We start from the raw sequence: 50,528 nt of genomic DNA, 5'->3' as shown, positions 1-50,528 counted from the left end.
CTGGCTGTTTCCTAGTGGCATTATTTGTGCCAGGTCCAGAAGGGGAGGGCTTTCCAAGCTAACTATCAAGTACCACAGGCATTCCCAGAGAGCTCAGGACTGGCTGGAAATCTCAGAACTGTTGTGTCTGGGTGTGTTTATGGGAGGGGAGTATGATGGCTGATAGGGTGTTGGGGAGGAGGGCTGATAGCAACTTTTGGTCAAAAGATAATGAACAAGTAGAGATACCTAATGATTCCAGTTAGAAGCAGAATAAGGAATGTCCTCATAATTGAAGTTCATTAGTGTGTTTATCTTGACTCCCTTTAATTATTCTATGACAATGAAAACAATAATCACCATTTAATCCAGTAGCTAGAGTAAGAAGGCATTTTTTAAATATGATTCAAGGCTCCCCAAGAACTTTTCTGCTCCAAAAAAGAAAAGAAAGGAATGGAAGAGAGAAAGAAGGAAGGAAAGTTGGTTTTTGCAGAAGCCAACTTAAAAAAAAATGTAGAAGAAATAATGGAATTAGAAAATCACCATTTGCCAGTTCTCATCATAATAATTAGATTCCCGCAAGAAAACATGAACGGCTGCTAAAATCAGTGGTAAAAACTTGTGGTATTCCTATGCTGCTGTATTATACTGTATTACACTGTCTCAAAGTAACTCCCTGTGAGATACTTACTAATTTTAAAAAAGTAAGATAGTAATTTATACTGGGGTACCTGGGTGGCTCAGTCGGTCGAGGATCAGACTCTTGATTTTGGCTCAAGTCATGATCCCAAGGTGATAGGACCAAGCTCCACTTTGAGCTCCATTCAGTGTGGAGCCTACTTGGGATTCTCTCCCTCTCTCTCTGCCCCTCTGCTCATGCTCTGTGTCTCTCTTTCTCTCTCAAAAATTAAAAAAAAAAAAAAAAAAAGAGTAACTGTACAGTTACTGTAGGATACAGTTCAGCTAAGCTTTCTGACATAATACAACAAATATCCCCTTCCCTCTAGTTTGCATTGTTTGTTTTCATTTGAACCCTCCCCTTTGCTGCCTTTAAATCCATATTTCTACCATCAGTCTGTTCATGATTATGGAGATGTCCTCTAAAATAGTACATATTTTCTCTACCATGTTCCTCACTTCCTTCTGAGTACTGACAGTGGAGTCCCTTATATCCAAATTTCTGGGAACAATCTACTTAAGGCAATTTTGGCTTTTTCTCACACTCCTCAAAATTCTTCCAGCTTCTACCCATTTCCAAATCCTGTAACTACTTCTACATTTTTAGGTATTTGTGGCAGTAGCACCCCACTTCCAGATCCCAAACCGATATTAGTCTACTATTGCTGCTATAACAAACCACTGAAAAAAACCTCAAGGGCTTTAAACAATACAAATTTGCTATCTTATAGTTCTGGAGGTCAAAAGTCTGAAATGAGTCTTAGTAGGCATCAATTGAATGTTTGTGTTTCCACAAAAATCATGTTGAAACCCTAACACCAATATAACTTAATTATTCTAAGGAAGTGATGAAGGTTAAATGAGCATAAAGGATGCTGATCTGATTGAATTAGTGTCTTCTCATGCACACGCACCAAGGGAAGGCCTTGTGAGGACATATACAAAAGGGGACATCTACAAGTCGGAAAGAGAGCTCCCAACTGAAACCAATCATGTTGGCACCTTGATCTTGAACTTCCAGTCTTGAGGACTATGAGAAAATACATTTCTGTGTTTAAGACTTCTAGTCTGTGATATTTTGTTACAGTACCCTAAACAGACTAATATACCAGATCAAAATCAAGACTGATACTGAAAGAGCTTCCTTCTTTCTGGAGGCACTAGAGTAGAATCCTCCTTGCTTTTTCCATCTTCACAGGCTACTGAGATTCCTTGACTGAGAATTTCTTTCCATCTAAAACCAGCAAATGCTTCCATTACAATATTTCTATCTCTGACTCCAATTCTGCTTTGCTCTCCCAAATTTAAAGGACCCTGGGGATTACACTGTACCATCCTGGATAATCAGGGATAATGTCCCTATTTTAAGGTTACTTGATGAGCAACTTTAATTCTATCTGCAACTTAACTCACCCTTGCTGTGTAACATAACATTGGGTTTAAAATATGGACATTTCTGTGGGGCCATTATTCTTCCTATTGTGTGTGTGTGTGTGTGTGTGTGTGTGTGTATGGAACATAGAATATTACTTTTCATGTGTCTTAAGAGCATATAAATGGCATACTATATATACCTTCTGCAACTGAAATTATTTTTCATTACTATTTTCTTTCATACCTTGCCAATGTTGATATGTGTAGCTCTGGTTTGCACATTCTTTTGGTTTTATAGAGTAACTCTATTTTATGAATATAATACCATGTATTTACCTATTCTGTTCTGGACGGGCATTTTGGTTGTTGCTAACTATGATAGTTGACATTATGTTAACTTGGCTAGGCCTAGGTACTCAGCTATTTGATCAAACATTATTCTACATGATTCTGTGATGGTATTTTTTTAGGTGAGATTAACATTTAAATCAGACTTTGACTAAAGCCAGTTACCCTTCATAATATTGGTGGGTCACATCCAATCAGTTGAAGGCCTTAATTAACAATGATCAACCCTCTCTCAAAGAAAAGAGAATTATGACAACATAGCACTTTCAGACTCAGACTGCAGTATCATATCTTCCTGGGTCTCCGATCTGTCAGACTACCCTACAGATTTTGGACTTGTCAGCTTCTGTAATCATGTGAACCAAGTTCCTTAAAATCCCCTTTTTTTCCCCCCACTCTCTCATCCTCCCCTTCCACCCTTCCTCTCCTTTATTCTATTTCTCTGGAGAATCCTAATACACTAACTTTCTCTACAATGAATCTTACAGAATATTTATGTATGTGCATATTTCCTTGTATACATATGGAAGAGGTTCTCTGGGGCTATTCCTAATAATAGTAATTAGTAGTTCTAAAAGTATGAGCGTTGGGGAACCTGGGTGGCTCAGTCGGTTGAGTGTCCGACTTCAGCTCAGGTCATGATCTCACAGCTTGTGGATTCCAGCCCCGCGTCGGGCTCTGTGCTGACAGCTCAGAGCCTGGAGCCTGTTTCGGATTCTGTGTCTCCCTCTCTCTGCCCCTAACCCACTCACATCCTGTCTCTGTCTCAAAAATAAATAAACATTAAAAGTATGAGCGTTTTCATTATCATGAGATATTGTAACATTGCTCTCCAGTCAGTCATACCAATTTACTGTTTTACCAGTATTGTATGAGCAGTGCTATTTCATTACATACCCACCACATCTTGATATTGTTGGTTTTCCTCAACTGATTTTTTTTTATTAAAAAAAATTTTTTTTTATTAAAAAAAAATTTTTTTTTAATCTTTATTTATTTTTGAGACAGAGAGAGACACAGCAAGAGCAGGGAAGGGGCAGAGAGAGAGGGAGACAGAGCCCGACGCGGGACTCGAACTCACAGACCGTGAGATCATGACCTGAGCCGAAGTTGGCCGCTTAACCGACTGAGCCACCCAGGCGCCCCCCCTCAACTGATCTTTTTAATAAGGAATCTCATCGTTTTAATTTGCATTTAAGAGATTTCTAGTGAGGTTGAACATACTTAAAAAAATTTTTTTTAATATTTATTTATTTTTGAGAGACAGAGCACAAGTGGGAGAGGGGCAGAGAGAGAAGGAGACACAGAATCCGAAGCAGGCTCCACACTCCAAGCTGTTTGCACAGAGCCCAACGCAGTGCTCGAACTCACAAACCGTGAGTTCATGACCTGAGCTGAAGTCGGACGTTTAACCGACTGAGCCACCCAGGCGCCCCAAACAGATTTTCATTTGTTTGTTGAATGTTCATATTTTCTGTAATATTATCTTTTTACATACTTGAGCCTTTTGTTTCTGTTGGTTTGCTTATCTTTTTTCTTATTGATTTGGAGTTATTTTTCAGTTAACAATCTACTTTTTTTTTAATGTTTATTTTTGAGAGAGAGAGAGAGAGATAGTGTGAGCAGGGGAGGGGCAGAGAGAGAGAATGGGAGACACAGAATGTGAAGCAGGCTCCAGGCTCTGAACTGTCAGCACAGAGCCCGACACTGGCTCGAACTCAGGAACCATGAGATCATGACCTGAGCTGAAGTCAGAAGTTTAACTGAGCCATCCAGGGACCCCTTCAGTTACCAATCTATTATAAGCTATATGCATTACAAATATCTTCTCCCAGATTGGGGCTTTTATTTAAGGTTATTTATGATGTCTTTTTGTGTGTGTGCAGAAATTTGAATAGCCATATTTATCAATTCTTTTTCATGGTCTGCATTTTTTAGGTGTTTGCTTTTGTTTTGCAGGTTTGTTTTTCAGGTCATTAATCCACTTGGAACTGATTTTTTTTTAAGTATAGAGTGAGAGATGTCTAATTATATTTTACATAAATAAGCACTCTAATAGCAATAAATTGTTAACTTTTGGGGCACCCGGGTAGCTCAGTCAGTTGAGCAACTGACTTTGGCTTAGGTCATGACCTCATGGTTGATACGTTCCAGCTCTGCATTGGGCTCTGGGCTGACAGCTGGGAGCCTGGAGCCTGCTTTGGGTTCTGTGTCTTCCTCTCTCTCTACCCCTCCCCTGCTCTCTCTCTCTCTCTCTCAACAAGTAAATAATAATTAAAAAAATTAAAAATAAAATATGTTGTTATCTTTTTCCTGGCTGGTAATGCTTACCTTTACCAGAATCATTTGCATGGATATTTTTTATCTGTTTATTGGCTTCTCCTATTCTACTAACCCATATATGGGTGAAAAATTGCTCAATTTTTTCATATCAAAAATTACTTTCAAATTTGCTTGACAGTGTATTTTCTCTTAAATATTATTTTTATTTGGTCCCTGCCTTTTAACCATGGACCATACAGCAGGCAATGGGGAAGAGCATGCCACAGCAGGACATTCAATGTCTTGTTAAAATGAACTAGTCTCTAGTATTACCAGGTATCTATTATCTATTTTAGATTTTTTTTATTTGTTTTGTTTCGGAAGCAAGCAATTTAAATCATGGTAACAAGAAACATGGATGTCAAAATAAAACTTTAGAAGTTTGTCAAATTTGGGGGGGAGGGGCCAATATGGCAGAGCAGCATGGAAGTTCTCATCTTTCTCTCATCCCTGAAATACAGCTGGATCAGCAGCAAAAAGTGTTGCACACCTAGGGATTTGAGGATTAATACAACAATCTGCATTACTTGAGCCACAGGATGTGGTAGGTATGCGGCGCTGAGAGGTGAACTGGGGGAGAAAGAAGCTGTGGAGGGTAGGGAGCTGTTTTTGTAGAGAGAGGACAGAGAAAGGGGTTGGGGGTAGAGTACAGCACGTTGGGAGAATACAGGAAAAGCACTCCCCTGGAAAGTAGCTAGAGAGAAAGAAAAAGAATGGAAACACACACAAGGGACTGAAGAAGAAATGTGTTCTCCAAAACCACTGACAGGAAGAAAGGACAGGGTTTCAATAGCATTAGGACTCTATAAACAGGGGACCGCAGAGTCAGAAATTATGGGGCTCAATACCTGGCGGTGCTCTGGTGGGGAGGAAGGGCAAATCCCCAAGAGCAGGCAGTGAGGTCCCAGGGGTCTGGGGGGGCCACATGGGGAGAAGCGGTTCCCCTGCTTGGAGGGCACTTGGTAGAGGCCGTATGGCCTCCCCATAGGCAAAGGTCAGGGCAGACCCGGTTGGGGGGGGGGGGGGTGGGACAGCCACGTTTGCTGGTATTGGAGCAAAGATGCCAGAATGCAGTGAAACCTGGCGCCTGCTCTGTGTTATGATTCACCGTAATCTCTAAAATTTGCCTCCGTGCAATCGCAGGAAGTTTTCTGGGGCTGGTCAGCACCCAGCCATTGCTCAGTGAGACCCTTCCCCAGAGGGTTGGAGCCGCAGGACTCTCAGAAGCAAGGGGTTTGGAAACATAGCTCCATCTGAGATAAAATTCAGGAGGGAGTGCCACCTGGCAGGCTGACGCCTTGGACTGGACAGTGGAGAAGAGGAGAGTGGACAGAAGCCCGAGGCAAATGATGGGTGCTTGATTGCGGGTCAATGAGAGCTCAGAGTTCCTGCGTCAGAAACCAGGAAGCTGGGTGACACCATTTTCACCTCTCCTGCACATGCGTACAGATGCGTGTGTGCGACACATCTAACCACCTGGTAAGCTCAGCAGTGCCACCTAGTGGAGAATGGAGCCCTTATACCACACCCCGCCCAACTGGGCCCTCCAAGCACCCTAGAAGACCACCGCAAATCTCTTCACCTGCTTAGTGTATGGAATACAGAGTGCTTTATAGTTTGAATGCCAGCAGAAACTGGATGTAACTTTATTCGGGTTTCATTATTGTGTTTGGTGGTTCATCTCCTTGGGTTTAGGGGTTTTTTGCTTTTTTGCTTTTGTTTAAATTGTTTTGTTTTGTTTTTCGTTGTTTCTTCTTCTTTCTCTTTTTCTCCTTTTCTTTTTCTTGGATACAGAAAGAGAAAATTTTATTTGTATTCTTCTTTTTTGTAATTTCTTAAAACATTATTTTTACTAGATGGGGTGTCAGTTAAGTGTCCGACTTCAGCTCAAGTTATGATCTGGCAGTTCCCCAGTGAGTTTGAACCCCACGTGTGGCTCTGTGCTGACAGCTTGGAGCCTGGAGCCTGCCTCCGATTCTGTGTTCCCCTCTCTCCCTCCCCTGCTTGTGCTCTGTCTCAGTCTCTCTCTCAAAAATGAATATACATTAAAAATAAATTTTAAGTGGCATTCTTTTTGAGAAAGTGTAATTATGAAGTTTTTTAAGCTATCTGATGTTGAAATTTTAATAAATGTTAGTTGCAGAGTAGACAATAACTTAAGGAAGAAGAAGGTCAACTGAAACAATAATGAGCCTGTATTTTATAAGTGAGCTTGTTCATTTAAATTTGTTTCACATTAGCAGGATCACATGGAAAAAATTGCTCTGCCAGCTGTTGTAAAAGTAGCAATACGTATTCATATGCGGGGTACTGACTCTCTAGTTTTGCCATACCTGGCATATTTGTGAACAGTATTTATCATGGTTTTTTTTTTTTTTATGACTGTAGGCAAGAAATGGGATTTGAAGTAAGAAAACTGGATGTTCCCAGCAATAGAAACAGATTTAAACTGATAGCTGATTTTATTACATTTTCTTATCCTGCTGAATAGGTTGATGCATATAATTAAAGCAACCATACCCTTAAGAGAAAGAGTTGACTCTTATCACGCTTTGTTAATTATATAATGTCCAAAGACATAAAATGAACTAGGTCTTCTCTTGTGGTCAAGTTATGGAACAAAGTCTTCTGGAATTTTGCCAAAAGATCAGACAGTGTTCCCAGGTGATACCCCTCAGGTCAAGATTCCGGCTTAAAGTAACAAAGGTCCATGAAAGGTAATTTAATGAGTGGCCTATTTTTTTTTTTTCATACTTGATTTTTGGCACTCTTCTGTTTTATTGTATAGGTCACAAATCTCTATCTGTGAAGGGTGGAACTGATCTAATTTTCAGTTAAATCATGCCAGATTTACCTCCATGCCTCTTCAGTTTTATGGGAGTTGATATTTAGAGAATTCATCAAACCAATCTATTAACAGAAGTCTCCTGAATAATTGACTTCTGTGAGGAGGAAAGCTGGTAAACGCAAATAAAAAGGGGCAGCCAGACATCCGAAGGCCGGCTACTCCCCTTGCATGCTTTTGGGTTCTGCAATCTTGCTTGCCTCTTGCATCAGCCAGCAGCCAGGAACCAGAAGCTCCACGATACTACTCTGCCCAACCTGGAAGCACATATTATAAAAGATCAGTAAAACCCGAGCCAGATGCTCAGCCTTTGGAGGTCACTCCGCTGGGCCGGCACCGGTGCAAAATAAAGTCTTTTCTGATTCCCCAAGTGCTTGTCATTTGTCTCTTCTGGGCGCCGAGTATTTGCTGCAACACATGTAGCCGTATGGAATTCAGCGTTACTGGTAGATAATTAAATTCAGTCATATGAGGAGATGTATGTAAGACATAGGTAAAACTATAGCAGTTTGCTTATCAAATCAAAATACGATCAGGATTTGACTTCAGCTCCTGAATTTTCTAGCTGTGTGATTTTGGAAAAAACCTTAATGAAACCTCTCTAAACTCTGACTTCTTTATTTCTATAATTAGGATAATAATTACTTCTTTTTAAGGTTTTTGTCAGGATTAAATAAGCATGTTTTACTATTACTACTGTTTATTGTTAATGCACCATTGATTCTCAACTCAGAATGATGTTACACTGTAAGCATTTCTTGTGAATTTCAGATGATGCAGAGAATGCTCTGAGACAATTAAAAAAAGTAATGTTACTCAGTCTTGGTATTGGATATACTAGTGTTTCCCACATTGAGGAAATAAGTGCTCTCCTATACTACAATGTATATTTGTGACATAAGTTTAGGTTTTGATATTTGATTCAAATGATAATTATATATATGTGTATACTTACTGAACAACTTACACACGCCATAGTTTCATTTTCGTATTTTTGTTTTCTCAATTTTACTTGCCTTAAAGTTTTATCTAAAATTGTGAACTCATAATTTTATTAAAAGTTTTTTTGTTTTTTGTTTTTTTTTTAGTTTTTAATTTTGAGAGAGAGAGAGAGAGAGGCAGAGAGTGAGCAGGAGAGGAACAAAGAGAGGGAGACACAGAATCCGAAGCAGGCTCCAGGCTCTGAGCTGTCAGCACAGAGCCCGACGCGGGGCTCGAACTCACAAACTATGAGATCATCACCTGAGCGAAGTCAGAGGCTTAAGTGACTGAGCCACCTAGGCACCCGTGAACTCATATTTTTAATTCAGGTTGATTTCTACATACCAACACAGGAATAACTGAATTTCCTTTAGTGTTCAAAAAGCAGTATTTCAGAGTATATGCACACCTGTAGAATTGTATAACTAGATGAAACCCGAAAGTATATTTTATAGGTAAGAAAACTGAGATTCTAATGTTTTTAAGATGGTTAAGATACAGCCCATGGTATGAAGATAGCCCTTTAGCAAGTTTGGTTTTCGAGGTTTCTATATACATGATAATTTTATATAAGTAGGAAACATGGCTTATTGTTTTCTATGACCGAAAAAGAAGGAAATTAAGAGGGCAACTCTGGATAAAGGGGTTTGTGAAGAGGTAACATGTCTCTTTCAAAACTGGATATACTAGAATTTAAGCCAGACATAATGTCTCTATATTTGTTTTAATCATTTATTTGTTTCAGTTTTTTGCAACCTATGACTCAGGTTACTAGGGCCAACAGGGTATAGTTCTGGGATATTCGTTGGCACCTTCCTGACCCAGAAAATGGAGAGATTTTCAGTGTGCTAATCAGGATGGAGGCTTATTAAGGGGGACTTCTCAACAGCATCCCCTTGCACAAGGTGCAAAAAATAAACCAATATTGGGACTGTGGGGACCAGCAGTGTGGGAGAACCATCCGCTTTATATCCTGGTACACATCTAAGCATTCATAGAACTAATTAGCTTCAAAGTTCTGAATGGAAGGTTTATTTGTTGTGACTGCTCGGGCATCCTATCTCTTCCTCACAACAATTCTGAGAGACTGTGGATGTGGGGGCCACAGAGAGGATCAAGCCTCTTCTAATTCACCTCCCAGGTAGCAATTTCACATGGAGTTTCCAGTTCTCAGTCACCGTAAATGACTTCTGCCCTCTTTTTATGTCTATGGTCCTCTTTGTGGCTTAATAGAGATGTTATAACATATTAGGAAACTGTAGTCTTTAGGAAAAGGGATCTATAAATTTGCGGAGGCTTTACTGCTGCTATTCTGATATAAGGGAAAATATGGCTGCCTTTTTGGAGAGGATGCCTGGGTTCCTGGGCTTAGAACAAATCTCTGAGATCCCACTGAGGTGCTCAGTATCCAAAGAAGGAAGCAGACATTTATATTTCTATCTAGAGAACAGGAAAATAAACATCATAGCTCCTGAGTAACAAATCTTTTATTTCTGACTTCCAATTAGCCGCATATATAAAATATAACTGATTCTCCATGAGCCAGCTCTTTTCTGCCCTGATGCATCTCTCCATCCATACTACCCACTCCATTCCTTGATCCATCTCAATCACTCCTGCTATTTGTCTTCCGGATACCTGGGTTCTCTTTCTAGCTCCTCTATTTATAAATCTTAATGACAAAACTTTTTAAGGCTCATATTTTGTGTCTGTAAAACTGTGATGAGGGAGAATAATATTATTCAGTGACAAAACCAGAGTTTTCTACCACATTCCCCAAAGAAGACTGGTTTTGACAGTCCCCTATATATGAGAGTACCTTTGTGAAGTCCAGGGGTCCAGCAGAGATATTCCAGCATACCTCTGGAGAAAAAAAAATCAGAGATTAAACACACTGGAGAGGGTAAGAACAATAGCTTCACTTTATCCACATCACCCTTCCCCTTCCCCCAAGGCAGCAGAGCTCATTGCCAAGAGACCTTTTTGGTTCATGATCTCTGCATGGAGGGAAGTTGAATATGTGGGCGAGTACCCAGTTTCCCCAGATGTGAAGAAGAGACCCACTTCTTTCTCACTCTACCCTGAATACTGAATGGAATGATGAGGACGCAGCTCAGAGAATGCATCTAGGGCTCTGGGAGGGCATCAAAGGACATGGATCCTACCAGCTCTGTCACAGACTCCATCTGTAGACCATCCATAAGCCGCTGGGGATGCCTCCCCTGCAGATCTAGCTTACAGGCACCAGTAACACTCCGTGTGCCTCACAAATACATATTCCCTCCCCATGGCCATCTCTCTGTTCATATGCCCAACAGATGGCTGGTTCTGCAGGCCCAACTATGCAGAACGGGAAAAAAATTGCACAGACTTGAGCATTCAGCTCTGTCCTAGGGAAAGCAAACAGGAGGCTCTCAGCACCTGGCCTGGCTTTGCCCTAGTTGGGCTGACAGAATGTATTTCTTCCAAAAGCCAGGCAATAAAGACTACAGAGTTGATTGTTTCTTCAATGTAAAGACAGCAGTGCAAAACTTCATGAAACATAAAAATCAAGAAAACATGAGAGCACCAAAGGAACACAATAATTTTCCAATAACCAAACGCTCAAAAATGGAGATCTGTTTTTTGCCTAATGAAGATTCAACAGAGTTGTTTTAAGGAAGCTCAGTGAACCACAAGAAAACACACAAAGATGATTCAATGAAATTAGCAAAACAATTCATGAACAAATGAGAAGTTTCACAGAAAGATAGAAACATACAAAAGACCCAAACAGAAACGAGGGGCTGAAGAATCCATTCCAGTGAATGGAATGAAAGATGCAATACAAAGCATCAATAGAGAACTTGATCAAGCAGAAGAAAGAATCTGTGGTGGCAAACAAGTCATTTGAAATGATCCAGTCAGAAGGGAACAAAGAAAAAAGAATGAAAAAAGATTATGTGAACTATATGAAACCATTAAAAGGTGCAATCCAAATATTGCTGGAGTCCCAGAAATATAAGAAAGGAAGAAGAGGACATACTCCTTATTTAAAGTAATAATGGCCAAGAACTTCTCAAATCTGAGGACAGCTTTGGACATCTGGATTCATAAAGCTCATGGGTTCCCCCCAAATTCCAATTCCAAATATTTTCTCCAAGACACACTACCATAAAAGCTGTCTATTTTTTGAAAGATAATTATAAAAATAGCAAGAGAAAAAAATCTCGTACATAAGGGAATCCCCCACCCCCACCATAAGTCTATCAACAGCTTTTCAGCAGAAACTTTGCAACCCAGGATAGAGTGTGATGCTATATTCAAAATGCAGAAAGAAAAATATTGCCAATACTTTACTTGAAAAAGGTGTCCTTCAGAAATGAAGGGGAAATAACTGAAAGGAGTTCTTCCAACCGAAATGAAAGAACAGTAGCAACATGAAAAATTATGAAAATATAAAACATACTGGTAAAGGTAAGTATGTAATCAAATTCACAATACTCTAATACTGTAATATGATAGTGTGTTAATCACTTAACTCCAGTATAAAAGTTAAGAGAAGAGGATTGAAAATAACTAATTTGTTAATGAATACACAATATAAAAAGAGGTATATTATGATGTCAAAAACATAAAATGTGAGGGAGAGGAATAAAAGGGTAGAATTTTTGTATGCAACTGAAGTTAAGTTGTTATCAGTTTTAAATGGACTGGTATAGCTATAAGATGTTTTATGTAAGCCTCATGGTAACAACAAAGCAAACACCTACACAACATACACAAACGATAAAGAAAAGGGAATCAAAGCAAAGCACTATGGAACATCATCAATTCACAAAGGATGACAGCAAGAGGAGAAGTATAAAATAGCCAGAAAACAATAAGATGGTATTAGAAAGTCCTTATCCATCAATAGTATAAATGTAAACGTTTAAAGTGACCAATCAAAAAGCATCAAGTGGCTGAAAGGACAAAAACAAAACTCAGCTATATGCTGCCAATAAGAGACTCACTTAAAAAAATTTTTTTTAATGTTTATTTATTTCTGAGACAGAGAGAGACAGAGCAGGAGTGGGGGAGGGGCAGAAACAGAGGGAGACACAGAATCCACAGCAGTCTCCAGGTTCTGAGCTGTCAGCACAAAGCCGGACATGGGGCTCTAACTCACAAACCGTGAGATCATGACCTGAACTGAAGTTGTCACTGAACCAACTGAGCCACCCAGGCACCCCAAGATTCACTTTAAAGACACGCTGAGACTCAGAGTGAAGGGATGGTAAAAGATATTCCATGCAAATGGAAACCAAGAGAACAGAGATAGCAATATTTGTATCAGACAAAATAGACTTATCCCGTAACAAGAGACAGGTGGTAATTATATAATGAATGATAAAGAGTTCAATTCATGAAGAGGATAAAACAATTATATATGAACCCAACATCAGAACAGCTAAATATATCAAACAAATCAAACAAATCAGAAGGAATATATGCAATAATAATAGGAGACGTCACTACTCCATTTTCACCATTGGCTAGGTCATCCAGTTATAAAATCAAAAAAGAAACACTGAACTTGAACTATAATCAAATGGATCTAAAAAATATACAGAACATTCCATCCAACAGCAGTAGAATACATGTTCTTTGCAAGTGTACAGGGAACATTCTCCAAGATGGATCCTATGTCAGGCCACAAACAATTCTTGGCAAATTTTAGGAAGATTGAAACTATACCAAATATCTTTTCTAATGACAATAGTATGAAAATAGAAATCAATAATAGGAGAAAACCTAGAAATTTTACAAATATGTGAATATTAAGCAAAATACTATTATTTAACCAAAGGGTCAAAAAAATCAAGAGGGTTCAAATGATATCTTAAAACAAATGAAATTGTAAACTGCAAAAGCAGTTCTAAGAAGAAGTTTATAGCAAGAAACAGCTACATGAGGAAAAAAAGAAAAATCTCAAATAAACATCCCCACTATACACATAAAGGAACTAAAAAAAAAAAAAAAAAAAAAAAAAAAAGAACAAACTAAGCCTAAAATTAGAAGGAAAAAAAAATAACAAAGATCAGAGAGAAATAAGTGAAATAGAGGCCAGAAAACCAATAGAAAATATCAGCAAAACTGAACTGGGGTTTTGAAAAGATAAGCAAAATTGACAAACTTTTAAGGAAAAAAAAGTGAAAACAAATAGATCAGAAATGAAGGAGACATTGCAACTGATACCACAAAAATACAGAGAATCATAAGAGAGTACCACGAACAATGATATGCCATCAGTTAGATAACCTAAAATGGATAAATTCCTAGAAACATGCAACCTACCAAGACTGAGTCATAAAGAAATAGAAACTTTGAATTAGCCAATTTCTAGAAAGGAGACTGAATCAGTAACCAAACACATTCCAACAATGAAAAGCTCAGAGTCAGATGGTTTCATTGGTAAATTCTGCCAAACATTTAAAAAGCTAGTGACAATTCTTCTCAAACTTCCAAAAAATTGAAGAGCAAGGAACACTTCCAAACTCATAAGGCCAGCATTATGCTGATACCAAAACCAGACCAGGGACACTACAGACAAAGAAAATTAGAAGTCAATATCCCTGCTGAATATAGGTACAAAAATCCTCAACAAAATATTAGCAAACCAAATTAAACAACATATTAAAATAATCATCCTATGATCAAATGGAATTCATCCCAGAGATGAAAGGCTGTTCCAACATGTGCAAATCAATAAATGTGATATACCACCTTAGTAAAAATAAAAAAGAAAAATCATATGATCATTTCAACAGATACAGAAAAAGCATTTGACAAAACCTGACATACTTTTGTGATAAAAACTCTCAACTATGGGTATCGATGGAATTTATCTCAACATCTTAAAAACCATATATGACAAGCCCACAGCTAATATCAGACTCAACAGTGACCAGTTGAAAGGTTTTCCTCTAAGATCAGGAAGGAATAAGACAATAGAGCCCAGTTTCACCAGTACCATTCAACATAGTACTTGAAATAATAACTACAGCAGTTAGGCAAGAAAAAAATAAAAGGCATTTATGTTGGAAAGAAACAAGTAAAACTTTCTCTGTAGATGACATAATCTTATATACAGAAAACTTTACAGATTTCTATAAAAAACTGTTAGAACTAATCAACAAATTCAGTAAAGTTGCAGGACATAAAATCAACATACAGAAATCAGTTCTTTTTTTTTTATTATTTGTTTATTTTGAGAGAGCGAGAGAGAGCGTACGCACATGAGCGGGGTAGGGGCAGAGAAAGAAGGAGACAGAGAATCCCAAGCAGACTCCACACTGTCAGTGAAGACCCCTATGTGGGGCTAGAACTCATGAACCACAAGATCATGACCTGAGCCAAAACCAAGAGTCAGACGTTCAACTGACTGAGCCACCCAGGTACCCCAGAAATCAGTTCTGTTTCTATATACTAACAAAGAGCTATCTGAAAAAGAAATTAAGAAAGCAATCTCATTTACAATGGCATCAAGAACGATAAAATACTTGGGGATAAATTTAACTGAGGAGGTGAAAAACCTTTATACTGAAAACTATTAAACATCAATGAAAAGATTGAAGGAGACGAATAAATGGAAATATTCTTGGATCAGATGAACTAATATTGTTAAATGCCCATAATACCCAAAGTCATCTATCAAAATTCAAAAACAATTTTTCACAAAATTTTCAAAATTCTAAAATTCAAACTTAACCCCAAAAGACCCTCAATAGCCAAAGCAATGCTAAGAGAGAAGAACAAAAAAATGGAAGCATCCTGATTTCAAACTGTATACAACACAATGCTAATCAAAACAGTATGGTAATAGCATAAAAACAGACACATAGATGAAAGAAAACAGAGAGCCCAGAAATAAACCCATATGAGCATTTGGTCAGTTAATTTTTCAATAATATACAGTGGAAAATGATACTTTCTTCAATAAATGGTAGCCACATGCAAAGGAATGAGATTGGATCATTGTCTTACACCATACACAAAATCAACTCAAAACGAATGAAAGACTTGAAAGTAAAGCCTGAAACCATAAAATCCTAAAAGAAAGCAAGGGGTTAAGATTCTTGACACTGGTATTAGAAATGATTTTTTGGATTTGACACCAAAAGCAAAGGAAAAATCAACAAGTGGGAGTACATGAAACTAAAAAGCTTCTGTTCAGCACAGGCAACCAACAAAATGGAAAGGCAATCTATCCAACGGTAGAAAATAGAAAATATTTAAAAATCACACATCTGATAAAGGTTAACAAACAAAGTATATAACAAATTCATACAACTCAACAGCAGGAAAAAAAATCTCATTAAAAAAAGAGCAGGGGAATTTTTTCCAAAGAAGAAATACAAATGATCAAAAGGTACACATAAAGGTGCTCAACATTACTCATTAACAGGGAAATGCAAATCAAAACCAAAATGAGATACCACCTCACACATGTTAGAATAGCTATTAACAGATAAAAGATAACAAATGCTAGAGAGGATATGGATAAAATAAAAATACTTCATTGCTAAAAAATGCTAGTTATCTGAGCTTCCTAGTGAGTCCTGATCTTATTGCTGGTGGAGGGTCTTGCCTCGATATTAACGGCTGCTGACTAATCAGGGTGGTGCTTGCTGAAGGTTGGGATGGCTGGCTGTGACAATTTCTAAAATAAGGCAAAAATAAAGTTTGCTTCATCAATTGACTCTTCCTTTCATGAAGGCAGAATTTCTCTGCAGTATGTGATGCTTTTTGACAGGCTTTTACCCACGGTAGAATTTTTTTTTTTTTTCAAAATTAGAGTCAATCTATTCAACCCTCTGCTGCTGTGTCCAGTTTATGTAATATTTTAAATTCTTCGTATTTGTTTCAACAATATTTACACCATCTTCACCAGGAGTAGATCCCATTTCAAGGGATCTTAAGAAACCACTTTTTTTTTAAATATATGGAATTTATTGTCAAATTGGTTTCCATACAACACCCAGTGCTCATCCCAAAAGATGCCCTCTTCAATACCCATCACCCACCCTCCCCTCCCTCCCACCCCTCATCAGCCCTCAGTTTGTTCTCAGTTTTTAAGAGTCTCTTATGGGGGCGCCTGGGTGGCTCAGTCGGTTAAGCGGCTGACTTTGGCTCATGTCATGATCTCACGGTCTGTGAGTTCAAGCCCCATGTCAGGCTCTGTGCTGACAGCTCAGAGCCTGAAGCCTGTTTCAGATTCTGTGTCTCCCTCTCTCTGACCCTCCCCTGTTCATGCTCTGTCTCTGTCTCAAAAATAAATAGATGTTAAAAAAAATTTTTTTTTAAAGTCTCTTATGCTTTGGCTCTCTCCCACTCTAACCTCTCTCTTTTTTTTTTTCTTTCCCCTCCCTCACGGGTTCCGTTAAGTTTCTCAGGAGCCACATAAGAGTGAAAACATATGGTATCTGTCTTTCTCTGTATGGCTTATTTCACTTAGCATCACACTCTCCAGTTCCGTCCACGTTGCTACAATGGGCCATATTTCATTCTTTCTCATTGCCACATAGTACTCCATTGTGTATATAAACCACAATTTCTTATCCATTCATCAGTTGATGGACATTTATGCTCTTTCCATAATTTGGCTATTGTTGAGAGTGCTGCTATAAACAATGGGGTACAAGTGCCCCTATGCATCAGTACTCCTGTATCTCTTGGGTAAATTCCTAGCAGTGCTACTGCTGGGTCATAGAACAAGCAATCCTAAAATTCATATGGAACCACAAAAGGCCCTGAATAGCCAAAGTAATTTTGAAGAAGAAGACCAAAGCAGGAGGTATCATAATCCCAGACTTTAGCCTCTACTACAAAGCTGTAATCATCAAGACAGCATGGTATTGGCACAGAAACAGACACATAGACCAATGGAATAGAATAGAAACCCCAGAACTAGACCCACAAAAGTATGGCCAACTAATCTTTGACAAAGCAGGAACGAATATCCAATGGAAAAAAGACAGTCTCTTTAACAAATGGTGCTGGGAGAACTGGACAGCAACATGCAGAAGGTTGAAACTAGACCACTTTCTCACACCATTCACAAAAATAAACTCAAAATAAACTGAAAAGGACCTGAATGTGAGACGAAACCATCAAAACCCTAGAGGAGAAAACAGGAAAAGACCTCTCTGACCTCAGCCATAGCAATTTCTTACTTGACATATCCCTGAAGGCAAGGGAATTAAAAGCAAAAATGAACTATTGGGACCTCATGAGGACACTTTTTTTTTTTAACGTTTATTTACTTTTGAAAGAGGAGAGAGACAGAGCACGAGCAGGAGATAGGCAGAGAGAGGGGGAGACACAGAATCTGAAGCAGGCTCCAGGCTCTGAGCTGTCAGCACAGAGCCAGACGCAGGACTCAAACTCACAAACGGCGAGACCATGACCTGAGCCAAAGTCAAAGGCCCAACTGACTGAGCCACCCAGGTGCCCCTCAAGAAATCACTTTCTCTGTTCATCCATAAACAGCAACTCTTAATCTGTTCAGGTTTTTCGTGGGATTGCAGCAATTCATATCTTCAGGTTTCACTTCTAATTCTAGTTCTCTTGTTATTTTCACATCTGCAGTAATTTTCTTCACTGAAGTCTTGAACCCCTCACAGTCATCCATGAGGATTGGAATCAACTTCTTCCAAACTCTTGTTGATACTGATATTTTGACTTCTTCCCATAAATCACAAATGTTCTTAATGGCATCTGGAATGGTGAATCCTTCCCAGAAGGTTTTGTTTACTTTGCCCAGACCATCAGAAGTATCACTGTCTGTGACAGCTATAGCTTTACAAAATGCATTTCTTAAATATTAAGACTTTAAAGTCAAAATTACTCCTTGTTCCATGGGCTGCAGAATGAATGTTGTGGTAGCAGGCATGAAAATGACATTAATCTCATTTTACATCTTCATCAGAGATCTTGGGTTACCGGTGCACTGTCAATGAGCAGTAATATTTTGAAAGGAATCTTTATTTCTAAGTTGTAGATCTCAAGAGTGGGCATAAAAGATTCAGCAAAATATGTTGTAAGCAGATGTGCTGTCTTCCAGGCTTGATTCTTCCGTTTACAGAGCACAGGCAGAGTAGATTTAACATAATTCTTAAGGGCCCTAGGATTTTCAGAATCGTCTATGAGCACTGGCTTCAACTTAAGGTCACCAGCTGCATTAGCCCCTAATGAGAGAGTCATCCTGTCTTTTAAAGCTTTGAAGCCAGGTATTGAGTTTTCCTCTCTAGCTAACAAAGTCCTAGGCGGCATCTTCTTCCAATAGAAGGCTGCTTCATCTACACTGAAAATCTGTTGTTTGGTGTAGTCATGTTCATTAATGATCTTAGCTAGACCTTCTGGATAACTTGCTGCAGCTTCGACATCAGCACTTACTTCATCCTGCACTTTCAAGTTATGAAGACAGCATCTTTCCTTAGACCTCATAAACCAATCTTTGTAGCTTCAAACTTGTCTTCTGCATCTTCTTCACCTCTCTCAGCCATCGTAGAATTGAAGAGAGTTAGGACCTTGCTTTGGATTAGGCTTTGGCTTAAGGGGATATTGTGGCTGGTTTGATCTTCAATCCAGACCACTCAAATTTTCTCCATTTCAGCAATAAGGCTGTTCTACTTTCTTATTCTTATGTTCACTGGAGTAGGACTTTTATTTCCTTTAAGAACCTTTCCTTTGCATTCACAACTTGGCAGTTTGGTGTAAGAGGCCTAGCTTTTGGCCTACCTCAGCTTTAAACATTGCTTCTGCACTAAGTTTAATCATTTATAGCTCTTAATTTAAAGTGAGAGATGTGTGACACTTCCTTTCACCTGAACACTTAGAGGTCATTGTGGGGTTATTAGTTGTCCTAATTTCAATATTGTTATGCCTCACAGAATAGGGAGACCAATGGAGAGGAAAGAAAAGGAGGGGGGTGGCCTGTTGGTGGAGTAGTCAGAACACAAAAAAACATTACTCGATTAATGTTTGTTTCACCCCAAAACAATTACAATAGTAACACCAAAAATCACCAATTCTAGATCACCATAATAAAGATAGTAATAATTAAAAAGTTTAAAATATTGTGAGAATTACCAAAATGCAACAGAGACATGAGGTGAGCAAATGCAGTTGGAAAAATGGTGTTGATAGACTCGCTGGATGCAGTGTTGCCACAAACATTCAATTTGTAAAAAATGAAATATGTGCAAAGCATAGTGAAGTGAAATGCAATAAAACAAGGCGTGTCTGTGTTCAACATTGTCTTAAAAGCTCTTGTCAGATCAATGAAGCAAGAAAATGGGATAAAATCAACTAAATTAGAAAGAAAAATAGAACTTTTTCTATTTGGAGATGGCATAATCTTCTATAGCAACCCTAAGGGCTCCACTAAAACATTATTAGAATTAAAAAATGAGTTCCATAAACTTGCAGTATTTACAATACATGAAATGAAATCAATTATATTTCCATAAACTTGCAGTGAATTGTTCCAAAAAAACAATTATATTTACAATAACATCAAAAAAATGAAATATCTAGGAATAAATTTTAAAAGATGCACAAAATTCTGAAACAGAAAATATTATTGAAAGAAATTAAAGAACATCTAATGGAATGAAATTTTGTAGATTCTTGTGATTAGAAGTCTTGATATTATTAAGATAGCAATGTTCCCTAATGTGAGCTACATAATCAATTAATCTCTATCAGAATCACAGGTAGCTTTTTTTTTGTAGAAACTGATGAAGTGACCCTAAAATTTATGTGGAAACTCAAGGCATCCAAAGTATACAAAACAATCTTGGAACAAAATAAAGTTGGAGAACTCACTCTTCTCCCTTTCTAAACCTCTACAAACTAAAGACACCAGTACTTAGGAAAGATAGACATATATGAATGGAACAGAATGAGAATCCAGAAATACACCCTTACATTTATGGCCAATTGATTTTCAACAAGGGTACCAAAACAATTCAATGAAAAAAAAAAAAAAAACAAAAAACAATCTCTTCAGCAAATGATGCTGTACATCCACATGCACAAGAGTAAAGTTGGACCCCTACCTCACAGAATATACAAAAATTAACTTGGAAGGGATCAAAGATCCAAATGTAAGACCTAAAACGTTAATACTATGGTTAAAATCAGAGGTATAAATCATTGTGACCTAGGATTAAGAAATGGTTTCTTAGATATGACACCTACAGCATAAACTAAAATAACAACAAATATAGATAAATTGGAGTACATAAAAAATTTTAAACTTTTGTACTTCAATGGACATCAAGAAAGTGGAAAGACAACCTATACAATGAGATAAAAATATGTGCATATATTATAATGGGACTTAATCCAAAATGTGTATGTGGGATCCAAGGAATTTAACAAAAATCCCCTACCCCGGACAAGCAGAGCAAGACTAACTCCATTTTGTGCTACACCCACCATCTCATGTATAACCCCCACATGACCTGCTTATTGCTTAAGACACTCCCCCACCCTAGTCAAGCCACTGAGCACACCCTTACTGGAAACCGGCTCATATAGGAATGTGGAACCCTTAACCGCCAAAGAATGTAAGCCCCGCCTTTTGCCCGCCAAACTTGCGTGCCAGAGTGATAGGCTAGTTCAAACAGTTACTATAGGGTAAATTGTAATGCAATTGGCCATCTGCGTGTGGACTGACATGACTATGCAACGTTCTGTGTGTGTGACAATCTCATTGGCCACTGGCCCCTATAAAACTGCTACGCCTCTTAACCTAGGGGTCCACGTCCCTGCTCCACTGTGTCGGGTATACTTGGGCCCAAGCTCGAGCTTGCAAATAAACCCTCGTGCGTTTGCATCCGTATCTGCTCCTTGGTGGTCTCTTGGATTCGAAATTGGGGGCATTACATGTAAAATCATTCATAATTCAGCAATAAAAAGACAAATAACATAGGTAAAAATCGGCAAAGGATTTGATGACAGTGTTCTTCAAAAAACATATAAGTGGCCAAAACACATGAAAAGTTGTTCATTAAAATTAGTCATTAGGGACATGTAAAAAACACAATGAGATATGTCTTCAAACCCACTAGGGTACCTGTAATTAAAAAGACAAACAAATAACAAGTGTTTGCAAGAATACTGAGAAATTAGAACTCTCATACATTGCCAGTGTTCATGTAAAATGTGCTAGCCACTTTGTAAAACATTTTGCTGTTCTTCAAAATTTTAATCATAAAAATGTAAATAAACAGCTAAACTAAAAAAAATCGCAATTTGCATTTTTTCTCTCTTTTGCTACCATCTTTTCTTTCTTTCTCTTTATCTCAGCTCTAACTTCATAATCTGATTATTTGGAATGCCATCTATTTAAAACTCACTCTTATATTCTGTAGTAAATGTTTTTCCAAAACACATCTTTCTCTTACCATGATTGATGTTCATCTCTTGCATTTATGTTGTCATTGCTTATTTATTTCTTTTTCTTTTTTTATCTCTTACTTATTTCTTATTTTATTTTAATGTACCTGAATGAGAGTAAACTTTAATATTTGCCTCAAAACAATGTAATGAATTCTGTAATACCTTAAATGTGTTTATAAGCACTTAGAATCATCCTCCTAAATTTTGAGCTAGAAGCACGGGTTTGTGCATTTATTTTGTAAGTTTAATTCTGATACAACCTGAGGAAAATACAGAGAATAATGAGACTTTATTCAGGGCCAGAAAGAAAAATTTGACTCCATATATATTTATTCTAAGTTTGTCAGAATCACAGAACTAGAGATAGATGGTTCTCCAAACCTCAATTTAAAAATTTTTGTCTGATCTTTATGCAGAACAAACTGTTATGTCCACCATAACACGTCTTTCAACATAGAAGAGAAAGAAGGCATCTAATCATTGTCAATTGATTCTGAACCTAAAGAATTAAGTGTATTTAAAAAGATCAAGGGCCACATAGGAATGTGTGTAACAATTACACAGTTTATGATACTGGTATCAACTGGGATTTCTTGTATGCCTGAGATTCCTTTTTGGTTTTAGTTGAGAATAAAATTCTAAATATTTCAGTTGAAACCAATTAAAAAAAAATCAGTATGGGTGATGTTTACACCATTAAATAAAGAAAAATGAACCTGAAATTGAAGTTGGTTCTTGTCTCAAACCAGGTTAATGTTTCTTTCATTTTAGATTTTAGAGATAAAAAGAGAAATCTCTTCCATCTGTCACATGCGTGAGTATTTATACAATCTTGACTATGGCTTTTCGTAATCGTCAGTCCATGATACAATGGATGCAAACACCAGGGATAATACCCAATTGTCCACCCGGATTGGAATATCTGACTCAGGTATGGTAATGTGCTTCTGGTTGGAATGGCAAGAATATGAATTTGATAGTTTCAAAATACAATGTGTGTTATAGGAAAGCCTTTTGACTGCGGATTGAAGTATTTTACCTGTAACATTAAGATTTTTACATTTAATTTAAAATTTTGATTGAAGTAGTAAATTTACATTGTAGACATTATAACATTGCCATTTACAAATGTATTTCCTGAAAAGTCCATTTAAAAATGAATACTTGCTTTTTAAAGTAGGAAATTGGATTTTGAGAATGTAAGTAAAAACTGGCTTCAGGAATCTTCAGTTCGTCTATCTACTTAGGTATGGGAAGCCTGATATGCAATCGTGAAATGTGCACTATTACTAGGAAGATTGTCTCCAGTTCTCTACCAGATTTAATGACACTGAATTACTATCTTGTTTATTCAATCAATTCTGATTTAATTTCCTGTAATGCTGTCTCTGAATAATTAAGTTTGGCATTTCACATGACTAATCACTGGCCTCATCTTAGTTTTCGATACTTTAAAAGCTAAAGAGTATGTATGTTCCTTCTTAAAAAGGTTATTTACATTTTCAGTGCTTAATTATAAACTTGTCGCAAACAATGATATCAATCTAAGAAGATTCAATTTTGAATGTAAGTAAAGGGTAAAACTATGTTAAATTTTTTATTCTAAATTACAGTATAGATATTTCTCTGAATTAAAAAAAATATTTCTAATAAGTCTTTAAAAAATTTTGTGAACCTACTTTACAGACTGATAGTTTTTCATTTCCCTTTTCTTTTTTTTTATGTTTTTATTTTAATTCCAGTCAGTTAACATACAGTGTCGTATTACTGTACAATACAGTGATTCAACACTTCCATAAAACACCTGGTGCTCATCACAGGTACACTCCTTAGTACCCAACACCTATTTAACCCACCCCTCTTCATTTCCTTTTCCTGTGGTAAAAAAAAAAAAAAAAAGTTAAAACTTCACATTTAAATTAACTGACAAATGTTTCTCCTTAAGAAAGCCTTAACTATGGCAAATCTTCTTAATATTTCTATCCTAATAAATTGAAAGTTATGTCCATTTCTTAAAAAAAAATTTAATGTTTATTTATTTTTGAGAGAGAGAGAGAGACAGAGCACGAGCAGAGGAAGGCAGAGAGAGAGGGAGACACTGAATACTAAGCAGGCTTCAGGCTCTAAGCTGTCAGCATAGAGCCCATTGCAGGGCTAGAACTCACAAACCATGAGATCATGACCCAAGCCAAAGTCGGATGCCCAACCAATTGAGCCACCCAGGAGCCCCTATAATTCCACTTCTTAGGAATTAGGGGGTATGTCTCCATGTATTTCATACTTATTAAGCTCATTTAGTGGGGGTATATTTCATAAGCAATGCTCCCTTACATGCAAAGGAGATCTTATCAATCTCCCAATTTCTCTCTGAAATTCCTCAGCTACCAGATCTTCTGGTTTAAAGATAGTTTAAAAACCTAGTAAGTGTTGTGTATGTGGGGACACAGCAACAACTCATAAAGTGATACCATGTAGGATCTGAGTATTGCCTAAGTTGTTTTTTTTTTTTATTTTTTTAAATATAAATCATGGTAATAAGTGAAGAACAGTTGAAACCTAAAGATGCTATTCACTGTATAAGACCAAATCGTCTCATGGTATGACCCATTGTTTTTTGGTTTTGTTTTAATTTTTTCATTAGAGAGAGAGAGAGAGAGAGAGAGAGAGAGAGAGAGAGAGATCGAGCATGGGGGAGGGGCAGAAAGAGAGGGAAAGAGAGAATCCCAAGCAGGCTCCACACTCTTGGTTCGTGAGCTCCTGACCTCAACTGAAGTCAAGAGTCATGCTTAACATCATGCTTAACTGACTGAGCCACTCAGGTGCCCCCGTGTGACCGGTCTTATAACACACCAGAGGGTCCTGCCTCCTTTTTTAAATTTTTTTTTTTAACGTTTATTTATTTTTGAGACAGAGAGAGACAGAGCATGAACGGGGGAGGGTCAGAAAGAGAGGGAGACACAGAATCCGAAACAGGCTCCAGGCTCTGTTTCAGCACAGAGCCCGAGGTGGGGCTGGAACTCACGGACCGCGAAATCATGACCTGAGCCGAAGTCAGCCGCTTAACCGACTGAGCCACACAGGCGCCCCTCCTGCCTCCTTTGAAATAACATTCACACTGCACAGATGATTGCATTTAGACTCATTCCTGGTTCACATTTTCTTTTCTGCTTTTTGTTTTCACATCTCCACAGCCACACTGCCTCCCATGTTTTCAGATTTCTCATGCTCCAGAATTCAGATCATTTTGTTATTTTGTATCTGTCTACACATTTCTGCAGACAGCCCTGCAAGCCCTTTATTGATTCAGAATGTTTTCAGAGAAATGCAGTTAAGCTCTGGTAGTGAGGTATCCCTTGCACACTCCCAGGCTCCTTCCAATGTTCCAGATGAGAAGCTGGAAAACACAACAGTAAAAACTAGAAAGGAATCTAAATCTTTGAGGCTAAGAGCCGCCACTTAGAAGATGACCTTGACTCTATCATCATTGTATTCATTACACAAAATATTTAAACTCCTCATGTGCATGTAACACCTGCTTCTGCTTCCATTGTTTCAAGCTCATTTATCTTTTTGTCTTTGTGGTAGTTGTGTTTGATACTACAAACTAAAAAGGTGCTTTTATCAACAAGATTTCTCAAAACATTTACAGAACTAGCTTTGAGGAAATCTAGATTTTTCCCAGCATCAGCATTTGGATTAGTAATTGTATTTTCTCACTGTGATGTTGGTCTGTGTAAATAACCAACTAGTGACTCTTGGGTTCATTATTTTTTTTAGTATAACTGACATACAATATTATATTAATTTCATATGTGTAACTTAGTGATTTGAAAGGTTTGTACTTTGTGTTCTTTTTACAAGTATAGCTAACATCTGTCCCATTACACCCAACACTAATACAATATCATTGTATTCCTTACACTGTGCTTTTTATTCCCATGACTTATTCATTCCATAACTGGAAACCTATATCTCCCACTCCCTTTTACCTTTTTTGCCCAACTCCCTACACCCCACTCCCCTCGGGCAACCATTAGTTTTTTCTCTATATTTATAGGTCTGATTGCTGCTTTCATTTGTTTTTTGTTTTGTTTTGTTTTTTAGATTCCACTTATGAGTGGAATCATATGTATTTGTCTTTCTCAGTCTGACTTATTTCACTTAGCATAAATCTTCTAGGTCCATCCATGTTGTCTCAAATAGCACCATTTCATCCTTTTTGATGGCTGTGTAATATTCCATTGTGTATATATACTACATTTTTCTTATCCATTCATCTATTGATGGACATTTAGGTTGCTTCCATATCTTGGCTATTGTAAACAATGCTGCAATAAGTATAAGGGTACATATATATTGTTTTATTTTTAGTCTCTGTGTGACCCACCAGTGGCAGAGAGTTCCAGTCCCTCTTTTCTTTTTTGCTTTTGTCTATTTGTAGAATTGCCAGATAAAATACAAGACACTGAGTTACATTTGAATTTCAGATAAATATTTTTTAGGTTAATGTTTCATGCATTATTTGGCATATAGTTGTGGTAATAATTATTCATTATTTAGCTGAAATTCAAGTTTAACTGAGCATTCTGGTGTTTTTGCTTTGTTTTATTTTGTTTTCCTAAATCTAGCAACCCTATCAATTTGGTCACAGAATTTCACTTATAGCATGTAAAGTCTTCTAGTCTTCACTATCTTTAACATGGAACAGACGACCTTTTTTCCCACATCTTCTACTTCCCTAAAGAGAGCATTGAGGAACGTTACCTGCTTGCATGATGGGTTTGGGTTTCTATTTAAGACATCTTTATAATTATATTTAACTCATAATTGTGCTTTGGATAAATGTCTGACTGTACTTGTAATTGTTTAATACTTAACAAAAACATTTTTAGAGTATACTGTATATGGATGGCCAGAAAAAAAAAAAAAACCTACCTCACATTTAGACTAGTATATAACATTTGACAGAAAATAGAGAGATGTCAATAATAGGTCAATTACTTTAAATGTCCTAAATATAGGTATTAACGTATATGTTTATTGGTAGATACTTTAAGTTTAATTTAATTACTTCATACTACCTATCTTTATTTTCTACTCTATTAGATAAATCAGTTACTAGTGTGTCAACGTTTCGATCTTCTGGAAGGTATGTACCAAACACACAGATATATTCACTCTTGAATGTATAACTTGTGCTGTAGCTCAGCCACTCCCTATACATTAAAATGCTTCATGTGACTGGGCAAAAATAAACCTTGAAGTATGGTGAGAATATACAGAAGTCCATAGTCAATGATAGATAAATACAATAGTAGTCTTCTCATGGAAAAGGACAAAGGTATTGGCTCCAGATCACTCCTAAAAATTCTAGTCTGCACTTTTAGTCCTGCTAAACAGTAGGTCTATTTCCTAAAAGAGTCTTCCCATCCTAAATTCCTCAAATACAGGTATTTCAGAGAAGCAGTGATTGCAGATCCTTCAGGAATTCTGCTAGGAGAAGCAGAATCCAGGTAAGTTTCTGGGCAGTTCAATTCCACTCCCAAGCCAGAGAAATTGTTCTTTAGAATGCAACTGTTTACCTCTATCTCCTCAACTTAGTACAAGTATTTGTTTCATGTATATGAGGCTATGATACATGTAAATAAAATTAAATCAGTGTTTAGTTAAAAAAAATTATCACCATTGTGACTCTGTGTATACACGTTAGAGAATCTAAGACTAAAATAGACATTTATGGTTTGGTTTTATTCACAAAAACTTTTCAATTTTGGCATTCAAAAATGAATGTTTTCTTTGTTTTTTTTTTCCTGCTGCCCTGCACTGAATGACTCATTTTATGAATGACCATTTATTCCAGAATCCCCACTGAATACCTATAATGAACAAGACACAATGGTAGCCATTTGAGAAAATCAAAGAGTCAGACCTGGGCTTTCCCTGAAATGTGGGTGAATATACTTAAATAAAATACATAGTATGGAGCCATAAAATTAATGAGAGAAGGAAAAACCAATTGTGAGAATTTATAGGACAGAAAAAGCCACAGTTATAATTTATAGTACTTATAATACTTAACAATTTAAGTAGTCACAGAAATAGCAAAAATATTGAGAAAAATCTAACCATCTATGTTATAGGGAACTAATTTTCCAAACTACTTATTCTCAAAGTGTGGTTGCCAGACCACCAGCATCAACATCATCTGGGAACATGTTGGAAATCCAGTTCCCAAGCTTCATCACAGACCTACTAAATCACAAAATCTAGAGGTGGGGTTCCACTACCTGTGTTTTAGCAAGCCCTCCAGATGGTTCTGATGCAGGCTAAAAATTGCTCTAAATGATACATTCATATAATTTAACATTGTGCATTTATTTAAAAGAATGAGACAGGTCTACAGAATTGTCAGGAATAGCTCCAAGATATATTGCTAAGTATCAAAAATAATTACAAAGTAGTGCATATAATAATGTGTGTGTGTGTGCATTTAAATTTTTTTTTAATTTTAAAATTTAAAAATTTTTAAAATTCGTGCCATGCCTATGTAATTCCTACTCATAAGAAGAAATTAAATTTAAAAGGCAGTCAAAATACTTTTTCATCAATACTGAATCAGGATTTATCTTTGAATATTAAATAAAAATGAATATCTTTTAAATGTTTTTGTAATATGAAAACAATTATGTTCATAGGCCACCAAAATCATTAAAAAATGAGGAAATTCTGTAAATACCTGTTTCCAAGGTTAACATTAAAATGAAATGCTAAATGTATATTAGTGTAACATATACTTATTAAACATACTCATTCAAGAACATCTGAAATTTTAATAAAAGGTAGGAAAAAATATCATCCTTGTACAACTACTGATATATTTCCTTTGAAGGCTTGTAAAAAATATTCCTTTGATGAATTTTTTAAATCACGTTTAATCATTGTCTATGCAATTTTTTTAGAGTTATTCACTTAATGGGGTTTTTTTTGGTTTTATTTATCTTAAAACCCAACTTTTTTTTTTTTAGATTTCAAGGTTTTATTTAAATTCTACTTAACATCACTTGCATGTAACAGCCAGTGCTCATCACAACTAGTGCCCTCCATAATACCCATCACCCATTTAGCCCATCCCCCCACCCACTTGCCTCCATCAACCCTCAATTTGTTCTCTATCCTTAAGAGTTTCTTATGGCTTGCTTCCCTCTTTCTTTTTGTTGCCCTTTCCCTTATGTTCATCTGCTTTGTTTCTTAAATTGTAATATGAGTGAAATCATATGGTATTTGTCTTTATCTGAGTCACTTATTTCACTTAGCATAAGAAACTCTAGCTCCATCCGTGTCATTGAAAATGGCAAGATTTCATTCTTTTTGACGGCTGAGTGATATTCCATTGTATATACACACATCTTGTTTATTCATTCATCAGTTGATAGACACTTAGGCTTTTCCCATAGTTTGGCTATTGTTGTTAATGCTGCCATAAGCATTGGGGTGCATGTGCCCCTTCAAATCAGTATTTCGTATCCTTTAGGTAAATGCCCAGGAGTGCAATTGCTGGGTCATAGGTCGTTCTATTTTTAACTTTTTCAGGACCCTCCATACTTAAAACCCAACATTTTTAAAAGCAACACAATAATCCTCAAAGGGGATACTATTATTGCCTCTTGTTGGGTATTTACTTTGTTTCTTTGTTTCCATTTTACTTTTCTAAGTAGGGCAGAAGTGAACATTTGGTATAGAAATCACTTAAACAAATTTAGGACTGTTTTTTCTGTATGATCACAGAAGTAAAATTATTAGGACAAAAGATAACATTTCCATTTGCTTGCAAAAGAGATGAATTTAATTATTATCTTATGTGGATAATATATAAAAGTGCTTACTGTCTCCAGTTTAGCATCAGGAAAATATTTTTTCTTGGGTTCTACTATCCAGATTAAAGACTGAATGTCTTTTTCATATCCTCAGGAAGAAAAAGATGAAGAGGAATAACATTTAACATAATTCAAAACATAATAGTAACATGACAGTAAATAGAGTTAATTTCTCAGAAATTCAAAAATGGTTAAAAAAAAAAGCTATTATGGAATTTTAGCAGTGAAAGGGACCAGAGAGTAGCTATATCTGTTTTAGTTTTTGTAAGGCAAAAATAAGACACCGATGAAGATAAGTGACTTACAGTCAAGTAATTTATTACCAAACCTAAGTTGCATATTTGAAGGTAATTTAATAGGCAATTTACATGTCTCCCATCACTAATAAAACACCACATTGTTTCATTCTTTAGTTCTCGGTTGTTTTGCAACAAGTAAAAAATATGAAGTCATGAACAATCAAGGACACAGAATTTATTATGCAGAAGAAAGAAGTAATTGTTTTCTCCGATATCTCTGTGGACCTTCAAGACCTTTTACCATGACAATTTATGATAATGTAGGCCGTGATGTCATTACTATGCATAGAACTCTAAGAAGTAGCTGTTGCTGGAGAAACTGCTATGTACAAAAGGTCAGTAAATATTGTTTCTACATGATTGAGAATGTATCTGAATTCTTTCAAAAAAGCCTCAGCACTGAGCAGTATGTTACAACATTGGGTTTGGCTACACAAAATTTTCCAGAATGAAATATGTTAGAGAATTATGTATTTGTATCACATACCTGTAACAGAGTGAGAATAATACACAATACTGTAAATATTTTTCAGGCAATGGAGATCACAAGATCTTTAGGTTTATCAAAGTTTTCTATTCTAAAATAGTGTGGTTTTTATTTGAATTTTTCTGCATGTACTTTTCAGCCTTTGAATGGAGTGTCAATGAATTAGGGGCTGTGAAGTCTCATTCCATTTTCAGCTGTGTTTCTCAGACTGGTCCCTTGAGCTTTCACTGAGTGGGATCCCTTTCTTTCCTTTCTTGTTAGTGATATCTGGATTCCTAGGATCTCAGGAATAGCTTGTTGTTGTCACTTGTCTCACTACATCCACTTGTATTTTGAGATGTGGAGCTATAATTTTTGCATCTACTTTTGATAAAGAATTTGATAGTGGTTTTGTTTGTTTAGCTATCATACTTGTCCTGTCCTTTTCTGTGAGAGTTTTGAGAAGATTCACAAGCTACATCACCACTGCCACCTTCTTGACTTAGCAGTCTGAGGAATACTTATACATGGTGAGAGAGAGAGAGAGAGAGAGAGAAAGGAAGGAAGGAAGGAAGGAAGGAAGGAAGGAAGGAAGGGAGGAAGGGAGGGAGGAAGAAGGAAGGAAGGAAGAAAAAAAAGAGAGGGAGAAAGAGAAAAAATTATATTCTAGAGAAACAATGCCTCTCAAACTCTCGTTTCTTTTTTTTTTTTTTCAAACTCTCGTTTCTTAGGCCACCTGTATTCTTCTTCAGAAAGAACTAGTATTACAAGTTTAACTATTCTACCAGCATTATTCTATGAATATTTGTGTAATATGCACATATGTATGCCATACATGTGTCTTTTTAACAAAATTGGCAGATATTCTTCTCTAATTTTTTAATACAAAACAATGTAACGTGAAGATTACATCAGTATGTATAGAGCTTCCTCCGCACTTAAAAATGCTTGGATAATAACCCATCGTGTAGATGGTACACCATAATTTATACAACCAATCTCTGAACTGGGCTTTACTTTAAAAACTTTTTTTAATGTTTATTTATTTTTTGAGAGAGAGACAGAGCACGAGAGGGGGAGGGGCAGAGAGAGAGAGAGGGAGACACAGAATCTGAAACAGGCTCCAGGCTCCGAGCTGTCAGCACAGAACTCAACGCAGGGCTGGAACTCACCAACCATGAGATCACGACCTAAGGTGCTTAAACAACTGAGCCACCCAGGCGCCCTGAACTGAGTGTTAAATCACAATCAACTTAAAGTGCTTTAGTGAATTTAAATTTACATTTGCATAGAGGGACAAAAGTCCTTCACATATTGGTAATAGAACAGTTGTCGGTGCGACTGGGGTTTAAGACATGTCTCATGAGCATGGCAATTTAAAAAGTGATCTTCATAAACACCTAAAAAATGTTATTATCCCCCTTTTGCAAATGGAAAACGAGTTACAGAGAGTTTAGGGACACGTCCACATTTCATGTAGTAAATGAACAGCAGCATCAGGTCTCAATTTGGGGGGTTCAATACCTACATCCTAGTTTTTTTTCACTTCCACGTCCATTCCCAAACATAGGGCATGCTTTAAACACAGAAAGTTCTGTTCACCTATACAAAACACTAATAGGTAGCATATAACTAATTTGCTGCTTACAAATCAAAATAAATCTCATTTGACCAATACTACATTTCTCAATCTTTTGTAGCTAAAAGTTGAAGCTCCTCCTGGTGAAAAAATTGGATATGTGTATCAATACTTTCACCCATTTTTGCCAAAGTTTAAAATAAAAAATGAGAATAAGGAGGATGTAATGAAAATTAGAGGGCCATGTATGCTTTCCAGCTGTGTCACGGATCTAGATTTTAATGTGAGTATTATAAGATAATCATGTTCAAATTAGTTGTTTGACTATTTTCTAATATATTAATAAATCTGATTAAAATAAGATAAAAATGTTATCATGATGTTATAACTATTTGACTATTTTTTAAATTGAGTTTCTAACGCATAGTTTCCTTGCTTCATTGAGGCTTACACACTTGTGATTATAAGCCATCTTTTTTTTAGTTTTCTTTTAATTTTTTTTAACATTTATTCACTTTTGAGAGATAGAGAGAGAGAGAAAGAGAGAGTTCAAGTAGGGGAAGGGCAGAGAGAGAGGGAGACACAGAATCTGAAGCAGGCTCCAGGCTCTGAGCTGTCAGCACAGAGCCCGACGCGGGACTTGAACTCATGGACTGTGAGATCACAGCCTGAGCCAAAGTCAGATGCTCAACCGACTGAGCCACCCAGGTACCCATAGGGCATCTTTTTAAGCTGTATTTCAAGTATGTAGTTATTAAACAAGTATGGTATTTAATATTTCAAGGAGTAGTGAAAGAGAAAATTAAGCTTTATTGCAATGAACAATGACATAAATTGGGCATTAATTATAAATTTTAAATAATATAATAATATAATAAATAAGTTATATATAAATGTTATATAAATATTTGTGTTAATTTTTATAAAATTCTGAAACTCTTATGATACAATTTTGTTAAATTTTTATGTGTTTATGTGTTTACTGATACATTTATCAGATTATGGCCAACATTCAGATAATAATTTGGGAGGTTAACTACTAAAAATACTAAATATAGTTAACAAAACTAAGCAACCGGCTAACTACACTTAGTTAAATCTGGTTTCCTAAGCAACATTCCTAAGCAATATTCCTAAGAATACTGTTGGTTTGATACAATATTTGATTGGAAAAAAGTATTCGGTCTTCTATTAAGGACATGTTTGCTTGTTTTTTTAATCTGAAATCATGTCTCCGTTTTTTTTTCCTTCTCTAGAATTATGTTAATTCAGTTTAGTAATTACTGATCTGATTGGCACCTGCATGTACTGATTAAGTAAAACATATTTAAGCAAATGAATTATGACAATAACATGGTTAGTTTCAAAAATGAATAAAATGAACACACAGGATTCTACTCTTTTGTATTTCAAGTTGAAAACCAATGGAACAGAGTGGCCTATGCATAAAACTCTAGAAGCCAAAGCTACAGTGGTTCATTATTTTTTTTTTTTTAATTTTTTTTTTCAACATTTATTTATTTTTGGACAGAGAGAGACAGAGCATGAACGGGGGAGAGGCAGAGAGAGAGGGAGACACAGAATCGGAAACAGGCTCCAGGCTCTGAGCCATCAGCCCAGAGCCTGACACGGGGCTCGAACTCACGGACCGCGAGATCGTGACCTGGCTGAAGTCGGACGCTTAACCGACTGCGCCACCCAGGCGCCCCAATGTGGTTCATTATTAATGACATAAAAAAATAAAATGCTTTCCGTGTGTTGTTTATATCTCACACGATATAATAAATCCTACTTTATTCAGATATCTTCGGAGCCTTCTCTAAGGTTTTGTATAAAATACTTCCTCTTTCTTCTAAGCGTGAAACAAAGTGATTTTATAGCTGGCACTCTTTGGGTAAACTCTAAGAATCAGCAAGAAAGGGAAGTACAATGCTGTGAAAAAGTCATGTTGTGAACGAATGTGGGCAGCCCTTTCAATACTTTTGGTTATGAAGAGTAGGAAAGAGATAAAGGAGTAATGAGTTACAGGAACAGGGACTATGGTAAGGGAAGTAAGCCATTCATCTTGGGTACAAAATTTAAGAAAGCACCAAAAAACTGAATAATTCAGGCAAATGATAACTTGAATATAATCTTTTTTAAAATCAATCTTTTTAAAAATTAAAATCATAATGCATATCCATTATGAACAAATTTATAAACAAAAATTTAAGACAGAAACTGACTATGCACTTGTGTGACTTATCTCACTGCTTTACCCTCATCCTATTCCCGGCTGAATGGGGCACAAGGTGGATAGGAAGGTATTTTTGAAAGGTATATCCTCAGCATGTTTTGATTTTAAAGGAAAGGCTCCAAATGGGAGGGAAAGTGTGGAGAAACAGTAGATGTTAAATATTTGATGAATTCTGCTCTTACTTGGTATGGGACCTAGTGCACATATAGGAAATAAGCCTCAAACGGGAGCAGAAATAGCTTATTCATCATATTCACCATAACAGGAAGGAAGTAGGGAGTGTTGGTATAGATACAATACTGTCTGTGTCCATTTGTATGTAGATATTTCTCTCTCTCTCTCTCTCTCTCTCTCTCTCTATATATATATATATATACACACACATACATATATATTAATGTAAATGTATTTTCCTTGTGACTTTCTTAAAAACATATTCTTTTCCCGGGGCGCCTGGGTGGCGCAGTCGGTTAAGCGTCCGACTTCAGCCAGGTCACGATCTCGCGGTCCGTGAGTTCGAGCCCCGCATCGGGCTCTGGGCTGATGGCTCAGAGCCTGGAGCCTGTTTCCGATTCTGTGTCTCCCTCTCTCTCTGCCCCTCCCCCGTTCATGCTCTGTCTCTCTCTGTCCCAAAAATAAATAAACGTTAAAAAAAAAAATTATATATATATATATATATATACACACACATACATATATATTAATGTAAATGTATTTTCCTTGTGACTTTCTTAAAAACATATTCTTTTCCCGGGGCGCCTGGGTGGCGCAGTCGGTTAAGCGTCCGACTTCAGCCAGGTCACGATCTCGCGGTCCGTGAGTTCGAGCCCCGCGTCAGGCTCTGGGCTGATGGCTCAGAGCCTGGAGCCTGTTTCCGATTCTGTGTCTCCCTCTCTCTCTGCCCCTCCCCCGTTCATGCTCTGTCTCTCTCTATCCCAAAAATAAATAAACGTTGAAAAAAAAAAAAAACATATTCTTTTCTTTACCTTACTTTGTTGTAAAAATATATATAGGAGGGGCACCTGCGCGGCTCAGTCAGTTGAATGTCTGGCTCATGATTTTGGCTCAAGTCATGATCCCAGTGTCATGGGATTGTACCCCACATCAGGCTCCTCACTGAGCATGGAGGCTGCTTAAGATTCCCTTTCCCTTGGGGCATGTGGGTGGCTCAGTCAGTTGAGCATCCGACTTTGGCACAGGTCATGATCTCACAGTTTGTGGGTTCGAGCCCTGCATCAGACTCTGTGCTGATGGCTCAGAGCCTGGAGCCTGCTTCAGATTCTGTGTCTCCCTCTCTCTCTGCCCCTCCCCCACTAGCACTCTGTCTCTGTCTCTCTGTCTCAAAAATAAACATTAAAAAAAATTATCTTTCTCTCTGCTCTACTCCCCCACATGTGCACACTATCTCTTTTTAAAATAAAAAAATACAGTATATGATATATATAACTTACAAAATATGTGTTAATTGACTATTCATGCTATTAGAGAAGATGACGTTCTAGGAATTAGTAAGTTCCTGTCAACTAGTTTCCATTTTCTTTGCAATGTAAAATATAAGATATTAGGCTAAGGATGAGGGAGAGTGGCATTGCCAGTTAGTTACGAAAACACTGGAGAAATTTTGACAAGATTACACAAAACTCTTCCATATCTTTCTTTTCCCAAATTCCTTAACGTTACTTACAAGGCTATGTATGATCTATCTCTTCATACCTCTCTTTTCTCATTTTCTGCAACTAGCCCCATTCTTCACTTTGCTCCAGCCCCTCCCAACTCAGGGCCTTTTCACATGTTGCTGACTCTCTCACTACTACCCTGATCACTAATTCCTATTGATCCTCTAAGTCTCGACTTAAATGGTGCTTTGCCTAAGAGGCTCCCTGTAAAATCACCCCCCCCCCCGCCCAATTCTTTAAGCCTGCCTATTATCTCCCAACTGTATTCCATTACATCAGCCTACCTTTTCCTCCATGGCATTCATTACCAGACAAGTAGTAGGAGTTATCACAGATAAATTTATTTTCTTATATAAATATTGTCTTATATGAATATCTCTTATATTGAGAAATAAATATTAGTTGGTATGAGAAGTGATGCTCTAGGGAACTTCGATAAGTAGGGAGAAAAGGGGATGAGAAAGGGTAGAGGGATTCAGAAAATTAAGATCTCAATAAAGAGCTAACTGTGTAAAACAGATGAAAAACTAGTGGTTTTCATTTAAAGTTAAATTGATTCTCAAGTCAAATTTAAGCAATTATATTTATTAAGCATATATATTGATATAATTTATATGTAATATAAAGTTATCACATATAAAATACCATATGTATCATATACAGCTGACCTTTGAACAACACAGGTTTAAAATGCACAGGTCGGGGCGCCTGGGTGGCGCAGTCGGTTAAGCATCTGACTTCAGCCAGGTCACGATCTCGCGGTCTGTGAGTTCGAGCCCCACGTCGGGCTCTGGGCTGATGGCTCAGAGCCTGGAGCCTGTTTCCGATTCTGTGTCTCCCTCTCTCTCTGCCCCTCCCCCGTTCATGCTCTGTCTCTCTCTGTCCTAAAAATAAATAAACGTTGAAAAAAAAAATTAAAAAAAAAATGCACAGGTCCACTTATATGCAGATTTTTGCCAATAAATATATGTACAGTAGCGTAAGGATATTTTCTCTTCCTTATGATTTTCTTAATAACATTTTCTTTTTTCTAGCTTATTTTACTGTAAGAATACAGTATATAATACATATAACATAAAATATATATTAATTGATTTATGTTATCAGTATGACTTCTTGTCAATAGTAGGCTATTAGTGGTTAAGGTTTTGGGGAATCCGTTGTTATACACAGATTTTCAACTGCCCAGGGGTCTTAGCACCTCTAACCCCTGTGTTATTCAAGGGTGGACTGTATAATCAATTGTGTACAATAATTTGAACATCTTCTTTTAGATAGATATTGTCTGTAGGTGTTTTTCCAAGTTATTATGTATCATATTGCACATTCTATTTATTGCAGGAAACGACCAACATGATTATAACTCATATGGTTATATTTAATTACTAAAATCGAGATAGGAATACCTATTTTTATTTCAGATCTTTCATCTAAGATTATATATATACATATATACATATATATATTTTTTTCTTTTAGTTATTGTCTCTGGATGAAGAAATAGTTCTTGGCAAAATTTCAAAAAAATGGGCTGGATTTATGAGGGAACTATTCACCAATGCTGATAAATTTGGAATCCAGTTTCCATTGGATCTTGATGTTAAGATAAAAGCACTGATGCTTGGAGCAAGTTTCCTCATTGTGAGGCTACTTTTATTTTATTTAGCTTAAAATCCTATTTTCTGAGATTACCATTGCACCTTTGCTAATATTTTTGCTCAAATCTAGATTGACCGCAAATTGTATTTTTTGGTCTAGTTTTAAGTCCCCAAAATCATATCATGGATTTAGTTTTCACATTGCAAAGGGTGTAAAAACTAGTGTCCTGTAAACATGATCACTGAAGTTGAAATCCTTGATGAAAAATGAGACTAAATTGCTAAAACTAGGAACAAAATGGCTTGTTCATTGTAACTTACTGTTATTTCCTACAATTTAAAAATGTTATAAGTTTCTTTTTGTAATCACTGTTAATTTGGAAACTATAGATATGTAGACATTTTAAGAAGGAAAATATTGCTCTTGATTATATTAGGGTCTTTGGAGCCAAATGAACATAAGAAATTACCTTCATTCTCTAAATATTATGAAATGATAAAAAATGGCAAGAGACATATGCAGGTCTGGGTCACACAATGCCTCATAAATAGTATTAAAAATTTGGAGAAACAGAAAAAAAAAACAGATTAAGTAGTATATTGAATATAACTGAAGAAAAAGGGAACAAAGAAATGCGGTAGAGAAAAGGATTCATAACGTAGTAGAGAGAGACAAATCAATATGATAATCAAGAGTTCCAAATAAGATACGAGAACAGGTAACTCCTAAAAAAAATTTCAGAACCAAGAAATATGAACTCAGTGATACATAAAGGACAAATATCCTAAGTAATATAACTTAAAATTAACATCTAAATATAGATGTTAAGAGTGAAGCAGAATAGCAAAGAAAAATAAGTAACCACAAAGGAAAGACAAATCACCTGCAAGCAATGAGACTGACAACTGACTTCTCAACAGAAACAGCGGAAGCCAGAAGACCGTAGAATGATATCTTCAAGGTACTGATTAAAAAACAATCTTGGGACGCCTGGGTGGCTCAGTGGTTAAGGTCCGACTTTGGCTCAGGTCACGATCTCGCAGTTGGTGGGTTTGAGCCCTGCATCGGGTTCTGTGCTGGCAGTTCAGAGCCTGGAACCTGTTTCTGATTCTGTGTCTCCCTCTCTCTGCCCTTCCCCCACTCGTGCTCCCTCCCTCTCTCTCTCTCTAAATAAACATTAAAAAAAAATCTTAACTCTCACATTCTATTTTCTTCAAGACTATATCTTAAAGATGAAAGTAAAATAAATAAATTTGCATATCAAGAAACCCAGATTTTTACAACACCTAGATTATTGTAAAGTGTATACAACACTTCAGGAAGAAGGAGCATGCTCTGAAAACGATCATCTGAGGTTCAATAATATTCATGAGCAAATAAAATGCTAGCCACATTTGTTAATGTAAACATGTTTTTAAAAATAAAATAATAGCAAATATCTAATTTGTGAGGTCAAAAAAAAAACAAAACAAAAATACTAGCTAATAAAAATATATGAGTTATGAGAAGTTATTAGAATTAAAATGTTCTAAGGTCTTTGTATTGTTCAGGAGATAAGTTAAATGTGCATGTTAAAATGTCATGGGTAATGAGTAAAATAACAAAAAGACTGGAAATTTGAAACTAGTATAGAGGAAAAGTGGGAATAAAATACCAGAAAGCAAATAAACCACCAAACAAACAAAACCCACAGTGGGGGAAAAAGGAGAGAAAAGCATGGAGAAAGTTGGGGCAAAAAGAAATAGAAAATTGAAATGGTAGAAAATAATTATTCAGTTATATCAAGATATCAATTAAATATGTTCTATACAATTTTGTTTACAATATTCACAATAAATGTAAATGGGAAAAACTTGCAAGTTAAAAAATAGAAATTGTTAGGTTAGATTTTTAACATTTTTTTTTATTATTTATTCATTTTTTGAGAGAAAGAGAGAGAGTGAGCATGAGTGGGGGAGGGGCAGAGAGAGAGGGAGACACAGAATCCGAAGCAGGCTGCAGGCTCTGAGCTGTCGGCAGGGATCCTGATGTGGGGCTTGAACCCACCAACCACGAGATCATGACCTGAGCCGAAGTCAGATGCCCTACTGACTGAGCCACCCAGGCGCCCTTAAATTATATTTTTAAATTATCCCCAGGTTCTTAATGGGTGACAAATCTAAATTAATGAAAAAAAATGTAAAGAAAGAAAATATGGGTAAATGTATAACAGAAAAATACTAACCACAAAAGCTAGTAAAGCTAATACAAAAAAATTTTATTTTAAGACAAAAAAACATTAGGGATAGAGATCGAGAAGGTAACTACATTATTAATAAAAATTCCATTCAAAAGAAATATAATAATTCTTGACTTTGTGCCCCTAAGATCAATGTTATACAATGTTTATCAATGTTTAACATTGAGAAAAATGTTATATTGTTAGAGAATGACAAGTTCATCATAGTGGGAAATTTATGCACCCCTTTCGATTTTTACTTGGTGTAGGAGACAGAAATATAGTAAAATTATTTAAAATTTGAACCAAAAAAAGTAAGGTTGATTTAATGGATGCATGTAGAACTTTGTGTTAAACAAGTAGATAATATAAGTTGTTCTCAAAAAAAGGTTTTTACAAGAATTATTCTCATAATGGGCCAAGAAATAAGTCTCAACAAATTTCAGGGAACTGGTATCACTTGGACCTTGGTGTCACAGCAAATAACATTAAATTAGAAATTGATTGGGGCGCCTGGGTGGCTTGGTCGGTTGAGCGTCTGACTTCGGCTCAGGTCATGATCTCACCGTCCGTGAGTTCGAGCCCTGCGTCGGGCTCTGTGCTGACAGCTCAGAGCCTGGAGCCTGTTATGGATTCTGTGTCTCCCTCTCTCTCTGCCCCTCCCCTGTTAATGCTCTGTTTCTCTCTGTCTCAAAAATAAATAATCGTTAAAAGCAAAAATTTAAATTAGAAATTGATAAAGATACACATTTTAAAATATTTGGTATATATAGAAATGTGTACATAACTCAGGGGTAAAAAGTAACACATAATAAAATTTTAAAATATATCAAATTGTATACTAACTAAAATATTACACACCGAATCTTTTGGGATGCAAGTAAAGTTAAAGAGCAATGTATAACTGTAAATACTTGCTGAAGAAAAGAAGAAAAGTGGAAAATTAATGAGCTAACTTTCATCTCTAAAAGGTTTGTAAAAGAACAGAACAAACCCAAACCAAACATAAGGAAGGAGATGGTGAATTATTGACCAAAGATAAATGAACAAACAGCACCCATCCCTGGTCTCTAGATGGAAAGAATTTTTAAAGTAAATAAATCACAAAGTAACAAACTACTAAATTACAATACCTTAAACTTCTGTACCTTAAAACAAATTACAATATTAAATATTTAATAGCAAACAATAAAGGAAATATGTGCTTCAAATATGACCAAGGAATAAATAATATCCTTATATTAATATAAATTTTACCCCTTTTCATTTTTTCTAATGACAAAGTCTCAATGCTGATGAAAGTTTAGGAAATCAGGCAGTCATGAGCTACAGGTACAATTTTGGGGAACAAACTGAAAACATCGATTAAAATTTTTTTTTCCATTAAAATTTTTAATGTTCATATATTTCATATGCTTTACTTTCTTCTAAAAAACTAATACAAATGCAGAAAAATAATTATGTGTACTCTAGTAAATAGCAATGTATACTCTCTGTAGCAAACATCACTCTAATAAATTAAAAACCTAAAACAACCTAAAATATACAGTATGAGATTTATTAAAACCACATTATGAGACATCTCTAAAACAGAACGTTAAAGACTCAAACTAAATGTTCAATAAATGAACTTTAATGGCATGAATACTCAGAATATATTATGCAGTAAAAATAATAGGTTATAAGCATATTATTATACCAATTGTGTGTGTCTGGAAAGACTTTGAATCAAAATATTAGTGGTAGTTTTGCAAGGATTGGAAATACAATGTTTTCCCTTCTCTATTCCTACACTTTTTTATATTAAGTATACATGATGAAAAAGTATAGAAAAAATGAAGTAGAATTAGTTGCTGTTCTCTAAGGGCCTTTATATTCAAATTTATTATGTTGGTGTGTTTGAGAGTAGACAAATATTCATTCTTATTCCCTTAGAAGTTGCTTTCTTATAGGTCTGATTCTCAGAATTCTCTTTTAATAGGTTTTATAATCATGCTATTATAACACAGGACCCTAAAATCACTCTCATGTCTAAGGCCTGCACCTTAAAAACCAACCTAATTACATTCCTTTTTCATTTTATTCTAGGACTACATGTACTTTGAACACTGGCCATAAGTTTTGCAGCTTTCAGCAAAATTAAACAACTTTCACTGAGAATATTTAAATAAAGTTTTATTTCACTATAATTATTTGTATAAATTTCTTCTGCATAATAAACCACACCACAATTTAGGAACTTGAAGCGATCATTTTATTTAGCCCAGGATTCTGCTGTACAGTTCTCCAGGTCAAGACCTTGTTCACTCTTGCGTGTACAGTCAGTTAACAGATTGCTTGGGGACTCTCTCATCCCAGGTGGCCTCATTCATATGTTGTCCGAGACAATAGGAGCACCAAGCCTCATATTTTACATCATCTAGGAGGCTAGCCAAAGCTTCTACACATGATAACTAACTCTGTTACAAAGGCATCAGGAACACAAGCTCAATGTTCAAGCTCATTTCAAGCCTCTGCTTCAGTTATGCTTACTAATGTCCCATTGGACAAAGCAGGTCACACAGCCAAGTCCAGATTCAAGGAATGGAAAAATAGACTCAATTTCTTTATAGGAGTCGCTGCAAAATACTACTTATTTGCAGCACAATATATTATTGTGACATTGCATAATATCACAATTAACAGAACAGGTGATGTTTCTTGATTTATGTTTGTTATAGACTGAATGTTTGCGTTCCCCAAAATGCATATGTTGAAATCCCCAGTGTGATTGTATTTGATAATGGCCTTTGGGATATGGCTAGGTCATGAGAGTGGAGCCCTCATGACAATGGTGCCGTTTTACAAGAAGCACCAGAGAACTCCCCTGTGCTTTCACCATATAAAAACATAGCAAGTCACCAAACTCCACACCCAAAAAACAAATAATCCAGTGAAGAAATGGGCAGAAAACATGAATAGACACTTCTCTAAAGAAGATATCCAGATGGCCAACAGGCACATGAAAAGATGCTCAACGTTGCTCCTCATCAGGGAAATACAAATCAAAACCACACTCAGATATCACCTCACGCCAGTCAGAGTGGCCAAAAATGAACAAATCAGGAGACTATAGATGCTGGAGAGGATGTGGAGAAACGGGAACCCTCTTGCACTGTTGGTGGGAATGCAAACTGGTGCAGCCACTCTGGAAAACAGTGTGGAGGTTCCTCAAAGAATTAAAAATAGACCTACCCTATGACCCAGCAGTAGCACTGCTAGGAATTTACCCAAGGGATACAGGAGTATTGATGCATAGGGGCACTTGTACTCCAATGTTTATAGCAGCACTCTCAACAATAGCCAAATTGTGGAAAAAGCCTAAATGTCCATCAACTGACAAATGGATAAAGAAATTGTGGTTTATATACACAATGGAGTACTACGTGGCAATGAGAAAGAATGAAATATGGCCCTTTGTAGCAACGTGGATGGACCTGGAGAGTGTGATGCTAAGTGAAATAAGCCATACAGAGAAAGACAGATACCATTATGTTTTCACTCTTATGTGGATCCTGAGAAACTTAACAGAAACCCATGGGGGAGGGGAAGGAAAAAAAAATGAGGTTAGAGCGGGAGAGAGCCAAAGCATAAGAGACTCTTAAAAACTGAGAACAAACTGAGGGTTGATGGGGGGTGGGAGGGAGGGGAGGGTGGGTGATGGGTATTGAGGAGGGCACCTTTTGGGATGAGCACTGGGTGTTGTATGGAAACCAATTTGACAATAAATTTCATATATTAAAAAAATAATAATAAAATAAAATGAAATAAAATAAATATATAGCAAGAAAACAGCCAACTATGAATCAGGAAGTGGACCCTTACCAGACACTTAATCTGCCAGTAATTGGACCTTGGACTTCCCAGCCTTGAGAACAGTGAGAAATACATCTCTGTTGTTCATAAGCTACTTAGTCTACGGTGTTCTTTGATAATAGCCCAAATAAACTGAGACAGTGTTACCTATGAAATAGTTTTTCTTATGTGATTTTATTTTTCAATTCTACCTCACTGTGTAATTAACTAATAATTATTTATAATGCCTCTTAGATATGGTTGGTTTCGATGAAGAGTAAGTTCCAAAGAACAGGTCACCCTACATCAGAACTACACAGATACTTTCCGAAGGGAACCAAAAGGGATAGAGACTCAGTGAAATCTAATAAAATGAGGCTTGACTATTTCCACATGAAGGTTACTTTTCCTTACAAAAAGCGTCTGGATAGGACAGCCCTTGTCACTAGCACTTGCCATTTCATGCTTTGGATAAATCCTCTCCAGGTGGTAGGGATCTCTGTCTGCAGAAGAAGAGAGCAGTTTTTTGTTTGCAAGAGCTCATGCTTCGAATAGATGTTACCTAGATCATTCTAGAAAGATGAAATAAAAAATGTGAAGGAGTCAAAAGTGGCTCATCAAAAGAGTCATGCACTCCACTTCTGAGGTAAATGGACCCACACGTATGTCTAAAATGTTTATTTGTGCTGTGGTCTGGGAGATTCACATATAGAACATCATATTTTCCTGCTTTATAGAGGACTACAGGATCTTGGCCTATGAACTTTTCCCCAAGTTTCTCTTTGTTACATTCCCTGGGAGTCTTCACAAAGACCTTTTAGCGGGAGGATAGCCCACACACCCTCAGGGAAAAAATACATAAGACTGAATTCTCTTAGTGAGAAAAACTTGGAAGAAATTAATTTAAAGAAGAAAAACTAACATGATTTTTTTACTCCAAAATTTTGTGCAGCAATTTCATTTCCACATTATCTGTCTCATTCACAATTCTTCTGTGAACTTATCTGCCTGCAACATCTGGAAGATACATCCAGTTTTCCCTCTTCATCTAGGTCTGATTGGATCAGCATTTGGCATCAGTGGGGCAAGGTACTCAGCCCGTCTAAATTTTCTATGTGGAAAAGTACTTACAGCATTGTTTGGAACATAAAATTAGATAATTTTTTAAATGTTTATTTTTCAGAGAAAGAGAGAGAGAGAGACAGAGAGACAAAGCATGAGTGGGGGAAGGGGCAGAGAGGGAGACACAGAATCTGAACCAGGCTCCAGGCTCTGAGCTGTCAGCACAGAGCCCGATGCGGGGCTCAAACCCACGCACCGTGAGATCATGACCTGAGCCAAAGTCGGACGCTTAACCAACTGAGCCACCCAAGCACCCCAAAATTAGGTAATTTTTAGCACAATGCCTCATACATACTGAATGCTTAGTATATGTTAGACAGTGTTATTACAGCCACATTTAACTGAATGTTGATAGTTCAGATACCCACATATCCACAACAAAACATGAAGAAATACTAACACACTATTCACAAACTGGTATCTTGTTTGTTTGCCTCAATTTATAGAGATATAAACAGTTTTTTAGAGGAGAAAGGAGTTTTGTCTGAAGTTGTTAAGAGAATGCTAAAATTGAATATATCTGCTTTTGCCTTGGTCAGGCATCCGAAGACTAAGCAAAAAACATTAAGATTTCAATGCTCACATTCCAGTACAAGATTCTAAACTATTTATGTAGGATATGCTGGAAAAAATAAATCTGTCTTCAGCTCACAACTTCTCAAATACATCTCAGGCAATTAAAGAGTTACAGGAGAAGGAGAGAGATGTATAAGCTATGGCGTCTCTTTCCCGTCCCATCCTTTCTGATTTTGGCACTGGGGGCCAGAATCTGGTAAAGCTGATCAAGAAGAGACCATGTAGGCATTCTGACACAGGTGAAATAGTTTCCGGGACAAAGTTTACACCTACTTTTATCGATGATGTGATGCTCTTCTAACACCCTGAGGATGGGAAGCTTTGATAGCACCTACACCCAGTGTCCTTGGTATGAACACTGACACTCTCGTAACATGTTATGGAGTAGTTGAGGTTTTTTCAGATGATTTTAGAGATGGATAAATGGAAGCGAGAGCACAGGAACCAGAGAACAGCATGCAGTGGGGGAACTAACAGGCACAGACTGCCTTTTGAAAACACATGGAGTACCTCTAGAGTATAGCGTCTGGTATGACATGATGACATGAGGAGTGGCTGGGGGAGTAGGGAAGCCCTGCTAATAGCAGGGACGAAGGTATTGAGGCCAGCGGGTATTTGCATTAAGTATAGCTGTCGTTGTTATTAACACGTTAAAGAGTACCTGATTTCTTTTTTTTTTAATGTTTATTTTTTTTTATTAATTTTTTTAAAACATTTATTTATTTTTGAGACAGAGAGAGACAGAGCATGAACAGGGGAGGGTCAGAGAGAGGGAGACACAGAATCCGAAACAGGCTCCAGGCTCCGAGCTGTCAGCACAGAGCCCGACACGGGACTTGAACTCACGAGCTGTGAGATCATGACCTGAGCCGAAGTCGGACATTCAACTGACTGAGCCACCCAGGCGCCCCAAGAGTACCTGATTTCTATCAGTTATTGAAGATAACAGCTACATAAACTGGAGTGAGTTTGTTGTGTATTTGTTTTCTGAATGTGAAACGGCCAAGAAGCAGCATTAATGGGGTGCCTCATTTTTTTTCAATTTTTTTAATTTATTGAATAAATTTATTTATTGAAATTTAGTGAATTTATGTATTGAATAGATTTATTTATTGAAAAAAATTTATTTATTGAAAAAAATATTGAATATGTGAAAATGTGGGACTCACATATGCTCACACAATTATCAGCCAGGGAGTACATCTGATAGGGAGCAAACGGGATTTTTAATTGCCTGACAGAACCAATCCAATAGAATTTTAGAACAAGGTGACTGGAATTTTAAAATGTGCTCCAAAATAAGACGTTATAAAAGATTATAAAAATATATTACCTGTTAGTGTCAGCAACTATGTAGGTGGCTATGACACCCTATCACTCTATGAGAAAAGTAGATTATGCTAGAAAGTGTTTTCCAAGTCCTCCACCAAAATAGTTCACTGACAGGTGAGTGCTGACATTTTTGGAAAACCCCAGGGCTCCTGGTTATTAACTTCTGGTCATTCACTAAAATAGTGGTCCTCAGACTTTAGCATGCATCAAAATCATCTGGAGGGGTTATTAAAATTCAGATCGCTGTACCCCAACCCCAAAGTATCTGATTCCATAAGTCTTGGTAATAATTTGCATTTCTAACAAGTTCCCAGGTGACACTACTGCTATTGCTAATGAGGACACACTTTGAGAACCTTTGCACTGGAATACATTACCAGATTTCAGCTAGAATTCTGTGAGCTGCTGAAGGGACCAAATTGAGCAGATCGTAAAGGCCTATGAAAAATTTAGAGGACCACCAGAGTCATCCAAATGGCCCTATCTTTAAACATCATGGTTGTTTGGTTAAACATCGTGGTATCTTCTGGTACATACTGCAGGATGCATCATCGATGGAATAAAACCATAACATTTTTGTCAACTCACAAGAACTATCATTGAGAACTTTCCCATCTCTACCACAAACTTCAGTATTTATTGCCCTTGAAAGTGCGTGAGATGTCAACCTTGCTGGCCCTTTCTATTCTTTTTTTTTTAATTTTTTTAAATGGTTATTTATTTTTGACAGAGAGAGAGAGAGAGCATAAACGAGGGGGGGGGGGGAGGGGAGTGCAGAGAGAGAGGGAGACACCAAATCCGAAGCAGGCTCCAGGCTCTGAGCTGTCAGCACAGAGCCCAATGCGGGGCTCAAACTCACAGACCGCGAGATCATGACCTGAGCCAAAGTCAGACACTCAACTGACTGAGCCACCCAGGCGCCCCTGGCCCTTTCTATTCTTGAAGGACTGTGTGCTCAGAACTGTTCCACAACCATCCTGTAAAACCATCATTCCCGGTGCAACTAGCAATGCAATTGGATCAGCTGGCATCTGTTCCACAAACAAATCCTGTAGGATAATTATGGACAATTAGTGTTCAAACTACTGGATGACTAGAAAAGTTTTGGGTTTGGATTAGTTTGGTCTAGCATGGATTCCATACATTTACACCCAAACAATCTATTGAATGACTGTCCTTTTTCTAAGCAAAAGAGTCATCTTTGCTTTGGGGCAGATATTGGGAATACTGGTAGTACAGCACTGCTTTCTTGGTTTTTATGTGAGAAAACAAATGCTAGAGTCAATATGGTTACAGCTGCACACACTTTCTTGGGCTAATGTGTCCTGATTACATACATCAATGTAACCTGGGTGTTGTCTGGTATTTAATTTTGACGCCACTTGAGTAATTGTTATAAATGATCATTTCATGATTATGTATGTGTTAGATATATCTGACCATTCTACACCCCCAGTACTAGCCTAAAATGCTTGGAGTCATGAAAGCAGAACTTCCTTAACTTTCTGCTAATCCACCAACAAATTTATCTGAATTCACATTCATACTTTCTTTTTCTTCTCCTTGTCACACGCACCTGCCTTTCTTCCCATCCGAAAAGCAACCAAGCCACTGGTGATCTACATGCTTCTCCCGCACCTCCCCCACCAAAGCATCTTGCCCACTCAATTACTCGTTTCTCTCTATCTTCAATCTCTCTCCCTGGAGGAGAATGTTCCCGGAAGTGTGGTTTATGAGTCACGAACCTCAACACAATCTGGGAGTTTTTAGAAAAGGCAAACTCATAGGTCCCACCCTAGACCTCTCTGTTTTGACAAATTCTCAGGTAATTTTGTCACAAGTATGAGAAGCATTAGAATAGTGCAGTGTTTCTCAGACTTATCTACACATTGGAATCACATGGAAGCTTAAAAAAAAAAGCTATCGGTGCTTTGGTCCTATCTCCAGTGATTGATTTCGTTCCTCTAAGATACAGCCTGGGCACTGGATTTCTTTTTAAATAGACTAGTTTTAAGAGCAGTTTTAGGTTCACAGCATAGAGATTTCCTGTATACCTTCTGCACTTAAATACACACAGGAATTTTCAAAAGCTCTCCAGGTGAGCCTCATGTGCAGCCAACTTCAGGAACTACTCTCCAAAATATTTTTCTTATCAGTACTTCAATAGAATTTTCTTACTTTCTTCCAATTCCTCTCAATTGCATATCTACCTCTAAAATTTTTGTTGTTTTTTTCACTTATAAGCTTGACTATTCCCTACTTTCTTTCTCCACTTACTCACCTCCTTTTACCACCCAGTCACTGTGATTTCTTCTGCATTTCCACCATTCTCTTATCTTCAACAAGAGATCCTTTTAGATCTTACCTTACTTGATTTCTCTGGGTATTTGATGCTAACTTCTGAACTCTTCCCTTTCATTATTTTCCCGACAACCCAATCCCTGCGGTTGATTCCCCACTTCTCACTCATTCCCAGTCTATTAGATTTCCTCCTGTGCCATTCCTTATGCACTGATGTTCCTCAAGTTTACATTGCAGGTTCTCTTTTGGACTATCTAGCTGTCACATAGCAGGAAATTTGGGGATACGTGGAGAATTTTTAAAAATTAACTTTTAATGTATTAGTGAACAGCATGTGAAAAGTCACTAAAGCCAAACACAGCTAAAACACGTAGAGGTTTCTGGCTACTCTACATTTTCGACAAAGACAAGTAAAGGAAAACTTGCTGGGGTTTTTGTTTGGAATTTCATTGAATCTATAAATCAGTTTGTGGAGAAATGATATTTTAACAATACTGAAACGTCCAATCTGAGAACATGGTATATCTTTTGTTTTTATTTATTTATTTATTTTTTAATTTTTTTTTTAAACGTTTTATTTATTTTTGAGACAGGGAGAGACAGAGCATGAACAGGGGAGGGTCAGAGAGAGGGAGACACAGGATCCGAAACAGGCTCCAGGCTCTGAGCTGTCAGCACAGAGCCCGACGCAGGGCTCAAACTCACGGACTGCGAGATCATGACTTGAGCCGAAGTTGGCCGCTTAACCGACTGAGCCACCCAGGCACCCCTATCTTTTGTTTTTAATTTCTGTCATCTAGGTTTTATAGTTACCAGAGTAGAGAGCTTTTACACATTTTTTTCATAACCATGTTTTACTAGATATTTGATGTTTTGGTGCTTTTGTACATGGCACTTTTAAATTCTATTTTCTATTTTTTTGTTTCTAGTATATGGAAATACAATTCATTTTGTGCATATTGATTTGTATACTATCACCTTGCTAAATTTACTTATTCTAGTAGTTTCTTTGTAAAGTCTTTTGAGTTTTTGTACACACAATTGTTGTTGGCAGATAAAAATAATTATACTTCATAATTCCCAGTCTTTATGGATTTGCTTTTTTCCCCTTGCCTTTTTTAATCGGATAGGGTCTCCAATATTATAGTGAATAAAGTATTGGCAGCTGGGGTGCCTGGGTAGCTCAGTCAGTTAAGCATCTAACTCTTGGTTTCAGCTCAGGTCATGATCTCATGGTTCATAAGTTTGAGCCCCGCCTCAGGCTCCACACTGACAGCACAGAGCCTGCTGGGAATCTCTCTCTCTCCCTCTCTCTGTTCCTCCCAGCTCACATTCTCTCTCTTTCTTAAAATAATTAAGTAAATTGAAAAAAAAAGTATTGGCAGTAGATACCTTTGCTTTGTTCCCAACTTTCTTTAAGGTGAGATTTTTTTTCATATTTCACTCATATGTGTT

General features: G+C 36.9%; 1 protein-coding gene across 2 annotated transcripts; it reads left to right on the top strand.

Annotated features, from left to right (window-relative positions):
* The first annotated feature begins 9,567 nt into the window (after positions 1-9,567).
* Positions 9,568-42,097, top strand: LOC112849999 (phospholipid scramblase 2-like). 2 transcript variants are annotated; one of them, XM_025913616.2, is made up of 7 exons: positions 9,568-9,668; positions 22,733-22,892; positions 27,068-27,110; positions 30,249-30,469; positions 32,301-32,462; positions 37,571-37,732; positions 41,997-42,097. In XM_025913616.2, exons 2-7 carry the CDS (start codon positions 22,800-22,802, stop codon positions 42,024-42,026), a joined length of 711 nt encoding a protein of 236 aa, XP_025769401.1. In that variant the 5' UTR covers positions 9,568-9,668; positions 22,733-22,799; the 3' UTR covers positions 42,027-42,097. The 2 variants fall into 2 exon arrangements, with proteins under 2 accessions (XP_025769401.1, XP_086576364.1); XM_086720238.1 differs by lacking the exon at positions 32,301-32,462.
* Positions 42,098-50,528: the final 8,431 nt, after the last annotated feature.

The sequence above is a fragment of the Puma concolor genome, chromosome C2 (genome assembly GCF_028749965.1).
Source record: "Puma concolor isolate L17-30 chromosome C2, mPumCon1.1.hap2, whole genome shotgun sequence".
NCBI lineage: Eukaryota > Metazoa > Chordata > Mammalia > Carnivora > Felidae > Puma > Puma concolor.
The sequence above is the reverse complement of the archived record's forward strand: the minus strand, read 5'-3'. Positions and strand labels throughout refer to the sequence as shown.

Excerpts from the sequence above, each read along its gene's own strand:
- LOC112849999 (XM_025913616.2), top strand. The coding sequence starts at position 22,800 with ATGGCTTTTCGTAATCGTCAGTCCATGATACAATGGATGCAAACACCA. Across the intron at positions 27,111-30,248 it reads ACGTTTCGATCTTCTGGAAG|TTCTCGGTTGTTTTGCAACA; the intron begins GTATGTACCAAA and ends TTCATTCTTTAG. Across the intron at positions 32,463-37,570 it reads TCACGGATCTAGATTTTAAT|TTATTGTCTCTGGATGAAGA; the intron begins GTGAGTATTATA and ends TTTTTCTTTTAG.